This window comes from Callospermophilus lateralis, chromosome 6 (genome assembly GCF_048772815.1).
Source record: "Callospermophilus lateralis isolate mCalLat2 chromosome 6, mCalLat2.hap1, whole genome shotgun sequence".
NCBI classification, from domain to species: domain Eukaryota; kingdom Metazoa; phylum Chordata; class Mammalia; order Rodentia; family Sciuridae; genus Callospermophilus; species Callospermophilus lateralis.
Genome location: NC_135310.1, coordinates 147663115 through 147714148, shown reverse-complemented (window position 1 = coordinate 147714148; position 51034 = coordinate 147663115). Strand labels below are relative to the sequence as shown.

The following is a 51034-nucleotide window of genomic DNA, read 5'->3' as shown; positions in this document are numbered from 1 at the left end:
ACCCTGTCTCAAATGAAAAGAAAGAGCTGAGGAAGTAGCTCAAAGGTAGAATGTTCCTGGGTTTAATTCCCAGCACTGTAATTAGAAAAACAAACTGTAAAAAAAAAGAAAGAAAACCAAACAGGGGATAAGGTTACTAGGTTAATTCTCAATAATGAACATATTCAAATAAAGTAAAAAAAAAAATATATGTGCCAGTATCCAGCCACTGTGTCCAATGCTAGGTAATCCAAGCTCTGGAGAGGTCTTTCAGTTCCACATTTACAGATGAACTACTTAAGCAAAATTTCTTTCTTTTTCTCTTTTTCCTTCTGATAGTTCTTATCTTAGAAACCCTCAGAGATCATTATTAAAACAAACTCCCAGGCAATGTATACCAAAATAACTATCCTTGGTCCTTATTCAAAACGGGCTATTAAAAAACTTTCACATTTACCTCCTTCTATATTTCCAATATCCTTCTATATTTCTATCCAATCTCCTTCTATATTTCTATCCAATCTCCTTCTATATTTCTGACAGGTCTGGTAAAGAAGACACCAAGAAAATGTTATTTATAGTAAAATTTATTTTCACTGATATTTCCTTTTACATAATCTCAGAGTAGGTCTGTGCTGTAAAATGAAAAGAACACACATCTGAAATCTCACCATGACACTTTTTCACACTGTTTCAGGACTCCCAATGTTTACACCTCATATTTTACACCCTGATCTCATCACTGAATTGAACCATACAAGGAAGCCAGTATGATTGTGCTATATCCTCGCCACCTCTGAAGGGCTGTGACAGTAATGACTAATTTTTCCCCCCAATGAATTCGGTGTTGTTTTGGTTTGGTTTTTGAAGTAAAATCTCAGAGCATGTAAATGTGCTGCACTTCTTTCCCTCAATACACTGAGAACAGTGAAAGTCTGAAGATATTTAATTCTTCGTGAGTTGAAGCTGGGATGTGACCCTATGGTTCGGGTCTATTCAACATACTAATTCCAAGTTTGGCAACCATCAGCAAACTGTTCAAAAGAAACACAAACAAAAAACATCAGGAAAAAGACAGAACAGGTGACCATTTTTTAAGGGACTAGTACTCTGCAGGTCACAGCTCTCCCTCACAGCTGCACAGGAAGGGAGGTACCAAGGTGGAACAATCCTCCCTGGGAAGAAACCAGAAAAAGAAAACAGCACCACACAACAACACTGCACTTAAGTCTGAGAACAGCATGTGGTTCCAATCCAACTGCCAATAATATGAAGAGATGAAGAAATTGAAGACGAGAGAGATCAAGGCCTCCCAGGTCACAGAGCTAATTAATGCAAAATCTCCAGTCGGTTTACAGCCCTTGCTTGACAGACAGCGTACTACGACCAAATATGGGGACCATAATTTTTTCTGAATCAGATTTTTAAAAATTCCCTTGCCTTCAGAATGTCTTTATTATATGTAAGGACTACAATATTTAAGACAATTGTGTTTGTTTTTGATAATAAAAGTTGATTACAAAACAGAGGAGTCCATCAGAATTTCCTTTTAGCAGTATTTTCAGTATCAAAGAACAAGTATACAACCAAGAAATGTGGAGCCCTGGCTGAAAGCCACGTGGCAGCCACAGTCACAGCTTTACCCTGAGGCTTCTGCACCGTGGGAAGGCACCTGGACCACCAGAGAGCAATTTAAAAGCAAAACCATTTCCATAGTGAATGAAGATCCTTAGACCGTTGTGACATATAAATCAATAACTGCTCTTGAAGCCTGTCCTATTTATGTATGAATTAATTTGAGTTGATATTTAGGATCAGGTAAAATTTATTCAAACAAGTGAATTTCTGAATGTATAAAGTGGCTCTGGCAATAAACTGAATGGCGTCCTGGTAAGTAAGAGCAACAGAAGGCGACATACCTGGCCCCTGCGATTAAACCCGCAGGCATGAACTTCCCAGAATGGTAGAATCTCATCCCCATGATGCCAGCCAAGGTTCCAGATGTAGCTGGTGAAAGAGAGTCAAAAGTCTTTGTATCTTCTAGAAGAGCATTGGAGTGCCAAGAGTCCCACCCGGCTTTCAAGCCCTGACTCCATCCTGCACTTCCTCCTCCTGCCTCAGGCGGGGCCAGCTCCATGGCTGCCCACATTATAAAGGTCTAGGCACAAATTCTGGCCAAAGAAGACCCTTCACAACCTGGGCCCAGCCTGCCTTTCTGGCTTCAATTTCCCAAAACTCTTCTGCAAAACGCCCACTTTAGCCATAAATGCCTTAGTTTTGTCCAAAATGTTACAGGATTTTTTCATGCCTTGTGTTTCTTCCCTCTCCATCTTCCTGCTGGGGATCTATCCAAATACGGACAACTGCTAAGCACAGCACTCGGTGCTTGAGAAGGCAACTGTAACAACAGGGTCTCTACCCTTTCAGAGAGTCTCGAGTCTGCAGGGGTAACCAGGGTAAAGAATCACACAAGCCAGCCACGTAACAGCCATCGCACACCTGGAACTCCTGCTACTAGGAAGGCTGAGGCACAGGGAGCACAACCTCGGCCACTTAACAAGACCTTGTCTCAAAAAAATAAAGGGCTGAGGACATAGCTCAAAGGTAGAGGGCCTCTGGGTTCAGCCCTCAGTACCCCCCCCACACACACACACACTCAAGAATCATACAAAAAGTAAGTAAAATTTGTATTCTGGGTACAATTAATGCTACACACAAAACATAATGGGGGACCAGGCTTTCGGGGAGCTCAGGCAAGGCAGAAGGAAGAGCATGTCACAGGCACTGTGGGGAGGAGGAACGCGGTGCACTCAAGGAAACAAAAAGTGGCTGTGGCACCCATGAAGACATGGCTAGTGAGGAAGAGGGGCCTGACCACCTGCAGCCCCGAAGGCCACACCAGACTCTGGTCCTCCTCCTAACAGCAAGCAGCCCTTCAAAGCTATTTAAGCAGACGGACATGTGAGCAGAAATGCAGCCCCAAAATATAATTCTAGCTGTGTCCAGAGAACAAACCATAGAGAAACCAGAAGGTTGACAAGGGTATCAATGAAGCAATTCCTTCAGGAATGCAGGCAAGAGGTGGGAAGAACTGGGGGTAAGAAGGTAGCTGTGGAGACAGAGAAGGGGACAATTTAGGGTACTACTGGTATTGATAGGACTTGCCAGTAAATACCAGACAGGCTGCAGGAAGAGAGGAACCAAGATCCAAATGAAGGAAGAGAAGACCTAGTGAGTGAGATCATGCAGATGCCCTGCGACAGCTAAAGACCACTCAGCCAGCCAGCTGCTCACATGGGAGCACAGCTAGGAGGGAGTCACTGGTGACTCCCTGTGAGTCTTTGGTGTTTATGAACGATCTTCCATGACATTGTCAAGTCAAGAGAGTATGAAGAAGACAAAATGAGCCAGGTGTTAGGAAACTCAGTATTTAATGGATAGAAAGGAAGATGGGTACACAGGAGAATGAGAAGATCAAAAGGAAAAATCAGGAACAGAAAATGACAGGTCACATGTGCTGGGAACAGCCAACAGCCCATGTAAAACGAGGACTGACAGTGGAGTCTGCACAAATGCAGGTCACTGGCAGCCTCAGGGACACCTTTCCACGGACAAGGGGGATAAAAATGGGAACTGAAGCAGGTTGACAACGTGTGAGATGGAAAGAAATAAAGATGGAGTACAAATGGATTTTTAGAGAAGTTTCTGAAAGAGAAGGAAAAGCCAGCAACTGTAAAGGGAAGTGGGTCACCAGTTGCTTTTTTAAATGGGGGAGAGATGAGCACATTTGAGCACCAATAAGAGGGATCCACCAAGAAGGGGGAAAACAAATAACAGGAGGGACTCTTGATAGTGCACAGTCTGAGGAAGGTAGGGAGGAGATCAGAGCCCAGGTGGAGGGACTGCCCTGGAGAGGAGGGGAACAGGGCAAGGGAGACCTGGAGGCTCATGGAGGCAGGGCAGTCTCCACCCGGAGGCTTTTTCCCTTAAGTAGGTAGGAGGTGAGTGCTGGGAGTGGAGGATGAGATGGGGCAGAGCAGGCTCACAGTCAGCCCAGTGCATGAATCAGGAAGCTGTTCAGCAGAGCCGAGCCCAGGCACATCCTCCTTTCCCAGCCTGCCATTGCTGGGAAGAGAGCTTCCCAGGGAGATGTGCACAGACCACTGTGTGAACATGCCTGTCCTCCCTCCCACCCTCTTAAGAGCCAGAGCAGCACCTGATACACTGTGGGCTTGTGGAGGCACTCGCATCCTCACAGTATCTGACACCTGGATGGGGCCCAACAAATAAGTGTCCAAAGCCACCCTGATAAGTAATCTTCCCTTTCCCCACACTCCTCCCTGCCTGGACTGCTCACAGTTCCACATTTCTACATCTGTGTCTGACTTCCTTGGATCCGAGAGCTTCCTGAAGGCAAGGCCTATGTCTTACACAATTAGCCAACCACTAAAGAGCAAGACGATTTTCAAATAGGAAAACGCAACATGGATGCAAAGCTAACTCAGACAATTCAATAATGCTCAAGCCGACCGTGGTTAATACCCAGCTACAATGAGTAATAGATACATACTGCCTTGTGCAAGCCTAAAATTAATCTCTCAGGGAAGATAGACATGAAACGCTCTCCATATTCCATACATGAAAGATAAACAGAAACCAACACAAATCCCCATTTTAAAATTCGCCTAGGCCTTGGCAGAGGCAGGAAACTTGTGAGTGTGAAGAACCTGCCACATCCCACCAAACCAGGGCCTTCTGGTAAAACGAAGGATGGATACAGACATGCTCTATGGAGACATCAGGGCAGACGTACCTAGAAAAACCCAAATGTTCCTGGGATCCTGAGACAGCTGATAAGCACCCAGGCCTGCTAAACTTCCAAAGAAGAGCCCCGCTGCCAGGGACGGCACACTACCTGGAGGGAAGCAAACACATGGCTGTATTATGATGTCTGACATTTGATTCATCTGCCAAATCAACCAGACTCCCCTGGCCTCCAGGGGAGCAGAGCGAAGAGAAGCTTTCTTCACATGGTTCTTAACCAAGGAGTCCTTAAGCAGGAAAACGTCCATCTTACCAGAGAAGTCAGGGTCTCAAGCCCCATTCTGCTCTCCTCTAACAGTAGGGCTCTTCCAATCTAAGGAGAAATGGTCATTCTCCATCCAAGAAAGGAAGCAGCGCCCTTCCCTCCTAGGTGGATCTGTGGTTAGGCTTTTTCTTAACCAGCCATTACAGGCTGACCCACCCACTACAGGCTGTGCACAGGCGGGACTTTATGAGAATCACAAAAGGGAAATAGGGTCAATCAACTACAAACAAGAGGGAATGAGAATGAGAGAACAGGAATTCCAGTGCATGCTTGCCGAGTGGGGACACAGGCAAGCAAGCATATTGATACCCCACAGGTAGATTAATGAGGAGACTTCAAAAATGATTATGTGAGGGCTGCAGCTCAGAGGCAGAGTATGTGCCTACCACGAGCAAAGAAAGCCCTGGGTCTGGCCCCAGCACAAAACTTAAAAGAGTAAGTGAAGACCAGAGGTCTCATCCCACTCGAAAGGAGCACAGATGGCATTCTGGAGTCAAGGCTGATGTATGTCAGGCAACGATAATAACAACCCATACCACCCCCGCCTTTATCTTTAGATAAAGACGCAAAAACAAGAGTCCTGGCTCAGCTTGGCCAGATAAACAAAAGGCAAGTTCAGAAGTCTGACTCCTTTGGTTGCACGCAAACTTTGTGGGGCCTAAGGCAAAGTGGCCCCACAACATTGCTGCTTTGAGAGCCTAGGGGCTCACTCTCCAATGAAACAACGTGAAGAATTTAAGCAGCTACGAGACAGTTCTTACCTGCTTTTGCATAGCCAATGATTCCACCAGTAGCAACCAGTGCTGCATAGCCAAAGCCAAAATAATGTAAAGGCACCCTGAAAATATAAGAGGGAGAAGTGAGTGTCAACTATGTTTAAAACAAACGAACAACAACAACAAAAAACCCCCACGTAAATCATTAAAGTCATGGTTCCAGACAAATCTTACCACTATATAAGTCAAAGTAAAGCTCAGAGAGGTGAATGACTGAGTCAACACAACTAGTCAGAGCAGTGAGGACTCAAATCCAGGCTCCCAGCCATGTGTTCAGTGACCCACTCATACCCCATACTGCTCCCAGGCAGTCCACTCTAGGGCTCTTTTTAGATGGAACTCTGGTTTTAGAAGGCCCTGGCTATTCCACTGTAGTTGACTGTGCACTTACATTGGGCCAGTGTTCTTCTGCATTGCACTCTCAATGCAATCAGCCAAGACTACTCCAGGCCTGCACCTGTGAAGAAGGGGCTGGATCAAAGGTGGTTAAAAGCCTGGATCTCCAACAGTCAGAAGAAGGTACCAGTTCCAGCTCAAGACTTTGGTAGCTAAGAATTAACTGGGCCCTCAGGCTACACCTCTCCAAGCCTCAGTTCCAATGAAGACAACAATGGCACTAATTTCCTAAAGCTGTTGTGAGCACTGCACGATGTCCCCCATTTTTGCAACAAGCTCGTTTCTAACAGGCCCACAAGAAAGTGAGCAAGATTCACTGTGAGCTCTGGACAGATACCATTTTCATGAGTTAACCATTATTATTAAATCAGAAAGCAAATACTCTTTGAGCCTAAAGTTCAACTATTTTTTAATCTCTTTAGCGGACAAGTGGGATGCTACTTTTCGTGTCTGCCCCCAAGAACTTCAATACTCAAAGGCTTGTAAAACTTGGAATCTTTGGATCTAACTCACTGCTCCTTAGACTGTGGGGAGGGGAAGATAAAAGAAGGAAATTCGTGCCATAATTACCTTTAACGCTGCGCCCTTAAAAAAGTTAACTCCTACCTTTCTTAAACTTTTGGCATTCACGGAGCCTAACCAGACTGAAAGCAACGCATACCCCTCTTGTCCTGTTTAAAGAATTAAGTTTCCACAGAAAGGGGAGGCCTCAGGGTCAGGCTGTGACATGGGTTTGAAGTGGCACTTTTTTAAGAAATGCGGGGGCGGGGGGAAGCTCCAGGAAACGAAACAACACTGCGCTACACAGGTGAGCATTTGCTCCCAGCTCAGGAGCCCGGAGGACTCCCAACCTAGCTTAGGGAAAGCAGAAAATGCGCAGGAGAAAAGCACCTAGACGCGGCCTAAAGCTCTCGCCAGGATGGTGGGGACGAAAAGCAGCTGGCAGCAGAGCGTCTTCCCAAAACTTAAAACTGGAATTAAAAAGAATAATCCCCGAGTACCCGAGCAGCTCTCGCGAAGGTCTGCACCGGCGAACGAGGCGCACGAGCAGCAAGGACAGTAGACGAAGGTCCGAACCAAGGTCTCCGGACGTCGCGGCGCCCGCTTGGCGTCCGGGGGCGGGGTGGGGCGGGGCCTAGGGCGAGGCCCCGGGAAGGGGCGGGGCTTGAGGCCAGAATTCTGCGCGCGCGCCACCTCCCGGAGGCGGGGCAGAGTTTGAAGCCTGAAGTGACTGCGCGCGCAGTGTTCGGGGACCGCAGGGGGAGGAGTCCAGAGGGCGGGGGCATGGGCGGGGCATTAAGGTTCTCGCTGTGCTGGGAGTTGGATTGGAGCTTGGGGAGTTGGGTCTGCGCCGGGCGCGTGGAGGCCAGTACCCATCTCCAAACTATAGTGGACTAAAGCCGGAGACTGAGCGTTTAACACGCGTGTTGCGCCAGGTCAAGTGCGCTGGGCAGGGCTGAAGGTGGAGGCAGGAGAAGAGCAGAGGCTGGACTCTGAAGGCCCCATTAACGGAGGTGTGAGCCAGATGCGGTTATCGGGGAGGACTGATAACCGTAAGGGGCCGCTTTCCACCAGCAAAGAACACGGTGGCCTCGGGCTGAGAAATGAGGCACGCATCTGTGTTTCTGTTTGTTTTAGGGAGTGAGGTCACGCAAGAAACCTCTCGAAGCGGGAGACCGAGTAAGTTAAATACATCTGTGGGTCACGAGTCCACAGCATGGCATTCTCTTTATTCCTACAGATTTCCTTCTCTGCGTTTCCTGCACACTCATTCACTCATTTACTGAACACCCAAATTTAGTGTCGTCCATGACTTCTCCCTCCTTCTTCCCCTACCGTTATCGATATGCATAATCTCATAACCTTCAATTTAAGCATTATCATTTTTGAAGCCTTGAATATGTTGACTTTACAAATTAACAGCTACCCCCCCAAAAAAAAAAATCCAAAACAAATCCCAAATTGCAATGTTTCAAATCAGTTCGTGGCTATCAAGTATCCACAATATCAATTTCTACATTTTTAGAAGTAGGTTTATAGCTTTGTTTGAAAAGCAAAATGATCCATTCAATAAACCTTTCTCCAAGAAATTAGTAAAAAAGTATGAAAAAAAAATCACCTATTTTTTCAATCTACTTCTCTGGCACATGCTTCTTGATCTAATATGTTGAAGCCAGGTAATATCAGCATATGCACTTGCTATGCTAATCTATGCTTTACATAGATTAACTCATTTAACCCAACCCTATGCAGTAAGGACTAGGATTAGCTCCTGCTTTTCTTCTTGGAGGAAATTGAGGCAGATAGTACAAAGTCACACTGGTAAATGACAGAGCAGTCCTAACTTCTTTAGTGTGTTCGCAGTAGTGTCCACAGCACTCGTGTTATAAGTCTGATTGTGTCATTCCTTACTTAAAACTCTTCAGTAGGTCCTTATCTTATGCCATGGCCTATGCAGCCCTGAGGATGACTCAGCCCTATCTTCTCTCTCCTTCTTGCTCCTGCTGCCCCAGCCTTCTGGCTCCAATGTACTGCTTCCTCTGCCCAGAATCCTCTCCCCAGGTGACCTCCCTGCTCACTCCGTCATCCACTTTAAATCTTCACTGTCACCTTCTCAGCAGAGCCCCTTCCTGATCGTCTATTTAAAAAAATGCAACTTGGGAAATAAAAGAAAAAATAATAAAAATTAAAATGCTACTTAGGAAATAAAAGAATTTAAAAAAATACTAAAAATAAAAATGCAACTTGAGGGTTGGGGATGTAGCTTAGTAGCAGAGCACGTGTCGAGCTGGCATTTGTCCCCAACAACATAAAAACAAACCTTCAACTCAATTGCATTTCCCTCCACAGCATATTTTTCTTCGTGGCACAGACCTCCTAACATGCTGACTTACATGGCAAAGTTCACCTCCCCACTCCATGAGAGGGAAAACTGGCATGCAGTGTTTAATGTAGGGCTTGGCACATAATGAGTGTTTGATAAACATGCACCAGACAGACAAGGAGATGCAGAGTGAGAAGGGGTAGTCAGCAGAGGGAAGAACCATGACAACCTGCAAAGTAAGGGACAAGAGGGAGAGACTGCCCTGGCTGCACCCTCTCTCTGCCCTTTTCTGCTCTAAACTTTTGATACTAAGTCTCTGAAAATAAATAAGTTATTGAGCTATACAGATAGTAGGCAAAAGGTTTTTGGACCTCCTGGAAAAACATTCCCTAACCCACCAGCAACATGTCCAAACAGCCTCTGGGAAAATGTTCACTGCACCTAAAGGGTCAGGGTGTTTTATGATAAAATTTTGAGAAGAAACATAAATCATTTACATTGAACCCACATTGGCTATACATAAAAGGGACAGGATAACAAAGTGTGCCAAGTCTAGGATAGAAGGTTGGTCCATAAAGAATAGTTTTGCTACTCCTTGGATAGTTCCAAAAGTAGAATGAGATGTGGCCTTGTTGGGCAATATACAACATACAGGGAAAAAAAATGTGTAGCAGTTTTTTTTTTTTTTTTTTTTTTAATTTGACTTGAAGCTGTGAATTAAAATGACCTTATTTCTCTTCTCCCTGCATTCTCTGGCCTGCAACCTAATTGAGGACATCTTAGAATTCTTAGCACTTCCCTAATCTTGATCACACACCTGTGGCTTCTACAGATCCACTGCCAAGCTTTGTTGAAGTCTGGGATAGCCAGAGGGCTTTAATTTCTTGAGCTGAGTCTTTCAGAACTGAGAAAAGCACTGTGCTCCTTCTATCGAAAATGCCCTTTCATTTGCCAGGCTCGGTAGCACAGGCCTGTAATCCCAGTTGCTCGGGAGACTGAGGCAGAAGGATCATGAATTCAAAGCCAGTGTCAGCAAAAAGCAAGGTGCTAAGCAACTCAGTGAGACCCTGTCTCTAAACAAAATACAAAAAGGGCTGGGGATGTAGCTCTGTAGTCAAGTGCCCCTGAGTTCAATCCCTAATACCCTCCCCCCAAAATAAATAAAATTATATATGCCTTTTAATATGAAAAGTTACAATCTCATCATTTACAAAAAAAAAAAATCAATCAAGCTGCTCCTGATCACCCCAGGCCATTGCACAGAATACATTAATGCTATTCCATAGCTTTTGACCTTTGGGCAAAGATCTTATTTTTCCTTTCAGCTCCCAGGACCTAGGATAGTTCCTGGCACTCCTGGTGAATACTCAACACTGGAAGAGGAAGATGGAGATGGCATATGGGACATTATAATATCAGGAAGGAGAGGATTTATGATGAAAATTTGCTTCTACATAAATATCGAAGTAGATGGTTAGGAATAAATGCAGACCATACATGCCTGAAAGAGACCTGCACCCCCAACATGAATTCTGTACTTTGATATGAATTGTCACAGGGAAATACAACAGAGGCCTTCAAGTACACTACCAGGCAGGCTCCCCAGAGGCCACCGAACACAAAGATTCACAGACTAGATTGAGAAGTTTAAATTACAGTTTATTAAATCAATTTAAAACAAAAAAGGGAGCCCAGGTGACTCAGACGCCGAGACAGGATTGCAAGTTCGAGGCCAGCCTGGGCAAAAATAGTGAGACATTATCTAAAAATAGAAAGGACTGGGGATGTAGCTCAGTGTTAGAGAAGTTCAATCACCAATACAAAAAAAAAAAAAAAAAAGAAAAAGAAGAAAAAAAAATCCAGAAACAGGGAGAAGCAACTATGGAAAAACTGGTATAAGCAAATGCCATCAGTGTGTTTGCAAGCCTGGTGAAAGAGGCCTGCTACCTAAATCCTGAGTTCCACAATGTCTTTGGACCTCTAACCTCCTCATACCCTTTCCCCAGCATGGCTCTGTATCATCAGCTTTTCTGAAGACAGATCTGAAGACCAGGGGATTTGAGCAGAGACCCTCAGGTGTCCCGAGCCAATCACACACACTTGCTGATCAGAGAATAAGACTGGCAAACAGCTGCCCTTTGTCTGATGACACGTGGAGTAGCCATAGGCTTTGTTTTTTTTATTTGTTTGGTTTTTTTTTGTTTTGTTTTGTTTTGTACACGGGACACATGGGGACAAAATGAGAGATCTAATTAAGACCTCAAGACTATTTTTAACTCACCTTTTATGTATTTGACTATTCAGTGCCTCTTGAATGGTAATGTCATAAATCTTGAGTGCTTGGATATCTCACATATATTGAGTGCCTAGGAGTACTGGGTATCTTAGACCTAGTCCTATTTAGGTATACCACAGGCTCCATTTACTACTTATCTTAACCCATTTATCTATTTATGCTTAACACATCCTAAAAGCTTTCCTATGTATTTTACAAACATATTAAGCTTTAGTAGAACCTAATTTTCTCAAAAGCAAATGCACTTTCTAACGTTTTTTAAATGCAACATTAAAAAAACAAAAAACACCAAAATCCTGCTACCTGTCAAAGCCTAAGTTAAATAATGCAATCTGAGCCACATAATTAGATTATCAACTCTTATTCAGGAGCAAAGGAGAAGACCTAATGAATGCATTAAGGCAGAAGAGAGGAACAAATACATTTAGTAACTAGGTTTTATGCTGGTAACTTGTAAAATAGCAAGAGATAAGCTGTCATTAAATATGAGGCCTGGGAAGAGAACCTAGTCCTGTCCTTCATAGTGACGTCAGTCTAGTTTCATTAGACCAGCTATGTACTAGTTACAAGGTGCATGAGAAAGCAATGACAGTGGGCTATCTTGCCAATGAAGTGTTTAAAAAGAATGTGAACTATTATAGATGGGTTGCATTAAAAGGCAGGTAATAGAGAAGAAAGTATCTGTAAATCATAGATCTTAAAAGCAGTATACAGAATAAAGAGCTTCTATTAACTCAAAAATGAAAAGACAACAACCCAGGTTAAAAAAAAATGGGCAAAGCACTTCAACAGATGATTCTTCAAAAAAGATATATAAATGGCCAACAAGCACATGAAAAGATGCTCAACATTACTAGACATTAGGGAAATGCAAATCAAAACCACACTGAGATTCCAATTCACACCTAGTAAGATGGCTATAATGATTTTTTGAAGTGAAAAAAAGTGCCAGTGAGGATATAGAGAAATTGTTAACTCTCAACACATAACTGGTCAAAGAGTAAAATTGTACTGCCACTCCAGAAAACTGGCAATTTCTCAAAACATTTTGACCTAAGATTGCCATGTGACCCAGCAATTCCACTCTTCAGTATCTATCCAACAGACTTGAAAGCTGGGACTCATGCAGATATTTTTATGGCAATGTTCATTACATTATTCATAATTTCCAAAAGCCAAAAACGTTCCATCTATTGATACACAAAGTAAGGTATCTACATACAATGGAATATAATTCAGCATAAAAAGAACCAAGTTCTGAGACATGCTACAACATGGATAAACCTTGAAATAATGCTAATGACAAATACTACATCATCCTATTTATATGAAGCAGTCACAAAAGGCAACTCCGTAGAGACAGAAAGCAGGACAGAGGTTACTAGGACTGGGTGGAGAGGGGAATGGGAATGGTTACCTAATGGTTACACTCTCATCTGTAACCATGTGATGAGAATTTGGAAATGGTAGTGGTAATTATTGTGCAACACTGATGATTAATGTCAGTGAGTTGTCCTCTTAATAGTTCAGGGTGCAGTGATAGTTCCCATTTCCAATGAGACCACCCCTCTGTCATTATGGATATGATTATGGTTGAGACCAAGATTCTGGAAGACTGGAACAAAAGGGCCCCCTAAATAAACTGGGATCTGATGGTAGGTGCAACTCACTTCTATGCACCAGGAAAGGGCTTAAAGTTGTAATCAAATGGCAGGAAATTGGCATTCAGAATTGCTACAAAATCTTTTGACACAACAGATTCCAATTTACATTGTTATTAACGTACTAAAAATCCCTGAGTCTACAGAACCTCTTTCAAAATCATACTCACCTTTTATAACAATACTGAACTTTTATCATGTTATCTCTTTTTGATTTCTAATCATACCACCCCCATTGCAGCTCCTCACCCTTTGGTATCTCAGACATACAGGTACTTAACAGCTACTGAGGAGTCATTTTTTCCAAATGACAAAATATACCATTACTATAATGATAATGGTAGTAAAAGGGCAGCCTTTGTTGAGTATTGACAATGTGCCAAGCCCTATTCTAAGGGCTTCACACATACTGATATGTTTAATCCCAAGAACAATCCCACGAGGCAGAGAGGGATTATCATTGCCATAGTTGGTCAAATTGAGGCAAATAACAATAAGAAAAAGAGCTCAGGGCTGAACCCAGGCTCTCTTGCTCCAGGACTCCTGCACCCAACTTTGCAACTTGTTCTATAGCCTATGTTCTGAATCAGAAATTGGGCATGAGAACAGGGATTCCAAAGCAGCAACTCTCCAATTCTCAAAGAACTGTTTCTCAAAAAATGCAAAAAACGACCTCTTCCAATCCTGTTTTCCCCAAATCTTGAACCTATCTTGAAACTATCAGAAATTTTAAAGGCCAATGATTAACAGAATAATTCATTTTCAAAAATTAAGCTGACTTTACCATATAAACCAAGAGGCAAGTCAGTGCTGAAATTTGACTGCTACTGTGGTTGGTGGTGCTGGGAGATGTGGCTTTTAAAATGTGATTAAGTCTTTGTGAAATTGCCTTCACTCTCTCTGGCCTGGGTTAGTTACCTCAAGGGTGGGCTGCTTTAAAGCAAGGCAGCCTCCTGGTTTTCCTCAGTGCACACACTGGCTTCCTGCTTTCTACCAAGAGACAGCATGAGCACCTCACTGTCATGCTCTTGGACCTCCCAGACTCCATAATCAACAGATTTGGCCAATCTCTGTTCTTTAAAAATTACTCAGCAGGGTTCAATTCCCAGCATGGGAATGGGAGGGTGGAATTATGAGGTCTCAAGTACTTTGTTAAAGCAACAGCAAACACACTACCTATCTCCACCCTGTGGATCTAGGCATCTCAATTAACAGAGTTCATGGATCAACATCAACTTCTAGCAAAGGTGGGTGTGTGGGGCGAGGAGGGGAGGCGCTAGACTTCTATCCACGCGTGTCAACAGGTGCCTGCCTGTTAACACTCCTGCTTGTGTCAGAAAACCAAACAGAGCTGGTTCATCCTTCCACTCCCAGTAACTGATATCAAGACCCCCTCATGACTGTGATATCAGTAGAAACCAAAATGAAGCCCAAGCCCCAAACCCCACTCAGAACTAAGTGAGGAATCTCTCTACCTCCAGGGGGCAGTGAAGGTTAGAGAAGAAAGCTCAGCTGTCACCAAAAGGTTCACTTCCACCTGCAGCTGGCAGTATGTCTCTTCCCCTTCCTAAGCAATGTCAGAGGAAATCAATTAACACAAAAAGTTTAAATAAGATATATTAAAAAAAAAATTCAAAAATGTCCAGGTTCCCACAGAAATCACTCAATATGCCTAGAACCAAAGACGATCAACAGATACCAATGTGAAAACCACATACTATCATCTCACAGACTTCAAAGCAGCCATGATAAATACATCAACAAACAATTACGAGCATGCTCGAAACAACAGTAATAATAGACACATCAGCAGAGAAATACAAAGTCTTAGCAAAGAAACAGAACCATGTAGAAATTTTAAAATTGAAAAATACAATAACCAAAATAAAAATTTCATTGGATGGGCTCAATAACAGTACGGGGTGGGGGGGGGGGCGGTTACAAAGAACAGAATCAGCAATAGAGAAAATAGAACAACAGAAATCACCCAATCTGAACAACACAGAAAAGAGAGAGCCTGGGGAAAAAACATGAGCAGAGTCTTAAGAACCTGAGGGACCACAAGGAAAGGCTTATTTATTATGTCAAAGTCCCCAAAAGAACAAAGGCAGAGTAGAAAAGGTACTTCAACCAATGCCTAAAATTTCCCAAATTTGGCAAGAGACACAAATCTATGGATTTAAAAAGATGAGCAAAAATTGTTAAAGGATAAAAGGGGCAGGGTACACACCTACAGTTCCAATTACCTAAGAGGCTGAAGCAGGAAAATCGCTTGATCTCCCAAGTTTGAGACCAGCGTAGGCAACATAGTAAGCCCTTGTCTTAAAAAAAATACAAAATAAGTAAATCCAAAGAAATCCAGAGCAAAACACCAATTAATTAAACTTTTGAAAATTAAAGACAAGGGAAAGACCTTGAAAGCAGCAATAGGAGGAAAATATAGAAGAAAAACAATTAAAATGATTTTTTTCATCAGAAACCATGAAGTCAAGAGGGAACAGCTTAAGAACTGTCAACTCAGAATCCTACATCCAGCAAAAATGTCTCCAGTGATAAAAGGAAATCAAAGCATACTTAGATAAAGGAAAATTAAGACAATTTCACATCAGCTGACTTACCCTAAGGATGGCTAAAGGGAGTTCTCCAAATACGAAGTGATAAAAGAAGGCATCTTGGAACATCAGGAAGGAAGAACATGCTAAAATTGTGTAAAGTACAATAGGTCTTCCTTCTCCTCTCGAGCTTTTTAAAAGCAAAATTATGGCACTAATGCAATTCTAAACATTTAAGACAATTTACGAGTAACATACAGGGTATAAAAGGAGGCAACGCCCTAATATCCAGAGTATACAAAGAACTCAAAAAATTAAACAATAAGGAAAAGAATAACTCAATCAACAAATGGGCCAAGGATCTGAACAGACGCTTCTCAGAGGAGGACATACAATCAACAAGGACAAGAAAAAATGCTCACCATCTTTACCAGAGAAATGCAAATTAAAACCACCCTAAGATACCATCTCACTCCAGTAAGAATGGCAGCCATTATGAAGTCAAACAACAAGTGCTGGCAAGGATGTGGGGAAAGGGGTACACTTGTATATTGCTGGTGGGACTGCAAATTGGTGCGGCCAATTTGGAAAGCAGTATGGAAATTCCTCGGAAAGCTGGGAATAGAACCACCATTTGACCCAGCTATTCCTCTTCTCGGACTATTCCCCAAAGACCTTAAAAGAGTGTATTATTGGGATACAGCTACATTGATGTTCATTGCAGCACAATTCACAATAGCTAGACTATGGAACCAACCTAGATGCCCTTCAATAGATGAATGGATAAAAAAAATGTGGCATTTATACACAATGGAGTATTACTCAGCACTAAAAAATGACAAAATCATGGCATTTGCAGGGAAATGGATGGCACTAGAGCAGATTATGCTAAGTGAAGCTAGCCAATCCCTAAAAAAACAAATGCCAAATGTTTTCTTTGATATAAGGAGGGCAACTAAGAACAAAGCAGGGAGGAAGAGCATGAGAAGATGATTATTACCATTAAACAGGGATGAGAGGTGGGAGGGTAAGGGAGAAGGGAAATTGCATGGAAATGGAAGGAGAACCTCATTGTTATACAAAATTATATATAAGAGGAAGTGAGGGGAAAGGAAAAAAACCAAGAGAAATGAATTACAGTAGATGGGGTAGAGAGAGAAGATGGGAGGGGAGGGGAGGGGGGATAGTAGAGGATAGGAAGGGCACAGAATACAACATACACTAGTATGGCAATATGTAAAAACGTGGATGTGTAACCGATGTGATTCTGCAATCTGTATATGGGTAAAAATGGAAGTTCATAATCCACTTGAATCAAATATATGAAATATGATGTCAAGAGCTTTGTAATGTTTTGAACAACTAATAATAATTAAAAAAAAGAGGCAACATTTTTATACTCAACTGATAAAATGATAACACTAGTATACTGTGATAAGTTAGCTGTGTACTATCCGTGTTAGGGGGACAAAAAACTCTAAAATGAGATATACTCAATACCACATTGGGTACTGGGTAAGGAGGTAGCTGAGTGGCAGAATACATGCTTAGCATACACAAGACCCTGGGTTCAATTAATACCCAGCACCCCCCACCAAAAAACCTCCCATATTGATAAACAAAAATGGAATTCTAAAAATTGCTCAAGTAACTTACTGGAAAGTAAAAACAGAGAAAAGGCCAGGGACAGTGGCACACATCTATAATCCCATCAACATGAGATGTGGACACAAGCTGGAAGCCAGCCCCTGTTCAACTCAGCGACTGTGCCTCAAAACAAAAAAAGACTGCAGATGTGACTCAGTGGGAGAGTGTCCTTGGGTACAATCCCCAGTTGGGGTGGTGCAGGCTGGGTGTGTGGGGTAGGGCAGAGTCAATAAAAAAAAAAAAAAAAAACACCAGAACAAAATTAAAATGGCAGTCTTAAGTCTAAACACATTATTAATAACACAAATATAAATAAGTGACTCAAACTGGGTGTGGTGGCATACATACAGTCCCAGCTACTCAGGAGTATGAGGCAAGAGAAATCATTCAAACCCAGGAGTTCAAGGTCAGCCTGGATAACACCGAAACCATTTCTCCAAAAGGGAAGTGCGCAGAGGAAGACAACTATTTGCCGCCTATGAAACTTCAGATGTAAAAGTATAGGCCAGCTGAAAGTAAAGTTTGGAAAACATCAGCTGAAGTAGACATGAGAGCCAAGAAATATCAGATAGTGATATTACATAATGAAAAAAGAATCAAAACGCCAACACAGTAAAAATTCTAAATGTGCTATATATCCCAGTAGAGATGCACAAAATGTGAAGCAAAAACCAGTGGAACTTGGCAGAAGAAATCAGCAAATCCACAACTGCTCAAGTTGGAGTCATTGACATGCCTCCCTTCGTAATGACAGAACAAGTAGACAGAAAATCAGCAAGGACATAGAAAAACCTAACTCCATCAACAGTACCATCTCATGACATTATAGAACACTCTGGTCAACAACAGCAGGATACAGGTTCAAAATATCTACCACGACAGATAACATCCTGGGCCATGAAACCAATTTAAAAGAACTGCAGTCATATCAAGAATGTTCTCAAACCACAATGGAATCAAATTAAATCAATAAGCAGAAAAATAACAGGAAATTGAGAACTTCAAAATAATCTATGCATCATAGAGAAAAATTCAACAGAAAAAAAATACATTGAACTGAATGAAAATACAGCATATTAAAATGAGACAACTAGCACAAATGATCTGAAAATGAAATCACAAAAAAGATTCAATTTGCAATAGCATAAAAAAAGAGTTTAACAAAAATACAAAACTTAGAAGCTGGAATCATTCTTGGAAAGATAACAAGGAAGACTTAAATAAATGATGTCCTCTGGCCAGGTTTTGACATGCAATATGCCCAAACTTGATCTATAGATCGAATACAATTCCTGTCGAAATGCTATCAAGATTTTTTACAGAAATGACAAGGTGATCTCAAAATCCCTATAGAAATCCAATGGATGAAACAGGCACAAAATAATTTTCAAAAACAAAGTTGCAAGAATCACACTCCTGGATTCCAAAGTTTACTACAAAGTTAAAGTAACCAAGACTATGTGACACTGGAGTTGGACTGAAATAAATCAGCGCCTTAGAAAACAGAATCTGAAAGGAAACCGCACATTTAGTTTTCTAAGATCACTTTGGTTAGAATTAGCCAAGTCAAGTTTTGATACCTGAAAGGGATGCAAAAATTATGGGAAATGTCATTTTCCTGCCCTTAAATTTTCTTGCCATTCACTGCCTGGAAGAATAGTTTGAAAAATAACCTTTATTTATCTCTAGTAAAGAATATGTTCAGATGACTGGGGGTGCAACAGCTTAAGAGGTACAGTGAGTGCTTGCCTAACATGCTCAAAGGCCCTGGATTGGATCTCCAACACTATGTTCAAGATTTCACATTATTTTAAATTGCCATATTTGGGGAAAGATCTTTATTTTATATACAATAAAAATTACATATTATAATTAACATATATACCTCTCTATATAATAACATGTAGGCCAAAGGTGCCAAAAATAATTTTAGCACATTAAAAAAACACCTAAAAGTGGTATTCCAAGCTGTACATTTTCTCCAAAAAAAGAAATTCCTTGCCTTTACTCAGAAAATAATATTTAGATATTTAAAAGATGATTCCATTAAAAAAGGAGTTCTTTTGGGAATCAATCCATCTGGGATTCAGTGCATCAGTTATATTTTCTTTTTTCTCTTCTTCTTTTCTTGCATTTCTACCATCTTCCTCTTCCTGGCTGACAGGCTATTTCCTGTCACTGGCTTATTATTGTCACCACTTAAACCACATTTCTTTGAGTTACGTTTTAATGTGTCTTCTTGCTGCACCACGTCTCCAGATTCTTTTTTGCTAATCTTGGACTGTTCTGTATTAACTAAAACACAAGAGACAGCACATTTAAAGACTGTTTTCAAAAAAAAAAAAACAACTGTTTTCCCCGTTTATTAATGAATTAAACAGGCTAACAATAAAGTGACATTATGTGGATATCCGCCACTTCAACAATTCAAAAGGTAACAGAATTTGAATTTTTTAAATGACCAATTTCACTTACCAGAAGAAGGCTCTGCTGCTGGAGGAGGCCTCTCTTTTGTGTCTGTTCCTCTGTCTAACCATACTCCAAGACATGTCAACCTGGCATTTGTGTTCACTCCACAGAGTAAAGATGGGGGATCTTTCTAAAACAGAAGCGGGGAAAACTCATATCTAACAGAGGAATTCTGAATAATTATTTTAAAGAACCAAGTTATCTTAATTTAAAATTCATTGTACAATCATAACACAGCTAAACAAGGTTTCAATCAATGACAGACTACATATACAATGGTACATGCCACAGGGCCTAGCTCTGTGGTTGGCTCTACCGTTCAGGTTTGTATATACTCCATGATGTTCACAAAATGCTATAATCATCTACAACGCACTTTGTGGAATATAACCCCACCATTACAAGATGCATGCCAGTATTTTCTTGAGCATAAAACATGCTATTTAGAAATAATCTATTGTTTTGATTCATGATTGGTTCAACTCTGTTGTTCACAGAGCCAATTTCTGAGAAGTATCCAGAAATTACAGATTCTAAGGAAATAGACTATGTCTTATTCATTTCTAGATTTAACAGAGAGGCTTGCACAGTGCTCACACTTGATAAACCATATCCACAGAATAGATATCAAAGAATGAAAAATAATAAACTAGATCTACAGAAGGAAATTGAATTTTTTAGTTATTTGGTTCTAAGCTATTGTTAGTTCCATAATAGACTAGAACCTTCCCAATTATTTTCAGTAGTGGCAGTCCTCCCACCTAATACCTTACAGAGGACCCTAATACATTAAAAAAAAAAAAAAAAAAAAAAGACCAAGTAGATGGAATGCAGAGGGAGGTCTAAGATCCTGAACTCAGATTCACAAATGCCAGCCCTAAGGCAGCTCTGTGGGAACCTAACTCTAAAAGTATAAATATCAATCATTCCTGGAAGAAATTTATAAAATTTACATCTATGGTCTTTATACTTAAAAAAATCCCACCTCGCTCAACTTAAAATGGCACTAGCAGCAAGACTTGCATTACAGTGTATTTATGTTCTATTGTACTAAGAGACTGACCTTATCTTGCTTTAGCTTCCACATTTTGATGAAACCATCACTTGATGCTGTAACAAGAACATGATGCTCTGGAATTTCAAAACTGAAAATGTCTTTTATCCTAGGATAGAAATATTAATGCCATAAAAGATCTTTTCTCCAGAGTTGATCATTATTATAGAACTTATAAGCTAGTCTCTTGTTTTCCAATGCTTCAGTATTTGCAAACTGCTCAATAAAGCCCTAAAATGTAGTTTTGCCACACATTCCCACTAGTCAGTGAGTTGTTTTCAGGCCAACTATAGGCTAAAATGGACTGTTTGATTAAGAACAAAAACTGTAAACAATCTCAGGAAGTAATGATAACAAAACCCTCACCTCAAGCACCTCTGAGAAGTGCAGTGAGGAGACAATAGGAAGGATGATCAAGGTTCCCTTTGATGCACCCAATTCCTTCATCTCCAGTGCCACTACTTCCAAACTGCTTTTTTCTTCTACATTATGGAGGTCACCTATTTGGCCTTTCTGCTTCCATTTCTTCCCCCTAAGTTTTATTACTCTCAGGCTTAAAGCCCCCCAAAACTAAAATCTGCTTTAGAAGAATATGGGAGAGGAGGAAGTAGCTGGTGATATGAAAGAAGCCATACTGGCCCTAAAGTGGCAACTGCTAAAGCTGGTAGTGGGTCTATGAGTTGGCTCTTTATAAACTAGTTTGTTTGCCTTTAATTTTCCTTAAGAAGTACACAAAACGGGCTGCAAAATAGCCCAGTGACTGAACACTTGCCTGCCTCACATGCAAGAGGCCCTGGGTTTGATCCCCAGCACTCCACACCCCCCACAAAGTAAACAGTATAAAATCTGCAAAGACACAGAATAAAATTCAAATTCCTCACTCTGCCAATGAACCCTAGCACCATCTGATCCCCAAAATCCTCTCCCTTGCTCACTCTGATGGAGTCATGCAGGTCTTCTACTTGTTCCTAAAATACATTAAGTTCTTTCCTCCCTCAGTTCCTTGGAGCTAGGGAGTATATCTTAGCATCAGTATGCATGAGGCCCTGGGTTCCATTCTCGGGACCATGGGGAAAATAAACAAAAAACAAAAAATCTCACTCTTTTATAATCCTTAAGGACTTATTTAACCCTTGAAATTCTCTCCTCATCAGCCTATCTAAGTAAATTACCCTTGTTATAAAGATCTACTTGTTTAAAACCTATTGCCTCATACAATAGAAGAGCCATAAGAGTGTAAGGTCTTGTCATTTTTGTTCATTTTTAAATACCTAATGCAGAACTGAGCTATAACTCAGTGGTAGAGTGCTTGCCTAACACGCATGAAACCCTTGTTTCCACCTCAAGCACCACAAAAAAACAAATAAAACAATCCTAGTACAGTACTACAAATTGGATGTTCAATGAATACTTGTGGAAACAAACGAACAAACAAAAAGTAAGGCCTACACATTGACTGCAGGACTCTGAGTACTAAGATGCATTTCTAAAAACAATCAAAAATGAGAATTAAAACACAAGAAGTAGAAAAACATGCAGAAATGCAGATGGACCACATTAATATATAACTATTGTCACCTTTTCACTTTTATCATCAATTTTTCAAAATTACAGTGGAAAAAGCAGGGACACATGTCAGATGAACTGGGTTTGGACTAGCTCCTTACCTCTGGGGTAATCTTGGCAAGTTAATGAACTACTTACTCTGAGACTCAATATCTATTGCATTAAAAGATAGAATTCAATGATGGTATTTCATTTTTTCGTTTAGGAGAAAAATATAGCATGGAAAGGAGAAACTGGACAAGGGGAACTAAGTAAAAGGACAAGAGTGGCCAGGGACAAAGTTCAAGACTATTTAGTTTATGATTTTTCAAATATGCTTATTTCAGGCTCCAAGTCTAACAGACTTATCTGAAATAAGTGCAAATGACTAGTTCTGATCACAACTTCTCCACTTTTGCATTACAAAATCAAGGAAGATAACATTTTCCACTATCTTTTTAAACTCCAGAAATTGTATACACGTATGTCTGATTATCTCTGTGGTTGTTCATAAAAAACATTATGCTTCATAAAATGATTCCATGTATAACATTTACTGAGACTACACATATACACACAGGTTGGGGGAAAAAATACCTGTTTTCATGTGCTTTAAATTCACAGAGGCACACAAGTGAATCACAGTCAAAAAACCTGACAACCTCTTCATCTCCAGCCACTGCAAGGACAGAGTCCTAGGACAAAAAATAATATCCAGAAAGTCATAAGCAGTTCTGACCATCTCCATAAACTTCCAACACTGATTTCTGATAACTTACTGAAAGAAAGGTAACAGAAGAAATCCTTTTTTCATTTGTGATGGTGCCACTAATGGATGCAGTGTCAAGCTGATAGACGTCTATTTTATTCAGTATAACAACTACATATTTCTCTCCCCTTGGGGACCATTCTACTATGTGAGCATCTGTAAGTTAAAAAAGCCAAATTTACTTATTTTAAAAATAATGAGAAATAGTAAAAATACTAAGTATTTGTACTGTATTTTCACACTCATTTTCCTATTTGATCTTCCCAAGAAACTTATGACAGAGCTACAAGAACTCAGATCTAAAATGGTAGAAGTAACTTAAAACATTTGTTTTCAGAGGCAACTATAATAATGCAGGAAATAAATGTATACACATGCGCATGTGTTCATACCTATCAAGTAACTGTAAAATATATTTCAAACAAAAATACTCACTTTGTTTTAGATTTTTTATGAAGGCTGATCTTCCCTCCACAAGATTCCAAGTTCTGCAAAATAAGAAACTTGCTTATGGTATAAATATCAATTAATATACTAAATGGAAAAGCATAAGCATGATAAAGCTTTGATCAAATTTATTAAATACTGGCAATTTAAAGGGCCTGCCTTCTTTAGTTTAGCAACATCTTCAATTTTTTATTATCAAGCAGGATTAAAGTTCATTCCATTCTCATAGCTGTTTACTATTTCATATCAATTGTTATTTTCAAAAGGTTTCACCTCCACAAACATTCCTCTTCGGGAGGACCTTGCTCTTCTCGCTCAGCTATTGACAATTGAAGTGTAACAGCAAGTTTTAATATGGACCATTTTTATCCCATTATCATGAAACAGTTCACTAACTTTCTACCTTTTCTTTGTATCTCAATATCTTTTAATGGATGAAACTGTGGAACAATACAGAAACAACAGCCAACTGACATAGTAAAAGTTACATAAAGATGCTTTTGAGAATTAATTACTTACCTTAATGTCTTATCTGTACCAACAGACAGGGCCAACTTGCCAGATGGATGTATAGAAAGGAAGGTCACATGTCCTCTAAAATGAAACCAACAAGTTAGACCCCAACTTGACTGGCATAGTGAGAATGACAATGGAAAAGAGCCAACTCACTTGTGAGCTCTGATTGACTTGAGGCATTCCCATTTCTTTGCATCCCAGACACAAATGAGTCCATCTTCTGCTCCACTGATTAAGTGCCTGCTGCCATAGAATTTCAGGCAAGTTATTGTACCTGTCGAAAAATCAAGATGGGCAAAATTATCTTCATTTTTAATACAAACTTTATTTCCAGTTAAGTACTACACTGGGCTGGGGATGTAGGTAAATGGTAAGTGCTTACCTAACAGGTACAAGGCCCCAGATTCCCAGCACTGCAGGGGCCGGGAGAACCATATAATGTCCTAATATTATAAAGTAAACTTCATCTTACCTAAACTTATTAAGTAATACTTGAAGTAATACTTAGTAATAATCTTCAAGTGTTAGATGAAAATAGTTCAATTGTTTCATACCAGAACATACAGTTTTTTGTTTGTTGGCTTGTTTTGGTTTTCCTAGTGCTAGGGATTGAACCCAAGGCCTTACTCGAGCCAAGCAAACATTCTACCACTGAGAAAACACCCCAGCTCAATGACATACAGTTTTAAGTCTATGCAAATAATCTGAGATTCTTTCAGCTTTAGTTACAGATTTAAGCTAACTGGACTTGTTCATTTTTACTTTGTCTCCATAATCATATCATAGCCAGATGGCTAGTCAGGATAATTTTAGCAGAAATAAAACAAAACCAACTGCCTAACCAGCTAATTTAGAGGAAAAAACAAAGAAAAAAATTTACAGCCATGATTCTCACTTTCTAAATAACGAGTTATCTATATCAGCTATAATTCAATCATTATTGAACTAGAATTATCATGATTTGACTTTATACTCTGCTCATTCACTGCCATGAGAATATTTTAAAACAATTATATAAAAAGATCATTTTCCAGCTATTCCTCTGGAAATTCCTTCCCAGGGTAAATAAATTTTCCATCATCATTTCAACCTATTAACAACACTTCCTTCCCTCCACCAAAACTGAAGCCTGGATCTCCCACACATTTCCACCATCTTTTAAATTCCAAAAGTCGTATGCACATGTTAGATCAAATTCTAGTCCCAAAGTAGTCCATATCATTACAGCTTTACCCTCAAGTAAAATCCTCTATTCCTTTGACATTTGTGTCACCTCACCTTACTCTACTGCTGCTCTATAGCTCAAGGGTCAAAAACTTGCTGCCAGTAGGCCAACTGTGGCTGGTATTCTGGCTCTGCAAATGTAATTTTAATAGAAAACAGCCCCAGTTCATTCAGTTAGAGCATATGGGACTGCTTCTGCACAGCAGCAACACAAGCTGTATGGTCCACAAATATTTACTATTTGGTTCTTTACAGAATTCAAATGAAAACCTGTGGGTCACATTTCCCATCTATATACCTGCCAGTCAATTCTTTATACACTTTATATTGAAAAGAACCAGAGACCTCCAATGAATAATTTTGCACATGACAGAAGCACTAATATGTGGGTTCATGTACACCTTCTTCTAAAAGTAGAAGCCATTAACCACTCTCCTCTCTCCGTGTCATGCTATTTCTTCTTTGGAAATGTTGCTCTCCCACATCTTCTGCTCCTTCTGCCCATGACTCATATGCTCCCTAGAAAAGAGCTTATCTAATACTAAATGTTAGAAAAAGGAGTTTCCAAGAATTATGCAAGGAAGAGAGGAAACCAGGAATCCTACTTCATTCCTCCCCCATCTAACTGCAAGAAAATGTTTTTTTTTTATTCTGAATATTGATTTTAACAGATCAAATTTGTTTAGCTTATTTCTTCTAAGCCTAAGAAAGAAGGCTTCCTTGTTTGAACTGGGATTGGGAGACACAAGGAAAAAGGAATTTATGTTGAAATCACTCAAACCCTAGCTTCTGTTGAGGAGCATGACGCCTGTCAAAAGGTGAGGAATGCGCAGAAGAAGGCAAACATTTCTCACTCCAAATTAAGTGCTAAAAATCAATGCCCAGTGACCTCTGAAATATAGCAAAGTGAGCTGAGGAAAAGGGGAACACATTCTATCTTTCTTTGCAGGAAACCAACCTCATTGGCTGAGTTTCCCCAAACTAATATGTAGCTAATCAATTCTACTATTTTGAGTTTCACCTTTACTTTTCCCTCCTGAACACACAATAAGTCCCTTATCTTTTTCCCCTGGAAAACTCAGTGACTACAACATAAAATGTTTGGAACTGAGGGGAAAAAAATTTACCTATTCATTCTCTCTACCCTCTGATCTTGCCAGGCATCTTCACCGTCAGTGTGGTAAATCCAACCATGAATTGTTAAGTACTAATCCTTAACCTCAACTCCAGTGCAGGGAAGTCTGCCTCCTCTACTTTAGTTTCATACACCTCAACAGTCAATGGGAACAGTGTGGTGCTCTAGGTGTACAGGACTGAAATACAGAAGAGACCATCTATCTTCCAATAGGACAACTGTAACCTACTCCAACAGGACTGTGAGCAAACTTTTTTATCCCAATTCTGTATCTCCTAGAACAGAATCTGCTGACACATAACAAACAGTCCAACAGAAGTCTATACAGTAATAAAACCTCCACATTATCTTAAAGGATACAACTTCTCACCATTGTGATGTACTAAGGCTCCATGTTCTATCTTCTTTTTCATATCATAAATGTGAATTGTTTCATCTTTGCTCCCAGTGACAACAAAACGACTATTCACAGCCACTGCTGACAAGGAGGCCGTGTGAGCATGATGAGTGAAGTCAGCCACAGGAGTCCATTGCTGCTGCTGAGTAAAACAGGAGATCAATACCAGTCACATCACAGTTCTCTAGAAACACAGGTTCCTCCATCCATAAAAACTACCAATGGATCCTACAAATGGGGGAAAATTACACAATGATGTGTGGATTAAAACAAAGATCCTGAGAAGTGAATAAGGAATACAAGGAGGTGAGAAGCAATACTGAGTACTACGACTCCAGAACCCAATAATGGTGACAGGACTGGGTACTTTAAAATGCCACCCAAATCTTAAACTCTTACTGTATCTCCACGTGAGCCTTCCATATCACTCATTTATTCAAATATTTAAAATTTTATTTGAACTTATTTATTCAAATAATGATTATCTACCATATGCTTGGTACTACCTTAGGTAGTTAACTTAGCAGTGAACAAAAGTTCCTACACTAAAGAGCTTCCACCTCAGTGGGAGAGACGTAAACACGTTAAGAGAAAAACAGTATGAGGACGTTTCCATTAATACCAGCCTAAGCCCTAGAGAATCGCCAGTGATGAGGTCTCAGGAACTTATTGCCTCCTGCCACGTATGTGTTGGGTTGAGAAGTGTGGCTGGTTGAGTCAAAGAATGATAGAATACACACGCTTCTTAAAGTAAAGGAGTCATATCAGGGGGGAAAAAAAAAAGGTTATTAGCAAAACAAATCAAAGGGGTAGGGGGGAAGCCACCAAACATCTCTTCACATGATTAAGATGTATTACTGCAAAATCAGTCCTAAAGACCTATAGGAACAGATTCTCCTTCCATGAGTCAGGGCCAAGGGGCCTTTTCTGCTCCAGGAGGAGCTACTATGGCTTTAAATCAAATAACCTTTATTTATTTGCATCACACAAATTATACTAGTTATATAGGCTACTATCTAGATTTAGAATCATTAATGGCCAATGGTTAGGGGATTGATGCAGGATCTTACATATAGAGGTCCCTGACACTTTGTGTCAACTCTGCCATACTAGCTGTGTAGCCCTGAGTAGTCACTTAACCTATCTATAAGGAACTTTCCCTTTCCTCATCTTAAAATGAGAATAACTCTATCTGCCTCTGAGGGTTGCTGTGAGGACTATTGTGTATTTGGAACATAGTAAACAATTTTACTACAAAGAAAACACAGGAAAGAAGTACTCGGTGATACGGGTTCCAGGAGATACCTGGAATTGCATCAGGAATAAAATAGTTCTGGACTAGAAGTTAGGACATCAGATTTCTAGTCCCAGGCATAGTCCTATCTACCTGTTTGACTACTGTGTTAGCAATTCTTTATTCCTACATCTATTAAAATATATCTGCTACAATTTCTCTCCATGTATTTGTCTCCCTCCTCTATCATTCCTTGTCAGGAAGGTCCCTAAAGCAGGATCTGGACCTCTGGCATCTTTTCAACTGCCTCCTTACCTACATTAAGTACTGAGAAACTAATGTGACTCCATTTTTAAAAATGAATAAATAACAGCAGCTTCTACCTCAAGGCCTGTCCTAAGGAAGGGGGCGTGACCCTTGTCCTTGGAAAAACCCACAGAGCACTCCTAAGCACATACTCACCCTGCTGAGTTGTTTGTCTGTAAATAACAGGAGAGATCTGAGGCACCAGGTGTCCCTAACTTAGTTAGGCTAGGTGAGGACCCATAGCAACCCCCCTAGCAACCTCCAATCAGCATGACACAGGGAAAATACCTGGAATGCCAGATGACCCCCAAGTAGTTTATAGTGGTTGATAACAGGTTGGGAAACCATGTAGTTTAGCACATACTAGTTTAGCATGTACACCCCTCGTGGCCTAAACCAATCAGTTCAAAGGAATCCCTCTCTTGTATTTACCAATCACCCCTACCCAAATTGTTCCCGCCACTGAATGGGTTAATCAGTGTTAAGAGTTGTTGTTTGACTTTCCCACCGTATGGAATGATTTGCTGTGTGATGTTGTGACGCACAGAGTATTCCCCCAAAACCTATAAAATGTCACTGAACAAAGGACCAGGACTCACTCCGTAGGACCCCTGGGCTGGGAACGATTGAGAGTCCAGGCTGGAGTTTGCAATAAAGACTCTTATGTGCTTGCATTGGATTCGGCTCCTGGAGGTCTATTGGAGTCCCACGAATCTGGCATAACAGTACCCAATAAATGAAGGAATTGGTATTACTTTTTTTTTTTTTTTAATCTACGAAGAGCTGATCCTGATCCAGCCCTAACATTTTTTAAAAATTTCATTTACTTAGTCATTTTAGTTGTTGATGGACCTTTATTTTTTATTTACATATGGTGCTCACACATTGGAGGCAAGCGCTGTGAGCCATCGAGCCACAACCCCAGCCCACAGACCTAACATCTTCTAAAATATCAGGACAGAAACTTCATGAAAGAGCAGAATATTCTTTCACTGGATCCTGAATACATACACTGGTTGTCAACTTAAATCTACAAACTACAACTCACCATGTACAGAAACACCAGCTTCCTTCCTTTGTGGCTACTGTCTTTATTTTAAATTTAGAAAATTTAGTGTGACATTTCAATACTGTATACATTGTGTAATGATAAATTCAGGGTAAATGGCATATTCCAAATCAAGGATCACGTATTTGTGTTAGGAATATTCGAAATCCTCTCTACTAGTTGCTTTAAAGTACACAATTGTTGTCAATTATGTTTATCCTGCTACACCAAAAAACATTGGAAGACATTTCTCCCACCCAATCGCACCCCTGCACCGCCCCGATACCCTCCTACCCATTTCCAGCCTCTGGTAACCACTGTCGGTTTCTTTGAAATCAACTTTTTTACTTTCCCCCTTAGCCTTAGCTACTATAATAAGAAAATGCTATTTCAAGTTGCAAAATGTCTATTTTGTTTTAAAAGATGGGCTTTTATTCAAGCTTCCATCCGTGAACATCAGAATCGCGGGCATGTTTACCTCGGCCGTGTGGGAACCTGGCCTTCCCCGCCCCCTCTCCCGCAGTACCTCCACTCGCCGAATCTCACCTCTTTGTCGCCACTCGCTTGAGGCTCCGAATGTACTGTGAACCCGAAAAGGACTTGCTCATAGCTACCGGCGACCAGCTCCATTCAGCCGCGCACGTGCCTTTCCCGGGAACCCGGCGCGGCGTTAGAAAGCTGGCGGAACCGGATGCGAAGCAAGGTCCTTCCTGCGGAGGCGCTCCAATTATACGTCACATGGTAGGGCTGCCTGTTAAGAGCCTGTATCCGTGGACGTATTTAGAAATCACGTGACCTTTCCAAGCGACGAATAAAGGAGGATGCCATGTGCTAATGTTCTCATTTCAAGGATAAAAAAAATATTAGGAGCAAGCAGGCCAATTCTAAGAAGCTTTGAACCCGGCTTATCTTAGGGGAGTAGGGACGGGGCGTACCCTGCGCAAGCCCCTCACTTCCGCAACTCCCAGGAAGGGGCGGGGTCGGTTCCTGGAGGGCGGGAGGGCGACTGGGATCGCGTGTTAGATGTTGTGGTCAGTATCTCGGTGCTTCCTCACCGGCTGTGTTTAGATGTTAGATTTTGTTTTTGTGCAGGCAGCGGTGGAGGGAGGCTTTTTGGCGTTACAGGACGAGAAAGAGTGGGACTTGAGCTTCATCGGTTCCCGGAGCCGGCGGTGCCAGCGCTGGGGTCGTAGCCACAGGCGTGAGCGCGCAGGACTCAGTTTGGGGCCCTAGAAGTCGGCCTCCGGGGTTCCTGCCGGCCCTGCCGGGTCCTGTCGCGCGTCTTCTCCCCGGGGTCAGATCGGCCAACGTTATGGCGTATCTTGGAGAGGGAGGATGACCCCGCACGTGAAGGGACAAAGAACAGATGACTCGAGAGAGAAGGGCACGGTCATCGTTGGTGAAGAATCTAGAAGGAAATCTGACGTTTTATTTCAGTTACCATCTCCCTCTCCCACCTGTTTCCAGTTTAAGGGCAAACGTTTTACAAAAGCATTTTACATTTAAGGTTTTAAGTCGTAAGGTTTAAGTAGAGATGTAGGGATGTGTTGGGAATTGCAGCTTTCCCACGAGCTCCCATTAGCGTAAATCTTAGATCGTACAGTTCTCCTAACTCCCATATCAGGTTCATTTGACAGGGGTTCTTGCATTAGTCCACTTCTAATCTTCAACCCCACCGGCTTTCAATGGCAATAAATCCTTCAGTGCTTAGAGCCTTTTGTTTCCTAATGTTTTTGTTTTCTCTGGTGTTCTGAATCGCCCATACCTATTTAACTCGGTACATATCTTAAGTGATGCATGTTTGGGTCTTGTGGGAACGATTTCGCTTTGATGCTTTGTCATGGAAGCGCCAGGAAGGGCCTGTATTCTGCCAACTTTGGCTACTCCACTTGTAAGCACTCAAGACACTGAAATGCTATAAACAAACTAATCTATTCACTGTTACAGATCATTTCCTTGAGTTGATACTAATGTTACTGTTACAAAAGGTCAAATTATTTGACTTTAGTTTCTATTACTGTAATGACATCCTCCAGAACACCACTAGAATCCCAGGAATGGGAAAGTGTCTCTTTGACATGGGACAGATAATGAGTAAGGATGTTTCTTTGAAGTCTCATTTTATTTTAAACATGACTTTTGGCATCTTACTCTATGGCAGTTAATGCAATAGTAGTAGTCTCTCATGCAAAAAGGGAAAAGAAACTTTTAGTAAAATTTTCAATATCACATATTTTATAGTGTTGCTTCTAGAATGTCCCTCACCCTGCCTTATTTCCCCCAAAGAAGTCTCAACTGCTTTTTGAGAAGTAATGGTACTCCTTAATATTTATTAAAACTAAGTTTAAGTTAGCACACAGGATAATTACTGTTGTTAAAAGGAAAATTATTGAGACCAATAAGTGTAGTACTTTATGTGATTAGCAGATTGGGCAGGTCCCAAAACTAGAGCAAGTTCTGAGAATTCCAAGCAACCGTGATCAGACAACAACAATAATAGGAAAATGGTTGTGGGACGTGAAAAATAACTTAATTAGTTATAGGTTAGTCCACTGACTGGCCTGTTTATCATAACTTAATCCGTTGGTTGACTGTAAGGCCTCCAATTACCAAAACTTGGTTACTGTGATTAAACTCTATTGGTTTGGTCTGTGGGACGTAGTGCAACTACCCACTTCAAACCCATTGCCTCCCCCAAATTTTAAGTTATAGCACCTTTTACAATCAGATTTTTACCTGTAGAAATATTTATTAAGTTTTAGAGTACGTTACAACTCAAAAAACATCTTTGCTTCAACCAGGAATCTTAGAATATAGTTGGTTCTACAGTGGAAACTGTAGCATAGGCACCATAAACACAACAAAGTAATTTTCCTCTTTAAACTGTTAGAGAATCATGAAAATTATCTGTTCAAAAAACTTAGCATTGGGCTGGGTTTGTGGCTCAGCGGTAGAGTGCTCTCTCACCTAGCATGTGGGAGGCCCTGGGTTGGATCCTTAGCACCACGTAGAAATAAATAAAATAAAGATATGTGTCCAGTTACAACAAAAAATAAATATTAAAAAAAAAACAGTGTTTAACACAGTGCTAAAGATAGCGGGCAGGAAAGGTTGAATCCCTTGAAATTATATGCAAAATGTGCCTATAAATTTGAGTAGAATATTGATAAAATTTCATCACATTTTCAAAGATATGCCTCCTGAAGGGTAAAACACCCTAACTCAGTCTTTGATTATAAATGCTGAAATGTGTCCAGAATCATTTTCAAGGCCACACAGCAAAGTATCAGACACTATTGCTTCTGCTGCTGCTTTTTACATTTCCTTCTCTTGAACATTCTCTTCCACAGAGAACAAAGCAGCAGCATTTCATTTCATCCACAGCCATGGCAGTATGTTCATAACTTGCTCAGGTTAAAAAATTCACTGAAGAAGAACAATGCAAAATTACACATCTGTTCAACTGGATTTGAACTGAGCTTATTTCCTTTAAAACCTGTTTTCTTCCAAAAGGATGTTAATATATATATATATATATATATATATATATATATATATATACACATACATCTCATGAAAGCTTCCAGTTGCCAAAAAATAACAAACTATAGAAAGTTCTGTAATCAACAGTAAAACAACAAAATTTTTTTCCCAAATTTTAAATTACTGTTTGAAAAGGTTTTTTTGCAACTTGAGTCATGTAATGATTTGTTCATTCATTCATTCAACAGGTAGATATTGAGCACCTGGCTTTGATTTGGCAAGGAACCAGCTAGTTTCCTTTCGGGGTGGTGGTGGTGATAAGGTGGATATCTTAGGCTAAAAGGTGGATAGAGTGGAGAAAAATCAGCTCTTTTAGAAGTATCAAAAGTCTAATATTCCTGTCCAAATACCTTCCTTTCTTAATGTGAAAAGTAGTAATTTTAAATTGCAGGACTGTGGGGTTGCCTGTATTTCCGGAGGACTTTGTTCTTTGTGTTTTACAGCTAAAAGAAGCAGAGATAGTGCCTGTCAGCTTCTCATTGCTGTGACAATATACTTGTGGAAAACAGGAAAAAAGATTTTGGGAGGATTCAGAGTTTCGGTCAATAATCAGCAGGCTTTATTGCTGTTAATCCTATAGCAAGGCAGAAACTTGGCAGAAGGGTGTGGTGGAGGAAAGGTGCTGTCCTCCTGACAGCCAGGAAGCAGAGAGAGAAAAAAGGGTGAGGACTCCCCAAGAACCTCCCTTTAACTAGGTCTCACTTCCTATATTTCTGTCACTTCTCAATAGTCCATTCAGCTATGAGCCTATTGATTAATCCATTGATGAGGTCAGAGCCCCATAATCCAATTACTTCCCCAAAGTCCCACTTCTGAAGATTGGGGACCAAATCTTCAACATAGGAGCCTTTAGGAACATTGCAGATCCTAACCATAACAGTAGCCAACTTTCCCTGGACACATCTTAGTGTCTATTGTCCACCCCTATATAACCTTATTTCACCTGCTTTGTGGGAGTACACAGCGTTTGCAGTTGAGGATTTTAAGAGTAAAACATTTGTGAGTACTATAGCACTCACTTCCAGGGCCCCTTAAGTGCCTATTCTCATCATGGCACCTTGCTCACAGTCATCTATTCCCCAGCTCCTGTCATCTTGGGTGGTTTTAACATTGTACGTTGGCTTCTACCTTCCTCAACTTCCTTACACCTTATCAATGTTCAACTTCCACATTCTAGCTGTGGCCTCAACTCTGTCCCATTCATAGCCACATATCTGATTTTCTTTCTATAAAATAAGACCAGTCCTAAAATGATAAGGAAAAAATAAATTTTTTACAGAAAGAACCTTTAATATGTTTTATTAGTTATCTAAGCTGTTGTAGTTAGGAATTTTGTTTATCGTTATGTTATAAAACAATAGTGGAAGAAACCAGTTTCAGTTGTTAGGCAGCCAGACCTGTATGTCTTCCAGATTGTTAAAATCACTGTTCAGGATTATGTGTTTAGTATAGGGTCCCCTATAACCGGGTCTAGCAGTGGAGGAGATTGAACTGAACTCTGAATTCAACATTGGCAAGTAGGAATTTATAGTTAAGAAGCAAAGTGAGGATCAGTGGGTGAAAAATCAACTAAGATGAAGCATTAGGGGTGAGGGGGCTTCTGGCTAAACCCATCTAACAGAATCCTTGCTGAAGATAAGCCAGGGTGATCAGACATCATCTGGGAGATGGAGGAGGGTGAGGAATCTGATCAGATATCCAGGTTGAGGGGTTCTGGCTAAACTGCTTTAGTGGGGTTCTTTTGCTAGCACTGGATTTTATAATTGTGTGTACAAATAGGCCTAAGAGAAGGGCCAGAAGCCTGAGTAAAGTTTGACTAAGCCAAAAATAATAATAATAAACCTTTAGGACCCAGTGTTCTTGTGTATAACTCTTCCTTGTGTCACTTCAAGGCTCCAAGCTTCATATCTGTAATATCTGCATTAAGCCTGGGAATAGGATGGAGGACAAAGAGACTTCCCATGTAAGCAAATGTCCTTTGTCCACATAGCTTTCCTCAGTCCACCTGGCCATATCCAGCTTCAAGGCAGGAGCTAGGAAAGAATATGCATTTCTTGGATCTATTGTGCCCCAAGTAAAACAAGATTTCTTTTATTAAGAAAGAAAACCTCATTGTGTCTAGCAATGTCAGCCACAGGTACTGATCAATAAAATTTACTGAAGACAGAGAGATCAGCTAGAATACAAACTCCAGTTACCACCATTGCCCTTAGTCCTGCCTTGCAGATGGTGGGAGCTAAGGAAACAATTAATGAATAGCTACATAATCTGAATTCATCATGTTTATTGTTTTTCACATAATAGATCAATATAGACTACATTAAGCATTTGAATAGCTGTTGACAAGCTTCAGGGAATGGCCCAACCATAAGTGCCTTATTTATACCCAAAGTTATGTCCAATTTTCACACCTTGCTACTCTAAAGTGTTGGAAGTTGCTAGAATTGTAGATTCTGAGGCTCCACTCCAAATCTGGATGGTTTAGGACCTGTGTTTTAAACAGCATGCACAGGTAATTTGTATGCACATTAAAGTTTGGAAATACCACTTGCTTTATCATGTTTTCACCTTTTAAAAATTGCTCGAGAGCTGGGCGCAGTGGCATACACTTGGAATCCCAGCGGCTTGGGAGGCTGAGACAGGAGGATTTTGAGCCAGCCTCAGAAACGGCGAAGTGCTAAGCAATTCAGTGGGACCCTGTCTCTAAATAAAATACAAAATAAGGCTGGAGATGTGGCTCAGAGATTGAGTGACCCTGAGTTCAATCCCCGGAACCAAAAAATAAATAAAAAATTGCTGGAGTTTGGGGATTTAGTTCAGTGGCAAACACTTGCCTCATATGTACAAGACCTGGACTTCAGTCCTCAGCCCTAAAAAAACAAAAACTGAACAACAGAAATATTGCTCTAATTTTTTAAAACAACATTATTATTGTTGTTGTTGTTATTATTATTATTTGCAGTACTGTGGACTGAACTCAGAGGCTATCACCAAGCTACATCCCCAGACCCTTTTATTTTAATAGTTCTGGGATTGAACCCAGTGGTGTTCTACCACTGAACTATACCCTCTGCCCTTTTTATTTTTTATTTTTTGAGACAGGGTCTCACTAAATTCCCTGGGCTGACCTCAAACTTTTGATCTTCCTGCCTCAGCCTCAGGGTTGCTGCTGGGATTATAGGTGTGTGTCACCATGACTGGCCTCTTTAAAATTTTATCTGTCCCTGCATTAATGTAGGGTGTATGTGTGTGTGTGATATACACTTCTCTGCCTCTTGATTTTGCAGCTGGTTAGGATAATGATTTCAACCTGCAGGGGATTAAAAAGATCATTCAGTGCCAGTTCTAATCGAAGATAACTTGGGGAAAGAATATCAGATTCTGGTAGTTGTCTTAAGGTTTTAGTCATTAAAAGTGATTCTTACCTATGGCAAGGGTGCTGTGGAGACGTCTAGGTTCTCTATAGCTCTCTCTCTCTCTCTCTCTCTCTCTCTCTCTCTCTCTCTCTCTCTCTCTCACACACACACACACACACACACACACACACACACACACACTTTTTGCTTGCTTCCCAGGCCTGCCACTCGGGAAGGGTGCTGATTGCTGGAATTGAGGAAGTTTGCAGAAGTTTCCCCAGCTGACACCAGTGCACCCTGCCTCTACCCCACCCTTGCCCCTCGTCAGGAAAATCAAGCAATTAATTGCCTAGCAGGAATCGCCACTCAATGCAATGACTCATAGGTTGTAAAAAACTGTTTGTAAGGATTAGCACATGCTGACATTTTTGACACTGGAATCAAACTGTGGATTTCCGTCTTCCTTTGTCAAGTTTCTAGATAAATGGCCAGATGGGAGAATTTTGCAAGTTTTGCCATATCTCAACAAAATAACTATTACTGCTGCTGGAAAAGGTGAGTGAGTTTCTCCCCTCTCCTACTTTAAATGGAAATGAAAGCCATTACGTTCTAACTAATATAATACTTTTGGCAATTGATAGACTAATTGCTTTGAACATTACGTGTTTTTGAACAATTTGAAACATTACGTGTTTTTGAACAATTGAAACTTCCTTGAAAGAAAAAGGCATTGTGCGTGATTCTGCCTAGGTTGGCATGGTTGTCATTCCTCTGCTATTAGAGTGGGCAGCCAGAATCCCACACTGGCCAGGGTTACCGTAGTGGTGACCGATATGAGCAGCCATAGCTCTCTTATCCTCTTTCCTGCTACAGCTACAGCTGCGCAGTGAGGGGGAATGGACCCAGCCTTTTTCCTGCACCCAAGATTCCTGAACACCCAGCTGGAAATTCACTTATGCCTCAGGTAACCCTCCCTGAAATGGATCTTGTCATTTGTGTGCGCAATGGTGTAAACATCATTTTTCCTTCTTGACACATTCATGTCCTCTCAAAGTCTCTCACCCATGACTTTGGCTCTCTGTTTTTGTTTTGTTCTGTTTTGTTTTGGTTTTGTTGCTAGGCCTTGAACTTGAACCCAGGGACACTTTACCACTGAGCTACATCTCCAGTTCTTTTATTTTTTTTACTTTGGGATGGGGTCTCGCTAAGTTGCTGAGGCTGGCCTCAGATTTGCAATCCTCTTGCCTCAGCCTCCCCAATTTGCTGGGATTATAGATGTGTTATGGTGCCTGCCTGGCTCTCTGTTTTAATACCAGACAGTAAAGCTGATAACCTAAGGGGAAAGAAATTAACAGGCTTATTGAGGTATAATTGATATAAAAGGCCCCTGAAAACTTCTGCACATGTTGATTTGTATGTGTTCCTCAAATTGTATATATTTGATATATTTGGCCATATGCATAACCTAAGAAATTTTGACTTACAAGTGATTTAAGAGAAAAGAAAGCTCTTTTCTGGAAACAAAATAATGAGCTGATGAACTCTTGACCTAAATTCTTGGTACTAAAGTGTGTGTGTGGCTGGAACCCAGGGCCTTGCACATGCCAGACAAGTACTCCACCGTTGAACTACACCCCAAGCCCTCTAAATTGTATATTATCATCCCAAAATAGATTTTTACTCTTTTCACATTTAAACAAGGATAAGAAGTAGCTTTGGGATTTGTTTGACTATAACAGAAAACATGAGCACCCTTTAGAAACATTTTAATATTGCCATTACTAGAGTAATTTTTTTTTTTTTTTTGGTACCAGGGATTGAACTCAGGGGCACTTCACCACTTACCACATCCCCAGCCCTTTCTATTTTAAAGTTTGAGACAGGATCTTGCTAAGTTTCTTAGGGCCTCACTAAATTGCTGAGGCTGGTCTTGAACTCACAATCCTCTTGCCTCAGCCTCTTGAGCTGTTGGAATTACAAGCATACTCCACTCTACCCAGCTAGAGTAGCATATTTCTAGTAAGGAAAATCTTCTCCATACCCTCCATACCCTTCCTCTTCTTCATTCCCTCCACTTCGGAAAGAAAAAAAAAAAAAAAAAAAAGCCCTCTTGGAGTAGATCTAAGTCTTTTAGATCTTTCCCCTTTACTCTTGCTGAATCAGTGAGGTTAGGCCCTGTTTCTGTTTGGGGGTCAGGTGGGGTGTTTTGGTTAAGAATACAGTATACATATGGCTTGTTTCTTGCTTCTGTTTATACATCGTTTGCAGAGAGCTTTCTTTAAAATTTTCTAAAAATCCCCAGTCAAGGGGCTGGGGTACAGCTCAGAGGTAGAGCTTGTGCTTCGCATGCAGTTCAATCTACAGCACCAAGAAAAAACCCTAAAATCTCCCATTTAGATGTTCTGTGTTTTTATCTCATCCTTTATCTGACTTTTGAAATGTTTTCAGTGCTTCAAAAAATTTCCTTCAACCTATCTTCAAACATGTGCCTGAATGTTTTGTTTCGCTAAGAATAACTTCTCTGGAAGAGGAAGGGCTGGACTAAAGGATATAACATTTAAAATGTTAAACAGGAGATTAGCCATGAAAAAACCTTCCCTTTCCCTTACAGTGGTGGGCTGTGCTTATTTCTCCTGGATCTGTGTATGATTAGCCAGTCTCACAGGCAAGGGAGGCAGGGCCTACTGTTCAGGGCAAACATCTTTTATAATGTTCACTGGTATCTGTGTCCCATGACCTTGTTACTGTCCTTTCTCTACTTTTTCTGGTTGAGGGGTGTCCCCTTTGCTTGATTGCATAAGTTACTTAGGGAAATTCACACTTTGCACTCAAAAGGTTATGGACTTTCCTTCTGGGTTTGTGGTGATTGTGTGATGGCCTTGGCCTTAACATCAAAATTGAATTTAAATCTATCTAGACCCTTGGTTTCTAAAATTTACATTTGCTTTGCATCTTTTTTGCCCAAACTCTCATTTTCAATTTTGTTTTTAGTCTGTTTTAGGCGCCTCTTATGTAAAAATTTCTCTTTAGATTTCTCATCTCTTTTTTTAAACTCAGTTTGGGTTTCTCCTTTTTAGCAGATGTTCAGTATTGCATCACTTTTTACAAAAAACCAAAAATCATCACTTTAAGTGTAGTGCACTTTCTTTCACATCTTCCTTTCTTTTCCTCTTAGTGGTTTCCCTTTGTATCTTTAAATAGGGAGATCTGGGTATGAGTATATCATCAGCTTCAGAAATTGTTTTAAAAAATTTCTCTTCCAATCATGAGAACTTTAAAAAAAAATTAACATCCTTTTTTTTCCTCACCCGATTAACCCTTCCCTCCATTTTTCTAACCATTTTAGAGTTTTTTGATCCCCTTCTGGATTTTTTTGATCCCTTTGTCTAGTTGAATTATTACTTATAGAATGCACTTGTTCCTTTAATTATTATAAATATACTGTTAGTGACTAGTTACCACACTGCCATCTGCCAATCATCCTCGTGGGTATTCCTGAAGGGGAAGCTGGAAGGCTCTGTGGTGGGTTTCTCACTCCCAAGACCTTATTTTGGTCTTGTCTGATGACATGTATTCTCCACGAGATGCTATAATTTTATTCCCCACCATGTTCTGCCTGGTCCTTAGCCCCCCCAAATTCATGGGTTAGTCCAACACCCCAAAGAGGCCCCTCCTTTACATTTTGATATGGTGACTTGCCCAAGATCAGAGGAAGTAATGTGTTCAAAATGATTCTCAGGTCTTTGGGGTCCATCAGCACAACTTCTCTAGGCTACCTCCAACCATTTATATAGGCACTTTTTTTAAGGACGACCTGGGTGGGCAAAATGCTCTGTCTCCAGGTAGTTTCTGCTTATCCCTGGCCATTTAGGATTCATGTTTATCAGAGCACACATTGAAAAGGAGGACATGTGAGACCTGGACCTTATATTTTAGGAAAGACCTCCTTTAAGCAGATTTTGGTGATATTGGCCATTTCCAAATAGAAAAAAGACACAGATCATGTGATTAGATTTATGATAACTATATCTTTTATTTTCCAAACCAAGACATATTTCAGAGTGAAGAGGTGACATACTTTCAGGTGTACTGGAGAGAGAGATCTTTGGCTCTCAATATCATCTTTTTCTTATTAGCAAGGGAGGTTTCATTAAGCATTGTTACAGGAGTTAATTTCTGGGTTAGGACAGTTCCTTGGAATAGCTGCACATGCCTGAAAATGAAAGTTCCCAGCAGGTGTGTAGAAGGGGTCATTAACATGTGAGCTGCTCCAGAAGCGCCAATACAGTCTGAGTTAACCAACAGAGATTGACTTCAGGACTGCTTCTGGAATTTACTTCTCTCAGGTAAAAACCATGATTGATTGGTCTGCTCTTCTGCAGCCTCTGCATTTCCTTGAAAACTTTAATGTCCCCAAACTTAGCTGAACCGTGGGTCTGGGTCATGAGGAAAATGTGTTTGTGGAGACTGCAGGTTGTGTTTTGGAACAAAAGTCGGGGTACAGGTGGAGAGAGTGCCATCTAGTTTAGGAATAAGAAGTCAGGATGCCCAGGGATCCAGCCAAAGACCTAAAAGGTCACTTTTCAGAAGCTACAGACAGGCCAGAAGCCTCTGCCAGGCATGTCCCTCCTTAGTGACTTTTCTTCTGTTGGCTCAGTTCACTCATTTCATAATTGTAGTGTTATAATATTTAAAGATTCTTCTGATCAAAATTCAACCTAAATGTGCTTAGTGGAGCTTAGACTTTTATATCTTATTTTTGAGAGCTAAATATTTTTTCCCAAGAAAGCATGTATTGATGTTCAATCTTTATAATTTTCTTTTTTTTCTTAAGATACCCATTTTTCTTTGTAGGAAACCACAGCTGCATCTGAACACCAAGATGAGGACCCACTAGAAGGTAAAGTGAACCTTGTGTCACCATGATTGAAAACAAAACTTAACCATGTTTCTTGCTTCTTCACCCACTCAGCTTGCTGGAAACTGTGAGATCTTCCTGGAACATTCCAGCACAAGTTGCTGATGCCTTTCTCTTCAGTAATTTGTCCTGTTTGGGGAATCTGTTTCTATAGGATCAATGTCAGCTGATCCACCCCTGAGGGGGTTTCTGAAGGATGGGGGGAATGGAGACATTTCCAAAAACTAAGACAACAGTGTGTAGTTTAAGATCCGTTCCCTCCATACGTTTAGACTTTGCGTTCTGCTGAGTTCAAATGGTGTCTGCCAAAGTTTAGGCATTGGCAAACCAAACTCCAAAGCAACAGTGTTGGGAGGTGGGCCCTTTAAGAGGTGACCGGATCTTGAGAGTTCTGTCTTCTTGCAAGGGTTGTTGCAGTTACTGTGGGAGTGGATTCATGACAAAAGGATGAGCCAATCCTTGTCACCTGTTGCCCTTCTGCCATGGGATGATGCTGCAAGCAGAGCCTGGCCAGGCGCTGCCCCTCAATCCTGCACTTTTCAGTCACCAGAAAATGAGCTAAATACATTTCTGTTTATTATAAATCACCCAGTCTCAGCATAAAATGGACCATGACAGGTGGTTCTAAAATGACAGGCAGGTGGTGGTTTCTATTGTTCTACTTTGAAAAGAACAAAGTTTTTCTACTCAGGGAAGGACCCAGTTTTCTGAATGTGTCCCTTTTGAGGAAGGAAAGAAAATATTTTGCTTGTATTTTAAGTAATGGGAAAGAGACATAGAGGAGAAATACAGAGAACACTGTTGCCCGATTCTTGTCACATGTCTGTCTGGTCCCTTTCTCCTACGTGAGCTGCTGCCTGACAAACCCATACACTGCCTTTGTGATCCCCATCAAAGATGGGAGCAAACAGAATTTTCAGATGAGTGGGTACTCATTTTAAGTGAAGTACTTATTTCAAGGACAGGAAATAGTTGTTTAAAATAAATCTTTACATGCTATTGGGCAGTTCTAGTTTTTAGTACTTTAATTTACATATTTACTTATTTAGCTTGCTGGGGGTTTCTTTGGGGTTAAAGTATGAGCTGTTCTCCATGCCTTCGTTAGCTATGCAGAAATTAAAAATAATAGCAGAAGAGCTTATAGGAAGAGTGATCTTTCTGAATCCACAATGCCAGGACTCAGATCCCACTGATTAGCTCTGTAATCCCCCCAAATCTCCAGTGTATGGGTTTCCCCTACTTTAAAGTAGGGACATTCATACTCCTCTCATAGGGTAGCTAAGTGTGGTTTCTTTCTTTCTTTTTTTTTTTTGTACCAGAGGTTGAACCCAGGGGCACTTAACCACTGAGCCACATCCCTAGTCCTTTTTATTCTTTATTTTGAGACAGAGTCTCATTAAGCTATCTAGGGCCTCACTAAATTTCTGAGGCTGGCTTTAACCTCTCCATCCTCCTGCCTCAGCATCCTGAGCAGCTGAGATTATAGGCGTGCACTATGTGTGATATCTAAATCGCTCTTAAGGGTCTTAGCAGAAGTGGCACCTAATGACCAACTGTTAGCTAGTCATAGATCTGAAGTAGCATGGCTCAGTGATGTCATTCAAAAAAAAAAAAAAAAGAAATGTCTCTAAAGAAAGGTCCAAAGAGTTCTCAGAAACAAGGTGGAGCTCAACTCAGAAATAGCAGTGTTCTTGTCATAGTTGATGGAAAAACATTTCAGCAAGTGCCAGTCAAAGGCATAGACAGAGGTTTTTTAGGAAAGCAGATACATATAATTAAGAAAGAATAAGGGCAATATCAAGAGAGAGAAAGACCTTTGGGTTAAAGCAAGGAATATATGTTCAAGTGAGATTGTGGGCTATTTCAAGAGAGAGGTGAGGTTTTGGGGGTTCCCAGCTGTTCTTTAAAGGAAACTTGATGAGGAGTAGGCATGGAAAGGTATGTGGGAGTGATATTAGTCCAGTGGTCTCAAGATAGGTTCTCAGGGTCCCCAGGCTGAAGTGGTCTTTGTTATATGAACAAAAGATATTACTGAAAAGTTCCCTGAGTCATAGGTTCCTCAAGATATCATATCTATCTATTGGAGGGTTAATTAACAATGCTCAGATAGATTTACAGATTTCACAGAAATTTGGGAAGAACAGAACTATAAGAGAAACTGGCTTAGGAAGTGAGCCTAGGAAACCATGTGGAACTTCTGAATTAAAATCCTATTTTGGGCTGGGGTTGGCACTTGCCTAGCACATGTGAGGCACTGGGTTAACTACTCAGCACTACATAAAGGTTAATAAACAAAATAAAGGTGTTGTGTCCGTGTACAACTAAAAAAATATTTTAAAACATCCTATTTTCTTGTCCTTCCTTTATGTCTCCTTTATACCTGTTTCTTATTCTACCTCAGTAGAAATGTAACACAAAACATCAAGCCATCCAGATAGATAATTTAAAATTTCCTAGAACTTTTAAGAAAACTAAAGAGACAGGTAGAATTAATAATATTTCTTTTTTATTCTTTCCTTTTGTTATTTGGGATTGAATTCAGGGGCACTCTATCACCCAGCTGTGTCCCCAGTCTTTTTAAAAAAAAAATTTTTTTTACTTGAGACAGGGTCTTGTGAAGTTGCAGAGGCTGTCCTCGAACTTGCCATCTTCCTGCATCACCCTCCTGAATTGCTGGAATTCTAAATGTGTGCCACCACACCCAGTTTAATAATATTTCTTTTACTTAACATATGTCATGGAATGAATGTTTGTGTCTCTCCTCCCAATTCTTATAGGGACCCCTAACCCTCCATGTGATGGTGCCTTTAGGGGTGGTTAGGTTTGAATGGGGTCATGAGGCTAGTGCCCCTATAAGAGCCACTAGTGAGCGTGGGTCCTTGCTCTTTGCTTTCCACCATGGGAGGAAATGACATCTTTGCAGTCTGCCACTGAGAATAGGACCCTCTCCATAACTTGACCATTCTGGCACCCTGATCTCGGCTTCCAGTCTCCAGAACTGCGAGCAATCAGTCTCTGTTGTTTATAAGTCATCCATATTTATATTGTTATTTTATAGCAGCTCAAACGGAGTAGGATAATATCCTACTCATATTGTTCTTTTATAGCAGCTCAAACTGAGTAGGATAATATCCCAAATATTATTTCAATGTGTAGTCAAAATACAAAGAATTAAGGAGACTTTTACATTTTTCTGCCAAGTCTTTGAAATGTAATATATTTTTTTCCAATTTTTTGTAGTGGTAAAACACACATTTTTCACCTTAAACATTCTTAAGCATTAAGTGGATTCATTATCTTGTGCAATCATTACTACTTTCCATCTTTAGAACTCTCTTCATCTTGTAAAACTGAAAGCAAATCCAGTGATAATCTCTCCTTCCTCCTTCCCCTAACCCCTGGAAACTATCATCTTTCAATGAGGTGTATATTTTATCCTCATATCCCATGCATGGATAGCTGTGTCCCTTATTCCGTAGCCACCTGTTGTTAGTGGCTATTGTGTTGAACAGTGAAGGAGTTTGGCAAATATGCTGCTTTGTTGAGCTGGTTACTTCAAGCCAAGGGCACCTGGGGAGCAGCAGGTGCAGGGAAAGGCTTTCTTTGAACTTCCTTTATCTGCTTGGGGACAGATCCTCCAAAGGAAATGGTTTTCCTGAAACCCCCCTCCCCAGGAATTTGATCAACTAAAGAAGCTTACCTACATCACAGGAAGGGAGGCTGAAGACAGACACCATACCCAGACATTCTTCTAAGAGCCCATTTATCTTTCCCAGTAATTATTTACTTTCCTCTAAGTTGTCTACTTCCTTTTTTCTCCCCCATAAAGAAGGTATATAGATGGGTGAGATGGTGCACGCCTGTAATCCCAGCAGCTTGGGAGGCTGAGGCAGGAAGATCACAAGTTCAAAGCCAGCCTCAGTAATTTAGTGAGGTCCTAAGCAACTCAGCAAGACCCTGTCTTAAAATAAAATATAAAAAAGGGCTGGTGATATGGCTCAGTGGTTAAGTGCCCCTGGGTTAAATCTCCAGTACCAAAAAAAAAAAAAAAAAAAAAAAAGTGTATAAAAAAGCTTCTAGATCTCACTGTGTTTTCAGGTATTCACTTTTCTTTGATATGATGCCCCACACATGCATGTGATCAGTTTGTATGCTTTTTCTCCTGTTAATCTGCCTACTGTTGTTTTCCTTCATAGATTCAATTATGAAATTCTCAGAAGTAGAGGGAAATTTTTTTTACTTCCCACCCCCCTCACAGCAGCATAGGTCTAGAAGGCCCACGGGTTTAGGGAAGAAGTAAGCATTTTGCTTTCATAGACTTCTGTTAGAGCTGTGGCCAACACCTAAACCACAGAATATGGGGTTTGTAGCTGACCACACTGTGTCTGTTTTCTTGTCCACAGGTTATAGGAGCAAGGGAAGGAGAGAGGGAGAGAGAGAGAGAGGAAGAGGGTGGGGACAGGGAGGGAGTGAGGGAGAGAGAAGTGCCTTTAACTTGAAGGATGGAACCTAAGGCATGACTTTTAGAAAGAAAATTTCAGAAAGTTCAGGGGTTAAAAATAGAAACATAATTTCACAACTAGAAACTCTCAAAGGTTATATGACTCAAAAATGTTAGGAAGCTCCTCAAATCAAGAATCAGACAACACAGCCACCAATGCCTATTTGATGATCTCTGTCATAAAATGATTAATAACTCAGGGTGCTGCATTACAGTTAAGGACAGCTCTAGGCTGGGTGGCTTAACCAACAGAAGTTTACTTTCTCACGCCTCTCCAAACTGGAAGTCCAGGTTCTGGCCAGTTTGGTTTCTGGTGAGGACTCTCTTCTGGCTTTCAGGTGACCCTCCTCTCACTGTCCTCACATGATCTCTGCTTTGTGCAGACTCTCTGGTGCCTTTTCATATAAAGGCACTAATGGCCCTAGACCAGGATTCTATTCTTATGACCTCACCAAATGCTAATTATCTCTCCAAGGCCCCATCTCCAAATTCTACCATATCAAGGATTAAGTCTTCAATATATGAATTTGGGAGGAAGTTGGGACACAGGCATTCAGTCCCTATCAGGCATACAAAGGATAGTCCTGGAATGCATTTAGACTTCCAAAATGCACAAAGGGAAACAGAAAGGGCTTCTTTAGTTACATTTAGTACAAGGACAAAAAAATAAAACAAGGATAATATTTAAAAAAATCTGTAACATTGAAAGTCTTAGATACCTTTGGAAATCTGACAACCTGGACTGCAAACCCAGATCTAATGCCTTCATGATAACACCATGCCATCCCAGGTCTTCGTGTGCTTTTGAATTAGTTACTATATAAAATTTATTCACTTCATCTGTGAAATAAGCAGATAAAGTAGCATCTCAAAGCAGGATCCTAGGAACCCTGGGTTTGGCTCACTGTCCACCCAGGTGCTTAGGCCAGGAACTCGGGGCTTACCCGTGACCTTCTCTTTCCCTGTTTCCCCGAATGGAATTCATCTCTAGAATATCACTTGAATCTCCCTTTTTCTCCTCCACCACTTATGTTGAGTTTGATGATATTGCTGCTTCTATAACTTAAATTTCTATCTTCACGTCTTACTGAAAGATCACACAGAATTTTAAAAAGTCAACCTTTAGTGTAATTCTTCCTGCTTGTGCTTTTTACAAACTCTCTAGTTTCCAGCCATTTACAATACGTGTTCTGTAAAACTCTATTTTCTTCGTTTCTATTATTGTCTTCTTGCAGATTCACATCTTCATTTGAATATTGAAGAATTAAACAAGGAGTTTATGTTGAGAAGTGAAGAACTCTATGATTCCCTCATGAATTGTCACTGGCAGCCTCTGGATACAGTCTACTCGGACATCCCAGATGAGCCCCCCAGAGTGAAGCAAGGTGTTTAGTATCTATCCAGATTAACTGCATTTGTTTTTGTTTTTATAGGAAAAAAAAAAAAAAAACATCTTCCATGAATGTTCTGGATTCTGGATGTAAATAAAAACTTACAGTACCTAAATGTTATTGATATGATGGATTATGAGGTACACTAACTCATCAGCACCTGCATTCCTGGAAGTGTGTTACTTTAAATAAATGCCAGAAGAGATGCTATGACTATCTTGGTAGAACAAGTTGTTCTAGAAGATGGAGGAAAACAGGTTTAATATAAGTTGGATTTGAATTTAACTGATGGTGACATTAGCTACTCTGTTTTGTGGACTTCCTGTAACATTAAATTTTCATGCAAGGTTTCTCATTTGTATCTTGTCTAGAAATTGTCAATTAGAACTAGATGTTTGTTCTCCACTGACCCTTGGGTGCTCTGTAAGAAAGCTGGTGTGACGGTGGAAGACAGTGGACATGAACTTGTCTCAACTGAACAGAAAGATTCCTAAGCATGGAAAAAATTTTGCCTTTTTCAGACTGTTGATTTTCTAAGAGGAAAGAATTGGGCCTTTGTAAAAGCCAGTTCTGAAAAATAAATAAATAAAAGTCAGTGCAGAAACTTCAGTGAGTCTTGACTGTGCTCCTTATTTAAAACAATGTTTGGTTTTTTTTTTTGGGTCCTGAAGTTGAGCATTGTGTCCTATTTTATTGCTTTACCTTGCATGGAGATCCCTTGGACTGAGGTGGCTGACCTGAAGGCCAGAAGGTGTATGTTGTAGAAGGAGAGTAGATCAGATTATGGGCAAAGGGAATTTGAGATCCCTTCTACTCTGGAGGTGTTTAACAGATGCTAAGTCTTGTACCAACTAGGCTCAAAGACCTGAATCCCCAGTGGAAGGCCTGGTGATCTGCGCCTGGAATGAAGGAACTAGCTCTCCCTGGGGCAGGGCTTCTCAACCTCAGTCCTGTTGCCACTTTGTCCTGGACACTTCTTTGCTAGGGAGACTGCCTTGTGCCTTGCCCTGCCCTCTACCACTAGATGCCTGCAGCTCCCTTGCACCCCACTTGGGACAACACAGATGTCTCAGGATATTGTCAAATGTCTCCAGAAACAAAATTGCCCTGATTTAGAACCACTAGGAAAGGTGGGGTCTGTCAGAGTTGCCTGTAGGCTTTTTTAGATTCAAATTCTTGTATACCATCCTCAGTCCACTTCAGTAGATCCAGGGTGGAACTCTGTGTTAGTCAGCATCTCATTGCTGTGACAAACACCTGAACAAAATGGAGGAGGAAAGGTGTTCTTGGCTCATGGTTTCAGTCCATTGTTGGCTGGCTCCATTTTTCTGGGCTAGAGGTGGGGCAGGACATCAAAGCAGAGGAAAGCAGCTCAGCTTAGAGAGGTAGGAAAGGGAGGGGCTGGGGACAAAGTATACCCTTCCAGGGTACAGCCCCAGGGACCTACTTCCTCCAACTAGGTCCTACCTCCAACATCTACCACTTCAAAATAATTCATTCAAATTATTGATCTACCAAATGGATTAATCCACTGATGAGGTTAGAGTCTCATGAGCCAATCAATCATTTCCTAAAAGCCCTGGCTCTGAACATTGCTATACTGGGGACCAAGTCTTCAACACGAGTCTTTGGGGATACTTCAAACCATATCAGGCCTGAACATTTTGAATTCTCTAAGAAGTTGCTAGGTAAAACTTCTGGTGGTGGTACAGATACCACCTCTAAAAGCTACCAGCTCAGAAACTTTCCTAACCACTTCAGTTTAGTTCTGCCTGGAACCAAGGGTGAAGAATTCCTCTCACTCTCCTCCCAGCACAAGGCCCTTGCTTTCCCACAGGACCCTGAGTTGTTCAGGCACCCACTCCCCCTCTCCAGCTGTGTGTTTTAGGAACCAGCACCAGGTCCATCTCCAGGGAGTGGCTCTTGCAAAGTCTGAGCCATGGGTAGTGATCCTATTCCTCTTGTATGACCTTTGTTTAGGTGGAAACAGGATAAAATCTGCCATGAGCTCTGAGGACAAATTTTCCTCATTTTTAAAAAGAAAAAAACAAGAGGCATCATCTATCTTTCTGAGCATCAGGTTTAGATGTGATACCTGGCCCAGCTGAAGCCATCTTGTAACCATTAGGGTACAACCTGAAGGTAGTACTGGTACACTTAGGATGGTGATGACATCTATGTTCATAATAATAGCCTTGTGCTGTTGATTAGCCAACCCTAGTGTCTCTCTGCTTGGAACTTGTTGTGTATAATTTACAGATATTCCTTGACTTCCAGTGGAGATTATGCCACCACAAATCCTGTACATTAAAAAATACATTTCTGACTTAGCTTTTTTTTTTTTTTAACACAATGACCCTATTGAACATCATAGCTTAGCCTATCCTACCTCAGACATTCTCAGAACACTTGGTTTATAGCTGGTTAAATTGTCTATCACAAAGCCCATTTTATAATAGTCCAATAGTTGTGTATACACACAGATGGGCATTTTGAAGATATGATGGGAAGCTGTGTTAGCTTTTCATTGCTCTGACTGATTTCATCTGACCAGAGCAACTTAAAAGAGGAAATGTTTATTTTGGGCTCATGGTTTCAGAGGTTCAGTGCATGGTTGGCCAGCTCCATTGCTTTGGGCCTGAGTGAGGCAGAACATCATGGCAGAAGGGCATGGAGGAGGAAAGTTGCTCAGCCCATGGCAGCTGGGAAGCAGAGGATGCAGGATCCAAGGGCAAGATCTAATCCCTGAGGGCACACCCCAGTGACTTGCTCCCACCTGTCTACAGTCACCTCCTGGTAGTCCATTCAAATTACTAGTCCATCTAAAGAAAATGTGAGATATATACACAATGAAGTGTTATTCAGTCATAAAGAATGGAATTATGTCATCTGCAGGAAAATGGATGGAACTTGAGAGCATTATGTTAAGTGAAATAAGTCAAACAGAAGGTTAAGGGCCATGTTTTCTTTCATATATAAAAGAGAGGAAAAAAGGAAAAGAAAATCTAAGGCAGATCAGTAGAGAAAAGGGACAGGGGAGTGAGGGAGTAGGGAAAGGGAGGTACTGGGGAACCAATATTGACCAAATTATATGGTTATATCATGTGCATGTATAAATTTGTAACAATGAATTGCACTATTATGTATAATTTTGATACACCAATAAAAATATGAGAAAAATGATTAACCCATCAAATGGATTAATCCTCTGATGAAATTATAGCTCACACAATTGAATCATTTCACCTTGGAACATTCCTGAATTCTTTAACACAGGAACTTTTTAGAGAAAAATATCATATCCAAACCATAACAGAGGCTAAAACACAACATCCAAAAATGCTGGCAACATAGTTCGCTTTAGAGTATCGGCTATTTACCTTCATGAAATGGAAAATCTGCTCCCTCATTTACACTTGCCACATTTCAGTATTTTAATAGCCATATATTTGACCAAATTAGGCTGCACAGATTGTAGAATATTTCTATCACAGGCCAGTGTCATTCCATAAAAGCTGTGCCCTTAGGGGAAGAACATGAAATACAGTTAGGTTCATTTCTCAACCTTTATTTAGACTTTTCCCCCTAATTATCCCCTCCCACCACGAAATGTTCATTGCATAGACACATCTACTCTATGTCCTTTATACATTAGAATGAGCCAGAATTTTTTTTATCTCATCCCCTTTAGAGCCATTTGTCACCTCCATGGGGTGCTATTGTCATCTGTTGAGAATGCATGGGTCAGCATCATGGCCATAAATAAGTTCAAGCAAGGTTTTTAGGTCACCATGAAGGATGTGGATCTTACTAACACTGTCTGGTCTTTGTATCTTTACTTTATTTATTTATTTAGTTAGTTAGTTAGTTATAGGTGGACACAATGTCTTTATTTCATTTTATGTGGTGCTGAGGATCAAATCCAGTGCCTCATGCATGCTAGGTGAGCACTCACTCTACC

At 40.6% G+C, this 51034-nt stretch overlaps 3 protein-coding genes across 6 annotated transcripts; 1 reads left to right on the top strand and 2 right to left on the bottom strand.

The window, feature by feature from the left end:
• Positions 1–548: 548 nt before the first annotated feature.
• Positions 549–7366, bottom strand: LOC143401577 (transmembrane protein 14C). Of its 2 annotated transcripts, none has more exons than XM_076859187.1 (6): positions 7242–7366; positions 6236–6315; positions 5830–5906; positions 4793–4894; positions 1899–1986; positions 549–1013 (listed from the first exon to the last, which is right to left on the bottom strand). In XM_076859187.1, exons 2-6 carry the CDS (start codon positions 6256–6258, stop codon positions 959–961), a joined length of 345 nt encoding a protein of 114 aa, XP_076715302.1. In that variant the 5' UTR covers positions 6259–6315; positions 7242–7366; the 3' UTR covers positions 549–958. The 2 variants fall into 2 exon arrangements, with proteins under 2 accessions (XP_076715302.1, XP_076715301.1); XM_076859186.1 differs by having other exon boundaries at positions 6236–6301; positions 7242–7365.
• An 11390-nt stretch (positions 7367–18756) lies between these two features.
• Pak1ip1 (PAK1 interacting protein 1) lies at positions 18757–30040 on the bottom strand. 2 transcript variants are annotated; one of them, XM_076857899.1, is made up of 10 exons: positions 29911–30040; positions 26750–26918; positions 24174–24294; positions 24024–24098; positions 23493–23545; positions 23068–23213; positions 22886–22983; positions 20753–20852; positions 19696–19819; positions 18757–19515 (listed from the first exon to the last, which is right to left on the bottom strand). In XM_076857899.1, exons 1-10 carry the CDS (start codon positions 29992–29994, stop codon positions 19319–19321), a joined length of 1167 nt encoding a protein of 388 aa, XP_076714014.1. In that variant the 5' UTR covers positions 29995–30040; the 3' UTR covers positions 18757–19318. The 2 variants fall into 2 exon arrangements, with proteins under 2 accessions (XP_076714014.1, XP_076714015.1); XM_076857900.1 differs by having other exon boundaries at positions 26750–26915.
• Positions 30041–30365: 325 nt separating this feature from the next.
• Positions 30366–47635, top strand: C6H6orf52 (chromosome 6 C6orf52 homolog). Of its 2 annotated transcripts, none has more exons than XM_076857897.1 (5): positions 30366–30395; positions 36737–36818; positions 37137–37227; positions 41118–41163; positions 46918–47635. In XM_076857897.1, exons 2-5 carry the CDS (start codon positions 36748–36750, stop codon positions 47073–47075), a joined length of 366 nt encoding a protein of 121 aa, XP_076714012.1. In that variant the 5' UTR covers positions 30366–30395; positions 36737–36747; the 3' UTR covers positions 47076–47635. The 2 variants fall into 2 exon arrangements, with proteins under 2 accessions (XP_076714012.1, XP_076714013.1); XM_076857898.1 differs by lacking the exon at positions 30366–30395 and adding an exon at positions 33478–33569.
• Positions 47636–51034: the final 3399 nt, after the last annotated feature.

What these genes read in the sequence shown, in the direction of transcription:
- LOC143401577 (XM_076859187.1), bottom strand. Translation starts at nt 6,258, where the DNA reads ATGCAGAAGAACACTGGCCCAAT. An exon ending in CAGAAGAACACTGGCCCAAT is followed by an intron (nt 5,907 to 6,235) that starts GTAAGTGCACAG and finishes TTATATTTTCAG; the next exon opens with GGTGCCTTTACATTATTTTG. An exon ending in GAACATTTGGGTTTTTCTAG is followed by an intron (nt 1,987 to 4,792) that starts GTACGTCTGCCC and finishes CTCTTTCACCAG; the next exon opens with CTACATCTGGAACCTTGGCT.
- Pak1ip1 (XM_076857899.1), bottom strand. Translation starts at nt 29,994, where the DNA reads ATGGAGCTGGTCGCCGGTAGCTATGAGCAAGTCCTTTTCGGGTTCACA. An exon ending in GGTACAGATAAGACATTAAG is followed by an intron (nt 23,546 to 24,023) that starts GTAAGTAATTAA and finishes CTTATTTTGCAG; the next exon opens with AACTTGGAATCTTGTGGAGG. An exon ending in CTTCTGTTACCTTTCTTTCA is followed by an intron (nt 22,984 to 23,067) that starts GTAAGTTATCAG and finishes TTTTTGTCCTAG; the next exon opens with GACTCTGTCCTTGCAGTGGC.
- C6H6orf52 (XM_076857897.1), top strand. Translation starts at nt 36,748, where the DNA reads ATGGCCAGATGGGAGAATTTTGCAAGTTTTGCCATATCTCAACAAAAT. An exon ending in TATTACTGCTGCTGGAAAAG is followed by an intron (nt 36,819 to 37,136) that starts GTGAGTGAGTTT and finishes TTCCTGCTACAG; the next exon opens with CTACAGCTGCGCAGTGAGGG. An exon ending in AGATGAGGACCCACTAGAAG is followed by an intron (nt 41,164 to 46,917) that starts GTAAAGTGAACC and finishes GTCTTCTTGCAG; the next exon opens with ATTCACATCTTCATTTGAAT.